We start from the raw sequence: 58,037 nt of genomic DNA, 5'->3' as shown, positions 1-58,037 counted from the left end.
TAGGGTTGGGAAGGGGATACCAGGTAGGGTTGGTGGGGGTAAGGTGGTGATAGCAGGTAGGGTTGGTGGGGGTAATGTGGTGATAGCAGGTAGGGTTGGTGGGGGTAAGGTGGTGATAGCAGGTAGGGTTGGGAAGGGGGTAGCAGGTAGGGTTGGTGGGGGTAAGGTGGTGATAGCAGGTAGGGTTGGGAAGGGGGTAGCAGGTAGGGTTGGTGGGGGTAATGTGGTGATAGCAGGTAGGGTTGGGAAGGGTAAGGAAGTGATAGCAGGTAGGGTTGGCGGGGGTAAGGTGGTGATAGCAGGTAGGGTTGGTGGGGGTAATGTGGTGATAGCAGGTAGGGTTGGTGGGGGGGTAAGGAGGTGATAGCAGGTAGGGTTGATGGGGGGTAAGGAGGTGATAGCAGGTAGGGTTGATGGGGGTAATGTGGTGATGGCAGGTAGGGTTGGCGGGGGTAATGTGGAAATAGCAGGTAGGGTTGGTGGGGGTAATGTGGTGATAGCAGGTAGGGTTGGGAAGGGTAAGGAAGTGATAGCAGGTAGGGTTGGCGGGGGTAATGTGGTGATAGCAGGTAGGGTTGGTGGGGGTAATGTGGTGATAGCAGGTAGGGTTGGTGGGGGTAATGTGGTGATAGCAGGTAGGGTTGGTGGGGGTAATGTTGTGATAGCAGGTAGGGTTGGGAAGGGTAAGGAAGTGATAGCAGGTAGGGTTGGCGGGGGTAATGTGGTGATAGCAGGTAGGGTTGGTGGGGGTAATGTGGTGATAGCAGGTAGGGTTGGTGGGGGTAATGTGGTGATACCAGGTAGGGTTGGTGGGGGTAATGTGGTGATAGCAGGTAGGGTTGGGAAGGGTAAGGAAGTGATAGCAGGTAGGGTTGGTGGGGGTAAGGTGGTGATAGCAGGTAGGGTTGGGGAGGGTGTTGAGGCAGGTTGCTTTGCTTTGCAGTGTGAAGGTCCTTGCAGACACTGAAGAAATCACAGAGCCAATACTGTGAACCATTGCACGATGCCACTAGGACAGCTATGCCCAATCCCAAATTGACCTCTAACCTCTTAGGTAGACCTGAGAGAATTGAATAGGTGTGAGCATTATGGGGATCGCTCCAACTTGCCCTCTGATAGGCTAGGTGGAATGTTCACCTGATTGTTTAGACCTGAAATCCTCTCAGACCTACACGAAGTACCTAAGGGGTTAGGGTTTGATTTGGGGCTGAGCATTAGAAGCAGGCAAGGCCCTGGGTTGGGACAAAGAGAGAGAGAAGGGAGAAACTCTATACTAGCGCTACTAAAGGTTTAGTGGGCAAAGCATATGAATACGTTACTCAAGAGACAGATTGAGGATAGACATAGAACAGAGAGAAACTAGAAGGAACCCAAGACCACTGCTAAACAGTCTTTTCTTTAGACTTTAGAATTAGCCCTCGCAAACCTTTGGAGCCTCTCTCCCTCTCAAATATATATTTTTTGTGCCACTGAATAAAGTTAACACAGATTTTTTTTTTCATCATCAAGTTAGGCCTTGTAGTGATACATGCATCCATAATTCCCACTATAAAAAACTAAACAAAACAAAAAAACAAACAGAAAGGACAGAGATTGTGTTAGAAAGACAGAGCGATAGTCTGTAGCTATCCCAGGAGATGAGACCACCATCAGAGTTGCCCCACCCCTTAGTCCTGCTGCTTGCCAATAGTCAGGAAGAATGAGGTAGGGAAGGCGGGCACTAATTTCAGAAAAGAAGGAGGAAGGTGGGAGGTGTCTCAATTAGTAACAGCAGAACCAGTAGGGGAGAGGGAGAGGCGGGGCGTCGTTGAGAGAACTATAGATGAGGGCGTTGCTTTGCATTAGTTACTGCAGAGAGGAGGAGAAGGGTAGGATGGGAAGGGGGTTCAAAGGGCATCTTTTTTCATTGCTGCAGATCAGAGAGTTTTGGGCGGGCGGGCAGGGTCATCACATTAGTTACTGCAGTGTGGGGGGGAACGGATTTCACTTTAAGTACTGCAGCAGGGGGCCTTAGTTGGCTGGGCGGCTTCCGTTAGGTCGACGCCCCTGTTCCGCCCGCTGTTAGCTCCAGTGGCCGCAGGCTCGCTCTTGGGCAATCTTTTTGCTAGAGGATGGAAGAAAAACAAACAAAAAAACTTCAAACACCAGCTACTGATGAGGATCGCTTGATCAAAACATCCTGCTAGTTCACATTTCCTTGATACTTGTCTAAGTATGTATTTAGTGAGTATTTGAGTGTGCAGGGCCCTATTCAATTACACATCAGTAAGTGATGTCTGTCACGGGGTGAGAGGAACCTACCAATAGCCATGAATATCTCGTTCACATTCATAGACGTCTTGGCCGACGTCTCCATGAAGAGCAAGCTGTTGTCGTCTGCATATGACTGGGCATCCTGGGAAAACAACCATGTCAGAGACAGTCACTGCCTGTCAAACGCAGACACACACTGGTGTGTTCTCGTGACACCAGACAGGCACAGGTGTTTGGAGGACTCACCTGGAAGTCCACGGCTCTCTTGCTGGCGAGGTCAGCCTTGTTGCCAGACAGGGCAATGACAATGTTGGGGCTGGCTTGTCTCTGCAGCTCTTTCACCCAGTTCCTGGCCCGTGCAAATGACTCCTGAGACGAGAGACATGGTACCAGGGAAATGGTGATGTTAAAAACACTTCACTTTCAATTTGGAATCCCTTTTCTTCAATGGAGCAGAGCCCTAGGCCAACTTCCAATATATGTGAATAATCCCACGTGAAGGGATCACCAGTGTGACCACATATCCAAACACGTGAGGTCACTTATCATTTTTACAAAGGAAGGTTGTTTGCACTGTTATATAATCTATCAAGATGATGCTACTTGCCTCATTTGTGATGTCGTAGACCACGATGGCGGCCTGCGCCCCTCTGTAATACATGGGCGCCAGGCTGTGGTAGCGCTCCTGTCCTGCCGTGTCCCAGATCTCAAACTTCACCGTCGTGTCGTCTAGACACACTGTCTGGGTCAGGAAGGCCGCTGGGGAGGAGAGAAGAGAGTTGTCAAATACATAATTGACGTGAACTTTAAAAAGCATTAGAGCAGGACACCTCACTAAACACATTTAACAATATGAATGAAGGGATAAATAACTACAGCCCAGACCCAACAACAACCCATAGTCCCTATTGCTCCATTGTCTGCAAGTCTGAGGTTCCTTCCGTAACCGGTTCCTTCAGATCTTATAACACCGAAGGGATAGAGACTTGCAGAAGAGGCTATAGATACTTTTCTGTTCCTGGCCTAAGTGCATAAATGAGTGATGGTCACCTCCAATGGTGCTCTCCTGGAACTCGTGGAACTGTCCCTTGACGAAGCGAAGCACCAGGCTGGACTTGCCCACCGCCGACTCCCCCAGAAGTACCAGCTTGAACTGGCAGATCTTGTTCCCAGCGTTAGACCCGTTGGGTCTCGTAGCTCCTCCCCTGTTGGCCATGGCCTAGTCAGTTCCCCCGGTCAGTGTTTGTCCCGCACGTCTGACTATGCTGTCAGGGCTTCAGCTGGAGGCGGCGGTAGAGAGAAGGAAAAAAGGAACAATTATTCACAACCCTGATGATGTTTTTCACTAGGGTTATGTCAGGTGTGGTAAAGATAAAGAGGATTTTGAAGTAGAGATATGGATGTTTTCGTAAAGTTGTTTTGACATGTAGTTTAACCCTGGCCTATATCCTCCGTAAGTGAGTCAAGGTGACAGTATGGAAGTGGACATGCTTCTCGAAAGAGAAAAAACCTTGATATTCGTGTCCAGACTCTCCTGATAAAGAGATCAACTTAGCCCTTAAAAATATGGTGAAATCTTGGGATGGAATGAATGAGCTACACAATGAACTGGACATTTTATGTCCCCCCCTTCCTCAGGGAGGTAGAAACTGAATAGATGATCCTGTCTACTGAAGACAATTGAGAGTGGCAGGCTGCCCTGAAAACAAGTTGTCAAAATAAACATGGCTTGTGCCAGTCAAACCTTGCTGTAGAGCTGGGGCATATTAATAAGGCCACACCATAGCAAAACACTGTGCAACAGAAAACAAATACAAGCTTTTCTTACTGGACAAGCAGATAGTATATCCCTGTTTTAAACTATTTTCTCCCATTTTGTGTATTGAATATGACCCAGCCCAGTCTCTGAGTGCATGGTATCACAGAGATGGCTGGATATGTGAGCTCACTAAAATATATTTCCCCTCATCAAATACACCATACATTGCTACTGACAGAGTTGTGTGTGCCTAATCTTTAGACTATGGAAATATTTTAAAAAGACAGAATAATTTGGCTCTGATCTGGACTTCCCATATGCATTTACAGTCAAAACCATGCAAACTCTTTCGGTACACACAGTAACATCCCCACTCGGAGCTGAATTTGTACCCATCAAACTTTCCAAAACACACACACAATTTGTCATAGAGGAAAACACTACTCAGCAAGGACGTTGCAGTGTTGCCTTCCAATGTAAATATGTTCGCCTACATATAGCTAATATAAGAGCGAAGTTAGTTAGAAGGTAAACATGCGCAATAGGCTGACAGCAATGCCAACGGCCTGTACTTGTACTGGCTGTTGCCTTCGAGGTGGGAAGTGACTCAACCAGCACTGTTATGAATCTCTGCAGTGCTAGCATGGACTGTTCAAACTTCTAACAATGTACTAAATTAGCATAGCTAACGTGGCCTACTCTTCGATTTATTTTCGAAGCCACAGTATCTAGCTAGAAAATTGAGAGTACGCCATTTTCCAAATAGAAGAAAATGCTAACCCAATTAACGTTAGCTTGTTAGCTAGATTATTAGCAAGCCAGGTAACTAGCCAGCTAACTAGCTACATCAAAATCTGAATTGCTAACGTGTGCTACCTACCTACTCCCTGATTACTGACTGCCTTGCTAAGCAGCTACTGTTAGCTAGTTAGGTGACTGGGTGGCAAGCTAACGTTAGCAAAACAAGTCCGATTGCGAATGTGTTGATGGAGCTGGCTGGCTTACTACATTTTCAATAAGCTAACTAGCGAGCAGAAGCGTATGACGAACCCATATCCACACATGATCAACATAACTAGGATAAACAACCAATAAATAGCATCACGAACACGGTTTTGGCCGGAACGATTAAATGACAAACCGTTGTTAGGTCTCTTCCCGACCCAAATCCGGGCCACGGCCTATTTTCTGCATTTCTCATCAGACGCCAATGTTAGCATATCAAGCTAGCTAAGCTAGCCTGTTGACAACTAATGAGCTGAAATCTACAACTTGTCACACCATTTTGCTTACTATACCTGAGTGCCAGGCGGTTGACGAACACAGAATACCACACACGTGTCTATACACAAAATAAAGGTTGCAGTGCGGACAGATACGTATTGTTGAACATACAAATAATTTCAACAACCCCGATCACGTCTCCTCCTTTTTCTTTCTTCTTGCAACTTCCCCTTTTACTAGAACCAAAACACAAACAACCCCTTCCGCCCATTCTGCCACGTCACACAGCACGTCTGCTCTGCAGAGGTAACGCCGGTTTCACGAATTTGATTGTTTTTCTTCTAGGATGAAATCAACAGCAACGTGGGATTTCAAGTGATTTGGTTCAATGTAGTAAAACTAGTTAGAAGCAGACGTTAGATTACCCAATTACTTTGTTATTGGATCTGCCATTTAAAATTGAAGTAAATACAGGGCTCAAGTAAACGCTTTTGGATAATTAAGATGAAGATGACGTAATATGCATATAGATGTATTACTCATAAAGTGAAGGGGGGACAATGTGCACAAAAAAACAATAGCTGAGGGTAAGGTGTAGGTTAGGCTGTATCATAGCCTATCTATTGCCGGATTTAAAAGAACTGGGAACTCTGAAAACATAATGACGTCAGGGATCTTCAGGTCGGGAAGTCGGAGCTCTAGATAGCGGCCCGAGGTCCTGAGTTGGAATTGCGAGTTGGGTGACCATTCAGATCGATTTTTCATAGAACAACCGAGCTCCCAGTTGTTATGAATGAACTGATGTCGGAAGTCGGAGATTTCCAAGCTCCCAGTTGTTATGAACGCGTCATTTGTATCTGACTCAGAGGATATAACCTGCCATTTTGTTTGTTGAATGGATGGTGGCAATATTTTATTGTATTGCCTTTTGTTTCAACTATCATCATCTAGAACAGTATGTGTTTCTCAACCTTGTTCGTTCCAGGAACTGGCCATGCTGTCCCTTGTGTGTCTGGGACCGGCAAGATATGGCTTTTCCTCCTATATTAAACCTAGCTTTGAATAACTGACGCAATTAGGGAGTAAACGTTATTTATAATAAGTGTTAGAAAATCGGACCTCTGAAATATTTTACATAAACCCTCCCATGAACACTTGAAAAAGAAAAAGTGACTCCCCTATACCCAAAATAATACACTACATGGCCAAAGGTATGTGGACACCCCTTCAAATTAGTGGATTTGGCTACTTCAGCCTCACCCGTTGCTGACAGGTGTATAAAATCGAGCACACAGCCATGCAATCTTCATAGACAAACATTGGCAGTAGAATGGTCTTACTGGAGAGCTCAGTGACTTTCAACGTGGCACAAGTCAGTTTGTCAAATTTCTACCCTGGTCAACTGTAAGTGCTGTTATTGTGAAGTGGAAACATCTAGCAGAAAGTGGTAGGCCACTCAAGCTCACAGAACGGGACCACCGAGTGCTGAAGCACATAGCGTGTAAAAACCATCTGTCCTCAGTTGCAACATTCACTACTGAGTTCCAAACTGCCTCTGGAAGCAACGTCAGCACAATAACTGTTCGTCGGGAGCTTCATGAAATGGGTTTCCATGGCTGAGCAGCCGCACACAAGCCTAAGATCATCATGCGCAATGCCAAGCGTCGGCTGGACGGTGTAAAGCTCGCCGCCATTGGACTCTGGAGCAGTGGAAACGCGTTCTCAGGAGTGATGAATCACGGTTCACCATCTGGCAGTCCAAGGGATGAATCTGAGTTTGGTGGATGCCAGGAGAATGGTACCTTCCCCATTGCATAGTGGCAACTGTAAAGTTTGGTGGCTGTTTTTCATGGTTCGGGCTAGCCCTCTTAGTTCCAGTGAAGGGAAATCTTAATGCTAGAGCATACAATGACATTCTAGACGATTCTGTGCTTCCAACTTTGTGGCAACAGTTTGGGGAAGACCATTTCCTGTTTCAGCATGACAATGTGCCCGTGCACAAAGCGAGGTCCATACAGAAATAGTTTGTCAAGATCAGTGTGGAAGAACTTGACTGGCCTGCACAGAGCTCTGACCCCATCGAACACCTTTGGGTGGATATGGAACGCCGACTGCGAGCCAAGCCTAATCGCCCAACATCAGTGCCCGACCTCACTAATGCTCTTGTGGGTGAATGGAAGCAAGTCCCAGCAGCAATGTTCCAACATCTAGTGGAAAGCCTTCCCAGAAGACTCAAGGCTATTATAGCAGCAAAGGGGGGACCAACTCCTTATTAATGGCCATGATTTTTGGAATCAGATGTTCGACCAGCAGGTGTCCACATACTTTTGGTCATGTGGTGAAATGAAACAATAAGGTGGAACATGCTTACCGTTTATCCTCACTTCTTGGGCAGACCAGAGGATAGATATGCAGTTGTAGAAACTGTTATTCGCCTTGTAAGCATTGGATGGCAACGCATAGTTTTTATAGAGCACAGGGCTGCGGGCCAGAAGGTTTTGGATTTGCAGATCACTGTGGTCAGAGAAGGTTTTTTAAAATTAACATTTCATACAATTCTACGTAATTGTACGTATTAGCAGAATCTTTTTTAATACCACACAAATTACAGAAATTGCAGGCTAATAATAATAATAATGTACCAAGGCCTGTGTTCATCTTATCATATTTCTCTAATGCCAAATCAGTGTGTCTTGTTTGCAATGAAACTGTCCCTGTTTGCAAATCATTACATCTGAGACAGGCTGTACTAGGAATCTGAGCATGGTACTTAAAATTAGGCCTACCTTTTCACCCCAGACAGAGTAGACCTACCGTTCCACCCCAGACAGAACAAGCCTATCTTTCCACCCCACACAGAGTAGGCCTACCAACACTGAAAAATGTAAGCTTTAACTAACTGCTGGCTACTCTTCTTCCGTGTCTTAATGCAACGAGAGAAGGTCACAAGGGTTTCCCCAAAAGCTGTCTGGGTTTAAACATCTTCGATTGTACAGAAAGTGAATAGCTTAATCAATTTATAATGGCAGAATTGATTACTTCCCAAGCAAAGACAATGTTTTGTCTCCTTGGCTATAGAAGGTTGTAGCTCAGACTCTGAATGTCAAAGAAACAAAATTATATCCCCAAATGCATCAGAGTCGCGTTTTTCCCAGGTACTGTATAGCTTGTTTCTAGCATAAAGCATCGCGGACCACAGTGCTGTTAAATATCACTTTATATAATAGGTTCCATTTTATTTTGTTAAAAATCTTAAGGTAACAAAGCATAGGCCTGTGCTTTTTTCTTTAATAAAGGGTAGGCCTATGGCATACCCTCTTATACCCCCTAAACTCGAGTCTTGATTTTAACTTAACAGCCCTTCACTGTCAAAGAGGTATACTTTTTAAAGAGTGCATGATGGGTGGATGAATTGACCTCCAAATATATGGATATAGCAGCCTGTAGCCTAATTTTGTAGACCTCCCTCTTATTTCATAAATAGGAAGACCTAGGCTCCAACACAAATCCCTCGTTGTTAGTAAAGTCTAATTAAAATTAAGAAGTTGAAATGAATTATGCCTACTCGAATTTGCTTTCTTTTCCCGCACCATGAGCTGTCCATTTGATTGATTTTGAAGCAGCTGCTGCTTCAAGTTTCAGCACAACAAAGTTACTCAAATTTGGCTTATTGTGAGGTCAATGACTCTGATGAATACATAAGAAACATTGTTACTATAATTGATGTTATTAAAAACAAAGGCTATAGGCTAGTCCGCACACAAGTCTAGGCCTAACCAAAAGTTAGTCAAAGAGCCTTTGACTCTCTTCCTGAACTGCTACCGTTGGGTTCGTTCAGTTGGCAACACACAAAAACAGTTTATCAGCAAGAGCAGAGCAGGCCGGGGCTCAGGGTTGGAATATCCATTGCAGTGTGTAATGCAGCCTAGTTTAATTCACACCATCCCAGCAGCTATCTTAGAAATATTACTTTGCTCTGTGCTTCTCTGAGCATGCACTTCGTAGCCTATAGGTTTGTAACGATCGTCTGACAGAGGGGACCAAGATGCAGCGTGGTAAGTGCTCATATTAACTTTAATGACACTTTAAATAAAACAAGAAAATGAAAGCCAACAGTTCTGCCAGGTGAACACACAAGACAGAAAACAACTACCCACAAAACCCCAAAGGAAAACAGGCTGCCTAAGTATGGCTTCCAATCAGCGACAACGATAGACAGCTGTCCCTGATTGAGAACCACACCCTGCCAAAACAAAGAAATGCAAACAAGTAGAAAAAGGGACATAAAATGCCCACCCAAATCACACCCTGACCAAACCTAAATAGAGACATAAAAAGTCTCTCTCAGTTCAGGGCGTGACAAGGTTATGGAGAATTTGATAGAGACCACACTAAATAGCCTATAGGCACACATGATATTGAGTGCCCAGCGGAGTATCAGAAATGAGGGGCGGCATCGGGCACACATCGATATATAGCCTAATAAGCAACTAATTCCAAAACATTTAAAATTATAAAACAAAAATTTCTCAATTTCATCAATAACAAATTACATGACCCTCCATTGGACTAGATTTAAAAAATATGAAACCCTCCACTTGACTGAAATTGAAAAAGCATTTTCCTCCAGGTAACCATTCTGTAAATTTCGATCCGTCCCTTAGTATCATTAAAACATTTCACAAACTGGCACGGGTCCATAGACTGGAGGATGAGAAACATGTCTTGGAGCAAGATGCTGCTGCTATTTGAACCAGAAGAGGGAGCTCAAGGCTTTAAAATGATACCACACATACAGTCCATTGGTGGAGGTCGAGATGCCTGTTACCTTTACGTGTCTCATAGCTGGAAATTCTGTCTGGACATCCTGCCTCACGTGAGTCCTATAAATGAAGGCTGACATACACACTAAAGACAAATAAACTATCAACAGCATTGTGAACCGTATATAAATTATATTCTATAAGGTTACCTTTCCATTTCCACATTGTGTTATTCATCCAAAGAAAGACAATTTATTATTTTTTTATCGCAAGAGTGATTCTGTCAAAATCCTCTGGTTTTCTCAACCTTCCATTGATCAATCTGCAAACCAACGTGTTGACAAAGTAATCAATCAACCAAAACCAAATAGATATTCAGTCTTGGTTGTTCTGCCTTTATGAAGATGTAAACAAGTCACAGCCAAAGTCAAGCCTTTTACAACCTGAGGTTGGAGTAGCAGCAGTGAGTTGGCCTACAGACTCTCTTTTAGGAAACCTCTCCTTGACCCTGGCATGGTATAATAACCTCCACTATTGTACTTTGACAGTGGGGCTATTCTTAGTACAGTACACTTAGCCCAGTGCAGTATGGCACTGTTAAGGGTCATAATCACTATTCAGTGAAACCCATAGACAGTATGTCTGCCTGGTCCCTCAGGGCCCAAGTCAAGGAGGTTGCATTAGATCCCCGGACAAACAACAAAATGATGATTAATTTGGCCATAAAGTACTCACACCCCTTGATTTTTTTCTAAATTCTGTTGTGTTACAGCCTGAAATAAGAAATAAAAAATTCACTGGCCTACACAATACCCCATAATGTCAAAGTGGAATTATGATTTTTGCAAGTTAATTAAACATTTAAAGCTGTATTCAACCCCTTTGTTATGGCAAGTCTAAATAAGTTCAAGAGTACACATTTGCTTAACAAGTCACATAATAAGTTGCATGGACTAATAATAACAGTATTTAACATGACTTTTGAATGACTACCTCATCTCTGCATCCTGCGCATACAATTATTTGTAAGGTCCCTCAGTCGAGCAGTGAATGTCAGACACAGATTCAACCCAAAGACCAGGGAGGTTTTCCAATTTCCTAACTCCATTGCCGGAGAGGAAGGGAACTGCTCAGGGATTTCACCATGAGGCCAATGGTGACTAAAACAGTTACAGAGTTTAATGGCTGTGATTGGAGAAAACTGAAGATAGATCAACAAAATTGCAGTTACTCCACAACACTAACCTAATTCACAGAGTGAAAAGAAGGAAGCCTGTACAGAACATATTCCAAAACATGCATCCTGTTTGCAACAAGGAAAAAAAATTGGCCAAAAAATTGGCAAAGCAATTCACTTTTTGTCCTTAATCTACACTGGAGTTGCTTACCAAGAAGACAGTGAATGTTCCTGTGTCCGAGTTACAGTTTTCACTTAAATCTACTTGAAAATCTATGGCAAGACCTGAAAATGGTGTCTAGCAATCATCAACAAATAGTTTGACAGAGCTTAAAGAATTTTGAAAAGAATAATGGGCAAATGTTGCACAGTCCAGGTGTGGAAAGCTCTTAGAGACTTACCCAGAAAGACTCACAGCTGTAATCACTGTCAAATGTACTTCTACAAAGTATTGACTCAGGGGTGTGAATACTTACTGTACCAGTCAAAAGTTTGGACACACCTACTAATTCAAAGGTTTTTCTTTATTTTTACTATTTTCTACATTGTAGAATAATAGTGAAGACATCAAAAATATGAAGTAACACATATGGAATTATATAGTAACCAAAAAAGTGTTAAACAAAACAAAATATAGGTTATATTTGAGATTCTTCAAAGTAGCCACTCTGCGGTCCAATCATCCCAAACCATCTCAATTGGGTTGAGGTCAGGTAAATGTGGAGGCTAGGTCATCTGATGCAGCACTCCATCACTCTCCTTCTTGGTCAAATAGCCCTTACACAGCCTGGAGGTGTGTTTTGGTCATTGTCCAGTTGAAAACAAATGATAGTCCCACCAATGATAGTCCCACAAACCAGATGTGATGGCATATTGATGCAGAATGCTGTGGTAGCAATGCTGGTTAAGTTTGCCTTGGATTCTAAATAAATCACTGACAGTGTCACAAGCAAAGCACCCCGACACCATCGCACCTCCTCCTCCATACTTCACGGTGAGAACCACACATGCAGAGATTATCTGTTCGCCTACTCTGTGTCTCACAAAGACACGACGGTTGGAACCAAAAAATCTAAACTTTGGACTCATCAGACCAAAGGACAGATTTCCACCGGTCTAATGTCCATTGCTTGTGTTTCTTGGCCCAAGCAAGTCTCTTCTTATTGGTGTCCTTTAGTAGTGGTTTCTTTGCAGCAATTCGACCATGAAGGCCTGATTAACGCAGTCTCCTCTGAACAGTTGATGTTGAGATGTGTTTGTTACTTGAACTCTGTGAAGCATTTATTTGGGCTGCAATTTCTGAGTCTGGTAACTCTAATGAACTTATCCTCTGCAGCAGAGGTAACTCTGGGTCTTCCTTTCCTGTGGTGGTCCTCATGAGAGCCAGTTTCATCATAGCGCTTGATGCTTTTTGTGACTGCACTTTCAGAAACTTCTAAGTTCTTGACATTTTCCGGATTGACTGACCTTCATGTCTTAAAGTAATGATGGACTGTCATTCTCTTTGCTTATTTGAGCTGTTATTGCTATAATATGGACTTGGTCTTTTACCAAATAGGGCTATCTTCTGTATACCACCCCTCCCTTGTCACAACACAGCACAACACAATAACACAATAATTTGTTCTTAACTGACTTGCCTAGTTAAATAAAGGTAAAAGACAAGGCACACCTGTTAATTGAAATGCATTCCAGGTGACTACCCCATGAAGCTGGTTGAGCGAATGCCAAGAGTGTGCAAAGCTGTCATCAAGGCAAAGGGTGGCTACTTTGAAGAATCTGAAATATATTTAGATTTCTTTAACACTTTTTTGGTTCCTACATGATTCCATATGTGTTATTTCATAGTTTTGATGTCTTCACTTTTATTCTGCTGTCACAACTTCTGCCGAAGTCATTGCCCCTCCTTGTTTGGGTGGTGCTCGGCGGTCGACGTCACCGATCTTCTAGCCATCATTGATCCATTTTTCATTTTTCATTGGTTTTGTCTTGTCTTCCTACACACCTGGTTCCAATCCCATTCATTACATGTTGTGTATTTAACCCTTTGGGTCCCCTCATGTCCTTGTCAGTGATTGTTTGTTGTTTTGCGTGTGTTGTCATTTTTGGTGCTTAACAGGTTGGGGATAGGGGGCAGAATTTGCACGGCCGGATAAAAAACATACCCGATTTAAATATGCATATAATTGTTTGATTTGGATAGAAAACACCCTAAAGTTTCTAAAACTGTTTGAATGGTGTCTGTGAGTATAACAGAACTCATTTGGCAGGCCAAAACCTGAGAAGATTCCAAACAGGAAGCGCTCTCTCTAACCATTTCATGGCCTTCTTGATCATCTCTAACCAAAACAGGGGATCTCTGGCATAACGTGACATTTTCTAACGCTCCCATAGGCTCTCAGAAGGCGCCAGAACGATGAATGGTGGCTTTGCAGGCCATGGCTGAAAAACATTAGCGCATTTGGATAATGGTCGATCAGAGGACAATGAGACTGGAGGCGCGTGCACGAGCCGACACCATGTTTACTTTCTCTCTCTTTGAACGAAAACAACGACTCCCGGTCAGAATATTATCGCTTTTTTACGAGAAAAATAGCATAAAAATTGATTTTAAACAGCGGTTGACATGCTTCGAAGTACGGTAATGGAATATTTTGACATTTTTTGTCACGAAACGCGTCGGGCGCGTTACCCTTCTTTACCCTTCAGATAGTGTCTTGAACGCACGAACAAAACGCCGCTATTTGGATATAACTATGGATTATTTGGAACCAAACCAACATTTGTTATTGAAGTAGAAGTCCTGGGAGTGCATTCTGACGAAGAACAGCAAAGGTAATCAAACTTTTCTAATAGTAAATTGGAGTTTGGTGAGTACCACACTTGGTGGGTGTCAAAATAGCTAGCCTGTGATGGCCGGGCTATCTACTCAGAATATTGCAAAATGTGCTTTCACCGAAAAGCTATTTTAAAATCGGACATAGCGAGTGCATAAAGGAGTTCTGTATCTATAATTCTTAAAATAATTGTTATGTTTTTTGTGAACGTTTATCCTGAGTAATTTAGTAAATTCACCGGAAGTGTTCGGTGGGAATGCTAGTCACATGCTAGTCACATGCTAATGTAAAAAGCTGGTTTTTGATATAAATATGAACTTGATTGAACAAAACATGCATGTATTGTATAACATAATGTCCTAGGATTGTCATCTGATGAAGATCATCAAAGGTTAGTGCTGCATTTAGCTGTGGTTTGGGTTTATGTGACATTATATGCTAGCTTGAAAAATGGGTGTCTGACTATTTCTGGCAGGGTACTCTGCTGACATAATCTAATGTTTTGCTTTCGTTGTAAAGCCTTTTTGAAATCGGACAGTGTGGTTAGATTAACGAGAGTCTTGTCTTTAAAATAGTGTAAAATAGTAATATGTTTGAGAAATTGAAGTAATAGCATTTCTAAGGTATTTGAATATCGCGCCACGGGATTACACTGGCTGTTGAGTAGGCGAGCGTCCCACTGGCCCAGAGAGGTTAACAGGGTTTTGCACCCATGTTTCTTTTTTTATTGTACTTTGGTTTTGTAGTTTGTTTTACTATATTAAACTACTCCAGTTCCACCAAGCTTGTTTCTCCTGCGCTTGACCTCTCTGCCACCTACACACACGCCGTGACAGAATCACTGACCCAAATATGAATATGAATATGCCATACGGGTTGATGAATGCTCCATCAGTCTTCCAATCCTTTGTAGACAAGATTTTCAGGGACCTGCACGGGCAGGGTGTAGTGGTGTATATTGATGACATTCTGATATACTTCGCTACATGCGCCGAGCATGTGTCCCTGGTGCGAAGAGTGCTTGGTCGCTTGTTGGAGCATGACCTGTATGTCAAGGCTGAGAAATGCCTGTTCTTTCAACAGTCCGTCTACTTCTTAGGGTATCGCCTTTCCAAGTCAGGAGTGGAGATGGAAAGTGACCGCATTGCAGCCGTGCATAATTGGCTGACTCCCACCACAGTGAAGGAGGTGCAGCAATTTTTAGGGTTTGCCAACTACTACCGGAGGTTTATTCCGGGGTTTTGGTCAGGTAGCTGCTCCCATTACCTCACTGCTGAAGGGGGGCCCGGTGCGCTTGCAGTGGTCGGCTGGGGCGGACAGGGCTTTTAGGCACCTGAAGGCTCTGTTTACCTCGGTTCCTGTGTTGGCTCATCCGGATCCGTCTTTGCAATTCATAGTGGAGGTGGACTTGTCTGAGGCTGGGATAGGAGCTGTGCTCTCTCAGCGCTCGGGTACGCCACCTAAGCTCCGCCCCTGTGCCTTCTTCTCTAAGAGGCTCAGCCCGGCGGAGCGAAACTATGATGTGGGGGACCGGGAGCTGTTGGCTGTCGTCAAGGCTTTGAAGGCGTGGAGACATTGGCTTGAGGGGGTAAACACCCCTTTCTCATCTGGACTGACCACCGCAATCTGGAGTACATTCGAGAGGCGAGTAGACTGAATCCTTGCCAGGCAAGGTGGGCCACGTTTTTCACCTGTTTTGTGTTTACCCTCTCTTACAGACCATGCTCTCAGAACTTTAAGGCAGATGCACTGTCCCGGCTATATGACACAGAGGAGCGGTCCATGGATCCCACTCCCATACTCCCAGCCTCTTGTTTGGTGGCACCGGTAGTGTGGGAGCTGGACACGGACATTGAGCGGGCATCACGTGCAGAGCCCGTTCCCCCCCAGTGTCCAGCTGGGCATCTGTACGTTCCGTCTGCTGTCCGCGACCGATTGATCTACTGGGCCCACACAACCCCCTCCTCTGGTCATCCTGGGATCGGTCAGACGATGCGCTGTCTTAGTGGGAGGTACTGGTGGCCCACTTTAGCTAAGGACGTGAGGGTTTGTTTCCTCCTGCTCAGTGTGCACCCAGTGCAAGGCTCCTAGACACCTGCCCAGAGGTAAGTTACAACCCTTACCTGTTCCACAACGGCCGTGGTCGCACTTGTCGGTGGATTTCGTAACCGATCTTCCACCTTCACAAGGTAACACCACGATCCTGGTCGTTGTGGATCATTTTTCTAAGTCCTGTCGTCTCCTCCCTTTGCCCGGTCTCCCTACGGCCCTACAAACTGCGGAGGCTCTGTTTACACACGTCTTCCAGCACTACGGGGGTGCCTGAGGATATAGTGCCTGATCGGGGTCCCCAGTTCACGTCAAGGGTTTGGAAGGCGTTCATGGAACGTCTGGGGGTCTCGGTCAGCCTTACCTCAGGTTTTCACCCTGAGAGTAACGGGCAGGTGGAGAGTTAACCAGGATGTGGGTAGGTTTCTGAGGTCTTATTGCCAGGACCGGCCGGGGGAGTGGGCGGCGTTCGTGGCCTGGGCAGAGATGGCCCAGAACTCGCTCCGCCACTCCTCCACTAACCTCTCTCCCTCTCCCTCTCTCCCAGTCTGTGTTGGGTTATCAGCCGGTTCTGGCCCCTTGGCATCAGAGTCAGACCGAGGCTCCTGCAGTGGACGACTGGTTCCGGCGCACGGAGGAAACCTGGGACGCCGCACACGTCCACCTTCAGAGCGCCGTACGACGCCAGAAAGTTGGCGCAGACCGTCACCGCAGTAAGGCTAGGGTCTGGCTCTCGACCCGAATCCTGCCCCTCCGCCTGCCCTGCCGGAAGCTGGGTCCGCGGTTTGTGGGGCCATTTAAAGTCCTGAGGAGAGTGAACGAGGTATGTTATAGGTTAAAGCTTCCCCCGATTACCGCATTAACCCCTCGTTCCATGTGTCTCTCCTCAGGCTGGTGGTGGCTGGTCCGCTCCAGGAGGCTGAGGTGCAAGAGGTTCCTCCGCCCCCTCTGGACATTGAGGGGGCCCCGGCGTACTCCGTTCGATCCATCCTGGATTCGAGACGTCGGGCGAGGGGCCTTCAGTATCTCGTGGACTGGGAGGGGTACGGTCCGGAGGAGAGATACTGGGTTCCGGTGGAGGATGTGTTAGATCCTTCCCTGCTGCGAGAGTTCCATCGTCTCCATCCGGATCGCCCTGCACCTCGTCCTCCGAAGTCGAAGTCGATGCCCCTCCTTGTTCGGGTAGTGCTCGGCGGTCGATGTCACCGGTCTCCTAGCCATCATTGATCTATTTTTCATTTTCCATTGGTTTTGTCTTCTCTTCCTACACACCTGGTTCCAATCCCATTCATTACATGTTGTGTATTTAACCCTTTGGTTCCCCTCATGTCCTTTTCACTGATTGTTTTGTTGTTTTGCGCGTGTTGTCATTTCTGGTGCGTAACAGGGTTTTGTACCCATGTTTCTTTTTTTTATTGTACTTTGGTTTTGGAGTTTGTTTTACTATATTAAACTACTCCAGTTCCACCAAACTTGACTTCTCTGCCACCTACACACACGCCGTGACATCTGCAATTTAGAAAATAGTAAAAATAAAGAAAAACCCTCCAATGAGTAGGTGTGTCCAAACTTTTGACTGGTATTGTAGGTGCACACAGGTGACAGACAGTGACACAAGGACAGACACATTCATTACCGTCTTGTAATCATTAGTACAACAGTTGCAAACTAGAGTTTCTTTTGAATAAATGCAGGTATGTTTATTCTCATTTCGTTCTGTTTGCTTCCTTTAAGAAACGTTTTTCAAAAGAATGGGCAAAATGAATACACCACCTCACTTTCATAGCAGCCACGTTGTATTCCTTCTCGCATCTATGCGCTCTTCTCCGCTCACCTTTTTACTTTGTGGACTTCAATACATATCACATCAGCTGTATGTGACCAGGCAAAAAAACATTTACTAAGCCAAACCATATCATAACCGCTACATTGTTGTTTCCATATTAGCTAAAGTAGCATCATAGTCAACATAGCTAATAGAACTAACATGTTAATAAACCCGCTACAGTCAATCAGAAACGTTAGTGTACAGTCAGTAAGCAGTTTAGCACTTACACCGGCAGGCCCCGGTGGAAATTAATTAGTAAAACAAAAAGCTTACCTTGACTTAAGAGTTCCATTGTTGTGTTGGATAGTCATAGCCAGCTAGCTAACATAGCATCCCTCTGTTTGAACAGGGTGTTTGAGTAGGCTAAACTAGCTAGCTGCATTTGCTAGCTAAGTAAGTGAAACTGAAAGTTAAAAAAATACTAAATCTCTCTCTATCTCTTGGTTGTCTTTCATTTTGAAATAAATTAATTTGTTGACTGTTCAATTATTGTCTTTCTCTTTGAGTCAACAACTCACTACATTTTATGCACTGCAGTGCTAGCTAGCTGTAGCTAATGCATTCAGTACTAGATTCATTCTTTGATTGGGTGGACAACATGTCAGTTCATGCTGCAAGAGCTCTGATAGGTTGGAGGACGTCCTCAGGAAGTTGTCATAATTACTGTGTTAGTCTATGGAAGGGGGTGAGAACCATGAGCCTCCTAGGTTTTGTATTGACGTCAATGTACTCATAGGAGGACAGAAACTAGCTGTCCTCCGGCTACATCATGGTGCTACCCTACAGAGTGCTGCTGAGGCTACAGTAGACCTTCATTGCAGTGTGTTTTAATCAATTATTTGTAGACATCTGAATATATTTAGTATAGTTTTATCTAAATAGGATAACATTTAAACGTTTAAATGTTTTATTTTTATGTAATTCCCTGAGGAGGATGGTCCTCCCCTTCCTGGCAATATGAATGCACAGAGATGCTATAACGAGATCCTGGGGCTCATTGTTGTGCCATTCGTCCGCCGCTATCACCTCATGTTTCTGTATGATAATGCACGGCCCCATGTCGATTTGGCATGTGTTCCCAGATCCTCAAAAACTTCTACAGCTACACCATCGAGAGCATCCTGACCGGTTGCATCACTGCTTGGTTTGGCAACTGCTCGGCATCTGACCGTAAAAGAGTAGTGCGTACAGCCCAGTACATCACTGGGGCCAAGCTTCCTTCCATCCAGGACCTATATACTAGGCAGTGTCAGAGGAAAGCCCCAAAAATATTCAAAGACTCCAGTCACAAAGGACTGTTCTCTCTGCTACCGGAGCGCCAAGTCTAGGACCAAAAGGCTCCTTAACAGCTTGTACCTAGCCATATGACTGTTGAACAATTAATCAAAGGACTCCCCCCCTCCCTCCATTTGTTTTTTACACTGCTGCTATTCACTGTTTATTACCAATGTGTAATCACTTCACCCCTACCGACATGTACAAATTACCTCGACTAACCTGTACCACCACACATTGACTCGGTACCGGTACACCATGTATATAGCCTCGTTATTGTTATTTTATTGTGTTACTTTTTTATAATTTTTTACTTTAGTTTATTTGGTAAATATGTTCTTAACTCTGTCTTGAACTGCACTGTTGGTTAAGGGCTTGTAAGTAAGCATTTCATGGTGAGGTCTACACCTGTTGTATTCGGGGCATGTGACAAATAAAGTTTGATTTGATGTCGCAAGGATCTGTACACAATTCCTGGAAGCTGAAAATGTCCCAGTTCCTCCATGGCCTGCATCCTCACCTGGCATGTCACCCAGTGAGCTTGTTTGGGATGCTCTGGATTGATGTGTACGACAGCGTGTTCCAGTTCCCGTCAACACCCAGCAACATCGCACAGCCATTGAAGAGGAGTGGGACAACATTCCACAGGCCACAATCAACAGCCTGATCAACTTTATACAAAGGAGATGTGTCGCGCTGCATGAGGCAAATGGTGGTCACACCAGATACTGACTGGTTTTATGATCCACACCCCTACTTTTTTTTTAAGGTATCTGTGACTAACAGATGCATATCTGTATTCCCAGTCATGTGAAATCCATAGATTACGGCATAATTTATTTATTTAAATTGACTGATTTCCTTATATGAATGGTAACTCAGTAAAATCTTTGAAATTGTTGCATGTTGCGTTTACATTTTTGTTCAGTATTTGTATTTTATTTGTATTTATTATGTATCCCGAGGCAGCAGCTACTCTTCCTGTGTTCCGTCAAAATTAAGGCAGTTATAATTTAAAAAAAACATTTCAATACAATCATTACAGAATTCACAACACACTAAGTGTATACATCACAACACACAGTATACTTGAGGCGATATGGAAATAATGGCTATATGGTTTCACAGACCCCAACCTTCCCATATCTCCAGTGACGAAAAAAAGGATAAAGGAGTGAGACCTATTAAAGACACACTTACTGTATGAATTCTAACAAGCCACACAGCGCAGCATCTTTATTCTATGGAATGAGAATGTCAATGTACTTCAACAGCTGGAGATTAATTCAGGATGAATACGGTTCTGAGAGACCTTTACTGCTGGCTGATCCTGATTATTATGTAGCTGTGTGTTTGTGTGAGTGTGCAGGTGTGTGTGTATTAGAGAGACAGAGAGAGTGAGAGTGTGTCTGTATGTGTGTGCATTTTGTGTGTGTTTGTGTCACGGCTATCGTAGGAAGGAGCGGACCAAAGTGCAGCGTGTGTGTCGTTCCACATTTTTATTGAACTGTGAAACTATGCAATACATATAAATAAACTGAATAACAAAACAACAAACCGTGACGCAGAGTTGAAACATACAGTAACTCAAAAACAATCTCCCACAAACCCAGGTAGGAAAAAACCCTACTTAAGTATGATCTCCAATTAGAGACAACGAGGATCAGCTGCCTCAATTTGGAGATCATCCCAAACAAAACCCAACATAGAAATACAAAACTAGAACATAACATAGAAAAACTAAACTAGAAAACCCCCCTGTCACGCCCTGACCTACTCTACCATAGAAAATAACAGCTTTCTATGGGCAGGACGTGACAGTTTGTGTGTTTTTTGGTTTGATTATTAAAGAGAATTGGCCTAAGAGGCATGCTAGACCTGGAGGGCACTGAGGACACTGACATCCATAAACCAGATAATTTGATCTGTGAGTCAGTGGAACAGACATTAAATCACATTACATCTTTCGGTGATCCATGAGTGGACATGATACCGTGAAATTCAGCATCGCTCTCACATGTTCAAATTATTAAACCAGGACACGAGGTCAGTTGGCCTCACACACACACATACACACACACACACACACACTCTCACCTGATAATCTCTCCAGTTATTTGACTGCTAGAGAGTGCATCCAAAGATGATTCTCGGAATAAGTATTGAGAGCTATCATTTACTCTCTATCCCAGATTCATGTATCCAAATTCAGCGTAAAGTACAATCTTCACCAGTAACCACCCAGCACGAGGTGGTTGCCCTTGAAAGTTGACACAAGTCCTGTTTATAGCTGGTTCTAACATACGTCCTTTTTCCTGATATTTTCCTAATCTTGTCTGTTTACACTTATAATTTCTGATCACAATCAAATCACAATGCGTATTTTATTAGTCTACATCTGCCTAAAAATGTGGGCACAATCAGAATGTGGACAAAACCAGGACAAACGACACGTTAGCACCAGGTATAAACGGAGTTTCTGTGACACTTTTCAATACCAATTTCTCCAGTAGCAACCCAGCACGAGGAGGTTGCCCTTGAATGTTGACATGATGACATTTCTCAATTGAATAACTTTCCCCTTATACAATATTCATATGATGACTGACAAGGTACTGCATTTACTTGATGAACGCAACAGAAGTGATGGTAAGGCACAAAATAGTATATTCTCTCTGCCCTGGACTGCACAGATAATGAGTCTGTGACAGACTGTCAGGAGGGCTGGAGCTGAGGACATATAGGATACAGGTAAGTAACAATATAGTGGCTTATGGTGACTGACTCCATGGTGGAATTATTACTGAATGTGTTACCTTGTGGGACTGTTGGAAAACCCAGTGGTGGTTTATTCAGAAGAAACCTCTCATGAATCCTAAATCAATCCCTCGCCCCTACATACACCTTATGCACTTAGGGTGATCTGAGAGGATTGGATAGGTGTTAGCAATATGTCAACAAGGGTAAGTGCCTAGGGGTAGATGTTGATATGGGATTCAGGGTATATTTCTCCCCATTCCCTCCATTGTATTACTTGCTAATTTACATCCCCTTTGGGACATAAGGGACAATGAGCAACTTATTCTTGTGAAAACATTTAGCACCCTGTTGACTTATGCCCTGTGTTGTATGGAATGACCTGTGTTTGTTTAATGCTGTGCTTGTTTGGTAAGCTCATAGACAAGTCTTCCCAATGGGGATACAATGCAATACACTAATCATACAAGTATCTCATTGCTTGTTTGTGCAGACAGCTTCCCACCTAGTGCCTTAAATCATTTTTTGCAGTTTACTGTGAGCGATAATCTCTCCACACTACCAAAGTAGGCTAGGCACCAGCATGGCTGTATAATCCACAGGAGACCTGTGTGTTTACACTGTAATGCAGGATATGTCATCCTGAGAACATTCACTGAAACCCTGTAACTAGAACGGAGAAAATACTGTTTCAATAAAATTGAAATGATACCAGGCAGACAGGGGTCCTACCTACTGTGAAAGCTACTCTATATGACCTTCTGTGTCTGCCTGCCATCAGTTTCTTGAAACAGTTTTTTTTTCATCCTTTAAAAAAATATATATTTAAAGGATTTGTATTATTTTTGACAATGTAGAGAGACAGATAGTAGGGGCATAGACTGAGGGTCACCAGGTCGCCTCGAACCCCCGTTGCCAGGGGGCATATGCGCAACACCAGACTCCGGCACAAAATAGTATATTCTCTCTTTTTAGTTACATGGTTTCCTGTGAAGGCTTTCATATAAGTCACATAATATTACTGCTGTGTCGTTTATACTATTATATATACTGGGTGGCTCTAACCCTGAATGCTGATAGACTGAAAGCCGTTGTATACCACGGGTATGACAAAACATTTATTTTTACTGGTCTAATTACATTGGTAACCAGTTTATAATAGCAATAAGGCACCTTGGGGGTTTGTGTAAAATGGCCAATATGCCACGGCTGAGGGCTATATCCAGGCACTCCGCGTTGTGCCGCGCTGAAGAACAGCCCTTAGCCGTGGTATACTGGCCATATACCACACCTCCTCGTGCATTTTTGTCCACCCCAGTTTTATCATTGGAATGTGATACAAAATGAGAGGTTGGGTAGGCTGTTTGGAGTGTTTCTCCGACTGGATAAAAAAACGAAGAAAAAACCCCACTTCCAAAATCAAAGTTGCACCCCTGAAATGATTCCATATTGAGGTTTTAATCTCTTTTGAGTTTTATTATCTGAGCCTGCAGACTGTTGATCAGACCACTGTTGGCAGACATCATATGGGTGTCTTTGGCATTGCTCAAGTTCAATTCACATCAAGTGTACACTACCAGTCAAAAATTTTAGCCCACCTACTCATTCCAGGGTTTTTCTTATTTTTACTATTTTCTACATTGTGGAATAATAGTGAAGACATCAAAACTATGAAATAACACATATGGAATCATGTAGTAACCAAAAAAGTGTTAAACAAAATATATTTTATATTTGAGATTCTTCAAAGCAGCCACCCTTTGCCTTGATGACAGCTTTGCGCACTCTTGGCATTCTCTCAACCAGTTTCATGAGGTTGTCACCTGGAATGCATTTCAATGAACAGCTGTGCTTTGTTAAAAGTTAATTTGTGGAATTTCTTTCCTTCTTCATGCATAGCTTAAATAAGCAAAAAGAATGACAGTCCATCATTACTTTAAGACATTAAGGTCAGTCAATACGGAACATTTCAAGACCTTTTAAAGTTTCTTCAAGTGCAGTCACAAAAACCATCAAGTGCTATGATGAAACTGGCTCTCATGAGCACCGCCATAGGATTGGAAGACCCAGAGTTACCTCTGCTGCAGAGGATAAGTTCATTAGAGTTACCTAATTGCAGCCCAAATAAATACTTCACAGAATTCAAGTAACAGAACACATCTCAACATCAACTGTTCAGAGGATACTGTGTGAATCAGGCCTGTATGGTTGAATTGCTGCAAAGAAACCACTACTTAATTAATGACACAAATAAGAAGAGACTTGCTTGTCCAAGAAACACAAGCAATGGACATTAGACCGGTGGAAATCTGTCCTTTGGTCTGATAAGTCCAAATTTGAGATTTTTGGTTCCAACCGCCATGTCTTTGTCCGAGGCTGAGTACAATAGGTGAAGGGATGATCTCCGCATGTGTGATTCCCACTGTGAGGCATGGAGGAGGAGGTGTGATTGTGTGGGGGTGCTTTGCTGGTGACACTTAGTGATTTATTTATCAAGGAATTACAATGGTGTTTTTTGTTCACTGGTTGCTCTTTTCTTGTGGCAAAAGGTCACACATTTTGTTGCTATGATTGCACACTGTGGTATTTCACCCAATAGATATGGGAGTTGATCAAAATTGGATTTGTTTTCAAATTCCGTGTGGGTCTGTGTAATCTTAGGGAAATATGTGTTTCTAATATGGTCATACATTTGGCAGGAGGTTAGGAAGTACAGCTCAGTTTCCACCTAATTTTGAGGGCATAGCCAGTCTTCTCTTGAGAGTCAGGCCTGCCTTCGGTTGCCACTCTCAATAGCAAGGCTACGCTCACTGTACATAGTCAAAGATTTCCTTAATTTAGGGTCAGTCACAGTGGTCAGGTATTCTGCCACTGTGCACTCTCTGTTTGGGGCCAAATAGCATTCTAGTTTGCTCTGTTTTTTTGTAAATTCTTTCCAGTGTTTCAAGTAATAATTATTTTGTTTTCTCATGATTTGGTTAGATCTAATTGTGTTGCTGTCCTGGGGCTCTGTGGGGTCTGTTTGTGTTTGTGAACAGAGCCCCAGGACCAGCTTGCTTAGGGGACTCTTCTCCAGGTTCATTTCTATGGAAGTTAAGGCTTTGTTATGGAAGATTTGGGAATTGCTTTGTTTTAGATGGTTGTAGAATTTAACGCCTCTTTTCTGGATTTTTATAATTAGCGGGTATCGGCCCCATTCTGCTCTGCATGCATTATTTGGTGCTTTACGTTGTACACGGAGGATATTTTTTCAGAATATTGCATGCAGTCTCAATTTGGTGTTTGTCCCATTTGATGAATTATTGGTTGGTGAGCGGACCCCAGACCTCACAACCATTAAGGGCAATGGGTTCTATAATTGATTCAAGTATTTTTAGTCAGATCCTAATTGGTATGTCGAATTTTATGTTCCTTTTGATGGCATAGAAGGCCATTCATGCCTTGTCTCTCAGATCGTTCACAGCTATGTGGAAGTTACCTGTGGCGCTGATATTTAGGCCGAGCTATGTAAAGTTTGTGATCTAGGGTAACGGTGTCTAAATGGAATTTGTATTCGTGATCCTGGCAACTGGACCTTTTTTGGAACACCACTATTTTTGTCTTACTGAGATTTACTGTCAGGGTCCAGGTCTGACAGAATCTGTGCAGAAGATCTAGATGCTGCTGTAGGCCCTCCTTCGTTGGGGACAGAAGCACGAGATCACCAGCAAACAGTAGACATTGAACTTCAGATCCTAGCAGGGTGAGGCTGGGTGCTGCAGACTGCTCTAGTGCCCTCGCCAATTCGTTGATCTGTTGAAGAGGGTGGGGCTTAAGCTGCTTCCCTGTCTCACTTCCCTGGCCCTATGGAAAGAGATGTGTGTATTTTTTGCCAATTGTAACAGCACACTTGTTGTTTCTAAACATGGATTTTGTAATGTCATATGTTTTTCCCCTAACACCACTTCCCATCCATTTCTATAGCAGGCCCACATTATAAATTGAGTTGAAAGATTTTTTTAAATTAACAAAGCATGCGAAGACTTTGCCTTTGTTTTGATTTGTTTGTCAATTATGGTGTGCAGGGTGAATATGTGGCCTGTCATTCGGTAATTTGGTAAAAAGCCAATTTGACATTTGCTCAGTATATTGTTTCACTGAGGAAATGTACGAGTCTGCTGTTAATGATAATGCCGAGGATTTTCCCGAGGTTGCTCTTGACGCATATCCCACGGTAGTTATTGGGGTCAAATTTGTCTCCATTTTTGTGGATTGCGGTGGTCAGTCCTTGGTTATAAATATTGGGGAAGATGCCGGAGCTGAGGATGATGTTTAAGAGTTTAAGTATAGCCAATTGGAATTTGTGGTCTGTATATTTGATCATTTAATTTAGGATACCATCAACCCCACAGGCCCTTTTGGGTTGGAGGGTTTTATTTTGTCCTGTATTCATTCAATGTAATTGGAGAATCCAGTGGATTCTGGTAGTCTTTAATATTTTGATTCTAAGATCTGTATTTGATCATGTATATGCTTTTGCTGTTTGTTCTTTGTTATAGAGACAAAAAGATTGGAGAAGTGGTTTATCTATACATCTCCATTTTGGATAGATAATTCTTTGTGTTGTTGTTTGTTTAGAGTTTTCCAATTTTCCCAGAAGTTGTTAGATTCTATGGATTCTTCATTTACATTGAGGTGATTTCTGAAGTGCTGTTCCTTCCTTTTCCGTAGTGTATTTCTGTATTGTTTTAGTGATTAACCATTGTGAAGGCTCAGGTTTTCTGGTTCTCTATGTTTTTGGTTGAATAGGTTTATCAATGACTTTCTTAGATTTTTTGTATTCTTCATCACACCATTTTTCATTGTTGTTCATTTTCTTAGGTTGTCTGCTTGACATTTTTAGATTTGATAGGGAAGCTGAGAGGTCAAATATACTGTTTAGGTTTTCTCCTGCCAAGTTTACACCTTCACTATTACAGTGAAATATTTTGTCCAGGAAATTGTCTTTAAGGGATTGAATTTGTTGTTGCCTAATTGTTTTGTGGTAGACTTCCACATCGCTTTCCTTCCATATATAGCATTTCTTAATATTATTCAGTTCCTTTGGCTTTCATGCTTCATGATAGAGCAAAGCTCTGTTCAAGTAGTGTGATTTTGCTGTGATCTGATAGGGGTGTCAGTGGACTGACTGTGAACACTAAGAGACTCTGGGTTGAGGTCAGTTATAAAGTAGTCTACAGTACTACTGCCAAGAGATGAGCTATAGGTGTACCTACCATAGGAGTCCCCTCGAAGCCTACCCAGCGTCCAACAGAGCTGCAGGAGTTGTGACCCGTTGGTTATGTTGTCTTCCCTGTTTCACACCTGGTAGTTTGGTAGTTTGGTGGATGGGACTACCAGCTCTCTAGAGGTTAACCAGTGGGTCCGTCTCCTTTATACCATGTTTCTTGTAGGATGACAATGTCTGTATTGCCAATTTCTTTGATGAAGTCTGGGTTCCTGTTCTTTAAGCAAAGGCAGATGACCTCAGACCTTGTATATTCCAGGATGAGATAGTAAAAGCTTTGTGTTCTATAGTGTCTAGTGTTGTTTTTGTGTGGTTTAGGCCCAGACCATTACAGTAGGTGTGAGCAGAGCATGTTGAGCATCTGATACATACTTCTCTCTCTCTCCTCCAACATACACAATTTTCTGTATAGCTTTCTATGAACTTTCCAGGAGGTCTTTGCCCTTTTTATGAAGATGCATAGGTCTATTTTAGCCAATCAGGACTGGAATTGATTGTTGGGCACCGTAGAGTATTTCGTGACTCTTGTATCTTCACAATGCCTAATGTAGTTGTGTTGCAATTAGGCTACACTGGGCCTCAGGAGTTGGTTCTGACATTTAGTGGAGGATAACCTGCATTAAAATGGGAGACAAACTTTTCGCTTGGAGCTGCAATTCCGACCAAAAACCAAAAGCTCTCTAAATGTCTCATTTAAAATGTTTCAGTTGAAAGAAAATAGGCCTGAACAGTTAAACACTTAACCAGAGACGCACTTACTTCTTAATTCCTCAAGCATAGTCCCCACCCTTCCCTTCTCATTATTTTAGGTATTTGACACACGCCTATGGTAAACCTTTGAGATAGCGTTGAGGTAAGGTTCTTCCCCTGCTTTGCTGACTGTGGTTGGGTCCAGTTTCCTCTGATCTCTGTATCCCTCAGGTGCTGCTGTTATCGTGTCAGAACTTGTTAATGAGTTTTGTTTACACAACTTCGAAGCCTGTCTTCCTTTCTCTTTCTCTCTTCATTTCATCTAGCCCGGCAACAGAATCTGAAAGCTTCTGAGCCCATCCAGTAAATCTCAGCTGAACAGCATAAACACTTTTGATTGCAGAATTTTACATTTGAATATACTTAAAAAAAAGGCCATTCTGTCATTATTGTACAGTGGACTTTTTGTTTGTCTGCAGCACATGAAATGAATAGAGAGCAGAGAGAGGTAGGCTATGACAGAATACGCCCCATGTTGCGTTCTGCACCACGGGCAGATTTTCCCCCCGCGTGGTGCAAGAGCCAATTTAGCTCACCCGCTGCCGCCGCCTTCAGGGTGATTGACGATCCAAGCCCTGGCTGCGGAGTGTTTTAACAAGCGGGCGAGACGCGCACAAAGCCATTTCAGCATTGGGAGATTTGACTTATCTGCGCCTCACAGTGTGTTGTTATATAATGCAGGAGACTGGCGAAGGACAGGGGGGTGAAGGCTCTCACTTTATTATACAACCAATGGCCAACCTGTTTCTAAGACGTTTGTTATGACATATGCCTAAAAAGTACTGCCATGTGGCACAGACTGCAGACGGTGTTTGGAGGAAATTAGGAGTTTTGAATGATAAGAGAGAACATTAGGCATGTTGTTTTTTTCTCAAACTTTTTTGAAAGGGTAGGAATTGTTGATTGAATTTCAACACTCTAGCTTGTCTCTGATTGGGGGAATTAAAGGTGTTACAACTGACCCCTGTTACATTTGACCCTGGTCTCCCCTATCATTAAATAGCTACATTCAGCTCCTCTATCGATCGCTACATACATTTAGACTGAATCTGCCATCCTAGAAGTCGTTTGTGTGACGTCAAAATGAGGGGCATTGTACAAAATAAATTAATCAGGGATTAGATTGTCTCTAACAACTCTAGCCAATCAGAGTATCAACGTTGATAATGTTATCACATCGGCCAGCTCTGGCCCAACCCATCAGTTTCCGGGACCAATCAGGACAGTCAGAATGTGTTTGCATTCCAGAAGTTGTCGAGGATGAAACAAATCAAGACTCATGGTGCAGAAGAAACATTAGTGGGCGTGGGGTTTGGCCGGAGTGATGTGGATGGGTAGCCAGGCTAGTTACATTTGCCCCTGGTCTTGACCTATCATTCTGCTGTTACATTTGCCCCTGGTCTCTCCTATCCTCCTACTGCCATCACTGTAGCGAGAGGCAGGGAACAGCTGGAGTGGGGTTTGAACCAGCAACCCTGTAGTTACAGCCGAGGCAGGCACATCATCATCTCCTGTGCCATAAAGGTCTGAACCTCTTGGCAGAGGGCATAGTTTCCTCACACTACAAGGAAAACCACAATAGTTCTATCTAGAGGCTACATGGTCACAACATCATGCTATCTGTTAGACTCTGACAGATGAGCATCAATAGAAGCAATTTAGAAGGCGCCATGTTGGTCGGTCGGGGAGTATAGCTGAGTCTACATCATCTACAGTGGAGCACAACATTAATCTTCTGCTCTGACATGCACATTGTTCTCCTCTCTCCTGCTGCGTGTAGCACTCTACCCAAGGGAGCTGCGCTCACAGACTCATTTATCAAACACCTAGTTGTCCCTCAAGCGAAGGATAAAGCACTGGACCTCGACAGGATCATGCAAATAGGACGGTCTGGCTGGAGAGATGGGGCAGAATGGCTATTTTGTGTGTGTTTTTTTTGCGATGATCTTAACTTATTTTGTATATAATGTTTCTGGCATTGTTTCCTATCACCAAAAATATCTTCTGGACATCAGAACAGCGATCACTAACCTCGATTTGGATGAAGACGTCTACTTCAACGAGTCAGAGGCACAGGACATACTGCCCACCCTGGACCAGGTCCGAGACTCTAAAAAGAAAAGGCTACGTAAGAGAGGCGTAATCCGCCTCCACCCTCCATTCTATTGGCGAAAGTAGTCACTAGAAAACAACTGAATGAGCTCCGTTCGAGACTATCCTATCAACGGGACCTGAAGAACTGTAATATTCTATGTTCCTTGGAGTCGTGGCTGAAAAAGGACATTGATAATATAACATTATGAACGCCTGCTCTTTCCATGACATAGACTGACCAGGTGAATGGATTGGGTATGTGTGCCATTCAGAGGGTGAATGGGCAAGACAAAAGATTTAAGTGGCTTTGTACTGTATCGTAGTAAGTGCCAGGTGTACCGGTTTGTGTCAAGAATTGCAACACTGCTGGGTTTTTCACCCTCAACAGTTTCCTGTGTGTATCAAGAATGGTCCACCACCCAAACGACATCCAGCTAATTTGACACAACTGTGGAATGCGTTCGAAACCTTGTAGGGCACATGCCCAGACAAAAAAGTATGCACTCACTATTGTAAGTCGCTCTGGATAAGAGTGTCTCCTCAATGACTCAAATATGAATGTAGACTTTTATAGGTGTAAACATTCACAAGGCTGCAGGGCCAGATGGATTACCAGTATGCTCACACAGTGCATGTGCTGACCAGCTGGCAGGTGTCTTAATTGACATTTTCAACCTCTCCCTGACCCAGTCTTTAATACCTACATGTTTCAAGCAGACCACCATAGTCTCTTTGCCAAAGAACAAGGTAACCTGTCTAAATGACTATCGCCCGTAGCACTCACATCGGTAGCAATGAAATGCTTTGAAAGGCTGGTAATGGCTCACTATCATCCCAGACACCCTGGACCCACTCCAATTCGCATACCGCCCCAACCGATCCACAGATGACGCAATCTCTATTGCACTCCACACTGCCCTTTCCCACACCTATGTGAGAATGCTGTTTATTGACGATAGTTCAGCATTCAACACCGTAGTGCCCTCAAAGCTCATCACTAAGCTAAGGACCCTGGGACTTAACACCTCCCTCTGCAACTAGATCCTGGACTTCCTGACGGGCCACCCCCAGGTGGTAAGGGTAGGCAACAACGCATCCGCCACGCTGACCCTCAACACGTGCTCAGTGTCCACTAAGGATCTATCATGGTTCATACACACCAACACAGTCGTGAAGAGGGCATGGCAATGCCTCTTCCCCCTCAAAGATTTGGTATGGGCCCTCAGATCCTCAAAAAGTTATACAGCTGCACCATTGAGAGCATCTTGACTAGCTGCATCTCCGCTTGGTATGGTAACTGCTTGGCATCCAACCGCAAGGCGCTACAGAGAGTAGTGTGTATGACCCAGTACATCACTGGGGCCGAACTTCCTGCCACCCAGGACCTCTATACCAGGTAGTGTCAGAGGAAGGCCCTAAAATATGTCAAATACTCCAGCCACCCAAGTCATAGACTGTTCTCTCTGCTATTGCAGGGCAAGCGGAACCGATGCACCAAGTCGGGAACCAATAGGAGAGTCTCCCCTTTCCATAGAGTCATGATAGTTTGTAGTTTGTAGGTCAAACCGTTCGGACGCTACAGAAGTTTTGGTGAGGAGACCGATTTTCAGGATGTCTCATAGTCTAACAAACACCGCTCTAGCTCTTCCAACTTTCACTGCAGATCTGGAAGCACGACATCAGTGGATTGAGATGCATCCAATGCAAAAAAACAGATATCTGTAGTTTAAACTGACAGACTTTTTTATTATGTTACTTACATTGCACATATCTATCTCAGTAACTTCGTACCCCTGCACAACGACTCAATACAGGTACCTCGTGCATATAGCCAAGTTATTGTTACTCATTGTGTATTTATTTTTACTTTTATTATTACATGTTTTACTTTTCTATTATTTCTCTATTTTCTTTCTCTCTGCATTGTTGGGAAGGGCCAGTAAGTCAGCATTTCACTGTTAGTCTACACCTGTTGTTTACGATGCATGTGACAAATAACATTTGATTTGCTTTGGTTTGAGAGCTCTCGTGCAACAGCCATACCCGTTGTAGTGGAATAGATAGATATAAAGCTAATCTCTCTCTACCTCTCTCTCTCACGCACACACAAATGCACGCAAAACAACGTACACACACACACACACACACACACACACACACACACACTATAGAGACTGGCCATATGGTTCATCTTTAGAACGATCTGCTTCTCCATACTGTCCTGTCTGGGAGAGAATAATAGCCCAGATACAGGAGTCAGCAGTCACCAACCAGAACAAAAAGTGACATTTTCACTTTACTGTACACAACAACAACAAATTATACATCACAACTGCAGTATCTGTAGAGATGAAGGAATACTGAACAGAAATTAGTGATTTTCAGTCCATCTCCAGCATAGATTAAGATAGTGCTTTTGTGCTGAAAAATGGGGTGAGACTTCTTGTGGAGGAGAAACTATTTTCACTGGGACAAAGTGCTAATTTGAATGGAAGAATGAGTGTCTGTGTGTGTGTGTGTGTGTGTGTGTGTGTGTGTGTGTGTGTGTGTGTGTGTGTGTGTGTGTGTGTGTGTGTGTGTGTGTGTGTACAGTATTTGGCTGTGTGCACTGAGGACAAATGAATTGCTGCTTTATTTGGGCCAGGGCCTTTATTAAGAACTTTGGATTGAGAGGAAAGTGCTCTCTCTCTATCTCCCTCTCTCTCTCTCTCTCTCTCACACACACACACACACACACACACACACACACACACACACACACACACACACACAGGTAATACAGCAGTATAAAATATGTTATATGGTAAATAAAAGGAAACAGTTTTAGAAAGGATATTTATGTCCTCCTTACCTTGTCTCTTTCTGTCTTGCTTCCTCTGTCCCTCTCTCTCTTTCTCACTGACCCCCTCTTTTACTCTCTCATCCTATCATACATTTTTATAGATTATCATTTGTGGAAGGCCTCTATTTCCAAATGATAAATAAAAGGAGGTGGAAAGCAGTGAATAAAATATGAGGCAGATCGCAGGTGGACAAAATAGTGCATAAACAGACAGGATGGGATTGTCTGTTCACCATTAAATATGGATGGGCTTCAGCAAGCAAAGCCAAATAACAAGTTCCACAGAGAGCCATCCCTAAACACACAAATCATCATCAAAACACACCGGCCTCCGTCTACCTCCCCGTACCGGCAAAAAACACACAGCATGATCATACAGTGTTTTGCACAATTACACCCTCATATACCCCCACATACCCACACACACCCACTCATACCCACAATACAAATGCAAAACACGCACAGCATGATCAAACAGTGTTTTGCACAGTTACACTCCCATATACACTACCGGTCAAAAGTTTTAGAACACCTACTCATTCAAGGGCTTTTCTTTATTTTTATTATTTTCTACATTGTAGAATAATAGTGAAGACATCACAACTGTGAAATAACACATATGGAATCATGTAGTAACCAATAAAGTGTTAAACAAATATATTTTATATTTAAGATTTTTCAAATAGCCACACTTTGCCTTGATGACAGCTTTGCACACTCTTGGCATTCTCTCAACCAGCTTCATGAGGAATGCTTTTCCAACAGTCTTGAAGGAGTTCCCACATATGCTAAGCACTTGTTGGCTGCTTTTCCTTCACTCTGCGGTCCAACTCATCCCAAACCATCTCAATTGGGTTGAGGTCGGGTGAAGCTGTCATCAAGGCAAAGGGTGGCTACTTTGAAGAATCGAAAATATATTTTGATTTGTTTAACACTTTTTTGGTTACTACATGATTCCGTGTGTTATTTTATAGTTTTGATGTCTTTACCATTATTCTATAATGTAGAAAATAGTAAAAATAAAGAAAAACCCTGGAATGAGTAGGTGTGTCCAAACTTTTGACTGGTACTGTACACTCAATGACTCACTAACACACCCTATCTGCTCCTGTCTACACCTCCTTCAGTTCAACACACCTTCATTTCCACTGACTTTTATGTTTTCTAAACAAACTCAATCATTATCACATCGGATTTGTAACCCCCACACAGTCCCCCCTCACCCTCTCATCCTCCACCCGTATTAAATACACACATCCTAATTTCAGACCACTGAGTCATCCAAGCCCCCTAACTCCCACCCAAAAACCGGTAACAACAACAAATGTTCTCCCTCCCAGACACAAACACACACCTGCCCCATCCCGCTATTCTTCCTCTGTCTACGAGGACAACAGCCAGGCTGCTAAAAGCTGCTGAACCCACAACAGGTGTGTCAACAAAACTCAACCACAAAACATTCGCATGCACACACACCCACACACACACTCACCTCCGTCTTACCTCCATCTCGCATGATTTGGAAAGGCACACACCTGTCTATATAAGGTCCCACAGTTGGAAGGGCATGTCAGAGCAAAAACCAAGCCATGAGGTCAAAGGAATTGTCCGTAGAGCTCTGAGACAGGATTGTGTCGAGGCACAGATCTGGGGAAGGGTACCAAACATTTATGAAGCATTCAAGGTCCCTAAAAACACATCATCATTCTTAAATGGAAGAAGTTTAGAACCACCAAGACTCCTAGAGCTGGCTGCCTGGCCAAACTGAGCAATCGGGGGAGAAGGGCCTTGGTCAGGGAGATGACCAAAAACCTGATGGTCATCCTGACAGAGCTTTAGTTCCTCTGTGGAGATGGGAGAACCTTCCAGATGGACAACCATCTCTGCAACACTCCACCAATCAGGCCTTTATGGTAGAGTGGCCAGACGGAAGCCACTCCTCAGTAAAAGGCACATGACAGCCCACTTGGAGTTTGCCAAGAGGCACCTAAAGGAATCTCAGACCATGAGAAACAAGATTCTCTGGTCTGATGAAACCAAAGTACAGAGAGATCCTTGATGAAAACCTGCTCCAGAGTGCTCAGGACCTCAGACTGGGGCGAAGGTTTTACCTTCCAACAGGACAACGACCCTAAGCACACAGCCAGGACAACGACCCTAAGCACACAGCCAGGACAACGCAGGAGTGGCTTCGGGACGTCTCTGAATGTCCTTGAGCGGCCCAGCCAGAGCCCGCACTTGAAACCAATCGAACATCTCTGGAGAGACCTGAAAATAGCTGTGTAGCAACGCTCCCCATCCAACCTGACAGAGCTTGAGAAGATCTCCAGAGAAGAATGGGAGAAACTCCTCAAATACAGGTGTGCCAAGCTTGTAGCGTCATACCCCCATAAGACTCGTGGCTGTAATCACTGCCAAAAGATCTTCAGCAAAGTACTGAGTAAAAGGTCTGAATACTTATGTAAATGTGATAATTCCGTTTTTTTTAATATAAATTAGAAACATTTCTAAAAACCTGTTTTTGCTTTGTCATTATGGGGTATTGTGTGTGGATTGATGAGGGGAAAAAACTATTGAATACATTTTAAAATAAGGCTGTAATCTAAAAGAAATTGGAAAAAGTTAAGGGGTCTGAATACTTTCCGAAGGCACTGTATATATATACATCTATATATATATATTGACTTCAAAATTAACAAGATGCACGGACATAACAGTTGTATTTTTTATTTATTATCATAACAGGTTTTATCTAATAATAATAATAAATATCAAAAGAAAAAAGAAGTTCATTTGATTACAGTACATTCCATCTGCAGAGAATCAGAGAGGCAGGCAAACCTAGGAACAACGAGAGAATACAAGAGCCATTGGGACAGGAATGGCCTGGGCATCATTGCATTGTCTGGTACAGTATTTTGCTTACAGGAAAGTGTGATGCATCCCCCCACTACTTCTGGTTCCAGTCTGGTGTCAGAGGCCCATTCATTTCAATGGAAATTATGTTTTCACTATACATTTTACACAAAAACAATGAATAATTTCAAGGAGATATAAGGACATGGATCTGGTCTTCAAAGCTACACTGTGTTTATTTATCTCAAAATGCTTTAGAAACGTGTTCAACTGAAATGAATGGTTCTGGAACTGGATACCTACATAGAACTAGATGTGGCCAGATTCACTACTTCCTGTTTTCCCAGCCTACTCACCAACACACTACAACACTCCCCTCAAACGAAATGCACCCCTTACACCTGCAGTCCACGAGGTACAAAAATACATCTTTAGTATCGATACATTCATATAAATATACAATCAATTTTCTCTTGTGCTTTTAAATGTGGAAATATTGCCTTTTATTCTGATTGGTCTGGATATGGAACCAATGGGAGACGTATTGGGGAAGTCCTGCCAAATAGGCCTAATGATTCATAAACATTTAAGTCATTTAGCAGATGCTCTTATTCAGAACAATTTACAGGCGCAATTAGGATTAAGTGCCTTGCTCAAGGGCACATCAACACATTTTTCACCTTCTCAGCTCAGGGATTTGACCCAGTAACCTTTTGATTACTGGCCCAACGCTCTAAACGCTATGCTAGCTGGTTCTGACCTTTAACTACTCTCTTGGTACTTGCGTCTAAAAATTCCCCATTTGTTTTATATAAATAGACCCAGTACCTATAAATATGTGTTGATTATTCCCAAATTCACTAATTAAAGACTGAATCGTGTTTCATTTAAATAGATAAATAAAAAGCTGGAGTTCCATAGTGACATGCAGCATGTTAATGTGTGGGATTTATGTTGAAAAGAGAGAAAGAGTCATCTCGCTGTGCACAGTATGACAGACAACAGCAGGGGCTGTGTCACCCCAGGCGCAACATGCTCCCCTCGTCCCCTTCCTCCCTCATCTCCCTCTTCCTCCTTGCATCCATAGCCCCTACCAACCCACCAACCAGACCCTACCAACCCACCAACCAACCCCTACCAACCCACCAACCAGCCCCTTCCAACCCACCAACCAGCTCCTACCAACCCATCAACCAGCTCCTACCAACCCACCCCTACCAACCAACCAACCAGCCCCTACCAACCCACCAACCAGCCCCTTCCAACCCACCAACCAGCTCCTACTACCCCACCAACCAGCTCCTACCAACCCACCAACCAGCTCCTACCAACCCACCAACCAGCTCCTACCAACCAGCTCCCACCAACCAGCTCCCACCAACCAGCTCCTACCAACCCACCAACCAGCCCCTACCAACCCACCAACCAGCTCCTACCAACCCACCAACCAGCTCCTACCAACCCACCAACTAGCCCCTACCAACCCACCAACCAGCTCCTACCAACCCACCAACCAGCTCCTACCAACCCACCAACTAGCCCCTACCAACCCACCAACCAGCTCCTACCAAACCACCAACCAGCCCCTACCAACCCACCAACCAGCTCCTACCAACCCACCAACCAGCCCCTACCAACCCACCAACCAGCTCCTACCAACCCACCAACCAGCTCCTACCAACCCACCAACCAGCTCCTACCAACCCACCAACCAGCCCCTACCAACCCACCAACCAGCTCCTACCAACCCACCAACCAGCTCCTACCAACCCACCAACCAGCTCCTACCAACCCACCAACCAGCTCCTACCAACCAGCTCCTACCAACCCACCAACCAGCTCCTACCAACCCACCAACCAGCTCCCACCAACCCACCAACCAGCCCCAACCAACCCACCAACCAGCTCCTAGCAACCCACCAACCAGCTCCTACCAACCAGCTCCTAGCAACCCACCAACCAGCTCCTACCAACCAGCTCCTACCAACCCACCAACCAGCTCCTACCAACCAGCCCCTACCAACCCACCAACCAGCTCCCACCAACCCACCAACCAGCCCCTACCAACCCACCAACCAGCTCCTACCAACCCATCAACCAGCCCCTACCAACCCACCAACCAGCTCCTACCAACCCACCAACTAGCTCCTACCAACCCACCAACCAGCTCCTACCAACCCACCAACTAGCCCCTACCAACCCACCAACCAGCTCCTACCAACCCACCAACCAGCTCCTACCAACCCACCAACCAGCCCCAACCAACCAGCTCCTACCAACCCACCAACCAGCTCCTACCAACCCACCAACCAGCCCCAACCAACCAGCTCCTACCAACCCACCAACCAGCTCATACCAACCCACCAACCAGCTCACACCAACCCACCAACCATCTCCTACCAACCAGCTCCTACCAACCCACCAACCAGCCCATACCAACCCACCAACCAGCTCCTACCAACCCACCAACCAGCTCCTACCAACCCACCAACCAGCTCCTACCAACCCACCAACCAGCTCCTACCAACCCACCAACCAGACCCCATCAACCAGCTCCAACCAACCAGCCCCTACCAACCCACCAACCAGCTCCTACCAACCCACCAACCAGCTCCTACCAACCAGCTCCTACCAACCCACCAACCCACCAACCAGCTCCCACCAACCCACCAACCAGCCCCAACCAACCCACCAACCAGCTCCTAGCAACCCACCAACCAGCTCCTACCAACCAGCTCCTAGCAACCCACCAACCAGCTCCTACCAACCAGCTCCTACCAACCCACCAACCAGCTCCTACCAACCAGCCCCTACCAACCCACCAACCAGCTCCCACCAACCCACCAACCAGCCCCTACCAACCCACCAACCAGCTCCTACCAACCCATCAACCAGCCCCTACCAACCCACCAACCAGCTCCTAACAACCCACCAACCAGCTCCCACCAACCCACCAACCAGCCCCTACCAACCCACCAACCAGCTCCTACCAACCCACCAACCAGCTCCTACCAACCTACCAACCAGCTCCTACCAACCCACCAACCAGCTCCTACCAACCCGCCAACCAGCTCCTACCAACCCATCAACCAGCCCCTACCAACCCATCAACCAGCCCCTACCAACCCACCAACCAGCCCCTACCAACCCACCAACCAGCTCCTACCAACCCACCAACCAGCTCCCACCAACCCACCAACCAGCTCCCACCAACCCACCAACCATCTCCTACCAATCCACCAACCAGCTCCTACCAACCCACCAACCAGTTTCTACCAACCCACCAACCAGCTCCTACCAACCCACCAACCATCTCCTACCAACCCACCAACCAGCTCCTACCAACCCATCAACCAGCTCCTACCAACCCACTAACCAGCCCCTACCAACCCATCAACCAGCCCCTACCAACTCACTAACCAGCCCCTACCAACCAACCCCCAAACACCAGCCACTGGTCCCCAGCCGCAGGCCCAGACCTCGACGACAAGAACAGTGATGGGATGGGAGTGGATAGAAAACTGGAACTTAAAACCGGACATCATTCGACTCTCTCCATCCTCCCTCAACCTCAACTCCCTCCACTACTCACTCTCTCCTCCAGTCCATCCAACTTGAAACCCTGCCAGGAAAGAGAGAAAGAGCAAGAAATTCCCCCCTCCTCCTTCCCTCTCCCTCCCCCTTATACACTCAGGCATCTCTACTATTCCCTCCATCCCTGATGTGACCCAGTCCCCTCCTCCTCTGTCATTGTGCAGTACTGCTCTTCTCCTCTCCTTCAGACCCCCAGGGACTTCTCCAGAGAATAACACAAAGTCACAGCTACATTCTTGCTTCTATACCCCTCCAGAACACTACTGGAACATCTACAATGTAAATGTAAAGCTACCTATAGGCTACCTACTGCCCCTCTACTTTTGTCATGCAATTTGAAAATAAAACTGTGCCTTGGAAACAGAGATAGAAAATTAAATGTTATCAGTATCATCAGAGATCTGTGTGTCCCTGTAAGAGTATAGTCTGATGATATAGGGGCCTGGTTGTTAGTCCCATCCACTCTTTTAGTCCAGTATCTCTTTAGTCCAGTATCTAAGTGAGAGTCCACTTTAGTCCAGTTCAGTCCGCTACAAATCCATGTGCTGGTAGCTCCCTCCAGGGCGGGGCAGGCTCCCGGAGCTCTGAGGGGCAACCGCAATGCCCCCTCCCCCTCTTCTCCTATCACGCGGTGGCTGTGGGGTCTCCAGACTCCGTGCCCGCAACCTGAAGGACCCAGCGCCCTCTCCCCCTCCACAGTGGCGCGTCCTGGGAGAGGTGAGGGGCGAGGGGGGCAGTAGCTCTGTTGAGGCGTCCGTGAGGGAGAAGGAGGGGGGGGAGGGGCGTGAAAGGGGGGAGGGGGCCGGGCCAGGGCACAGAGAGTAGACCAGGTGGAGGTCCTGTGGTCTGTGTGGAAAGGTGGTGAGGGCGGGATCCACGTGGAATATCCCAGGATGCCGCTGGACATGGCCAACAAGTGGAGAGGTGCAAGGAGAGGGGGTGGTGAGGGGGGTGTCTTCCCAGAGAGGTCCAGTCTGAGAGGGGGAGGGATAGGACTGTGGGGGGGTGGCGTGGGATGGGGGCGCAGGGCGGGACAGGTACGTGGGGTGTCCAGGTACAAAGTGTGCAGGATAGAGGGGTTGGGGTCCGGAGATGAGGGACTCCATCAGGTGAGCCATACTCCTCATTACTTGGCCCAGCTCTGCCACCTCCTTCCCCAGAGAACTCACCTGGGAACAAACACAAAAACATATCTCAGTCAGCCATATTCATTTGGGCTCAGCAATATCAAATGATGCATTTTGGGAAAATTCCTCCAGCCAATCCTTAAACCAGACAAAATATGTTCTATTATTTTGACAAGATAGTCAAGTGACAGCTCTAACAATGGAAAACATGTCCTCAAAGACAGAAGGCAATATCAGGTGGGACAATTGTAGCCAATGAGAGGGCAGATACGCGTGTGAACAACAGGCCATAGAGATAGATAGAGAAATCATCTTTGTATCTCTGCCATTATGGTGTCTGTGACAGCATGAGCATTGCCATTGAGGCCATGTCCCATTTTAAAGTAGTCAATTTTCTTCTTCATTGGCTGATTGCTTCCAACTAATATGAATCACCACCCAGTTGACTACTTTAAAATGATGAAAGCACTCAATGTCAATGTCCATGCTAAAACGGATTGTATCCATGATGAGTCCTCTATCTCTATGAAAACTCAAATTTGCCAAAATGCCAAGTGCGTCCACTTATATCACTGCATTCGTAACAACCTAATCCTTACGAAACTTCTATTAGATCAAATAAGCTTCTTCTAGCAAATAAGCAATACATGTTTTTCTTGACCAAATTCGACACTCTCACATTGACCTCTGTACAAAAATTCTACGCTTCATGGGCTTATTTTTGTTGACATATTTTGGGTGGAGAAAAACCACTTCCTTTGCCTCTTCCTCTCTGAACCAGCCCAACACTTTGAAAGCCATGACAGGGAGTGTTAAAGTACACCAATCTGGATGTAGTCTTAATCTGCCAATTCCGAGGCAGCCATTACGGGTCTACCACCCTTAGTGAAACTGCCATTATTACATCAACCATTCCGGGTCATCAATATTAATTTGGTCATTTTCAGCCTGCCATTTTGGGTTGCTATTCTGGCCTAGCTTGATGATGCTGGTCTAATTGGTCATTAAAATGATGGCTTGGAGGTGATTAGTCCTTTTCAGCCAGTAGTAGTCCTACAGAGAGATAGCACAGCAAGGGCACCCTGCCAGCATGCCAGCTGGCTCTGTCACTCAAGGCATACATGGGTATTCATCATGCTAGGCCCCCCATTAACACAACCGGACACAGATCAACACGCATGCAGGGATCATGCTACGTAGAAATAAAACAAGAGACAAGTGAAAAACGTTTGGCACATACAATATGAAACTTGACACATCAGGACCAGATAGTGAAAGTAAACGCATCAACGCAGGTTCAGCCGATGCAAACATCAATAACTGACTGATGACCATGACATACTGGCGCCAGACGGCACAAACTAACTTAGCCATATGGTCTTTTCTGAGTGATTGATTAACTTTTTTATGGGTGGTATGTAGCCTAGTGGTAAGAGGGTTAGGCCCATAACTGAAAGCTTGAATCCCTGAGCTGGCAAGGTGCACAATCTGTAGACGTGCCCTTGAGCGAAGTACTGAACCAACATTTTTTCCAGCGTTGCCTTTCACAATGGCTGAATCTGGCTGTGACCCCACTCTCCGAGGGGAGAGTTAGGATATGCAAAAAACACATTTTCCAATTCACACGTGTATTAATACACGTGTGAAATAGGACAAATATAAGCACCCACCAAATTATCAGAACTCGATAAAATCTCATTCTCAGGTGTAATTTAAGAGACAAATCTAGTACTTTCTCCTCATTCTAGTTCTCTCTCTCTGTGATCAAATTCTTTGTGTAAACGATGGGGTTGATAAAAATAGAAGCGGGACAGTCCAATCCGCTACGCCATCAACACAATTTCAGCCCTGTCACCTCAGAGAGAGAGAGAAAGAGGGGAGAGAGAAAGAGGGGAGAAAAAGACAGAGACAGAGAGGTGAGGCAGAGTGGGGTCTTCATTAATCACTTAAATTCTGTTCAATATGGGGAAAATATTACATTCCCCAGAATGTATTAGTTGAACCCTCAAGCGGACACTGATGCCTTTAAAAAGAAGTCAAACATGAAATGGTTGGTGGAAATACTGTATAATAGGCTGTTCTAAGCAATACGATTAAAAGAGTATATGAACACTGTTTCCAGAGAAAAGTGATATATTATTTGGTGTCTGGAAGTGTGACCTGTCAGATTCAATGAAACTCTTGTGTTCTATGACTGAGTGGAATGTCTTTGAAATGCACTTAATTAAATTCTACTGGCTGTCACTCAAACTGTGGGGTGTGGCCAATTCAATTAGCATTTCAACTAGAGTTGAATGGGACTCAATTCCAAAATTCTGAATTGAGTCCATCCCTGATTCAAATTCAAGTTTTATTGTCACATGCACAAATACAGTGAAATGCTTAACTTGCAAGCTTTATCCAACAGTGCAGTAATCAATATCAAAATAGTATTACTAATAAAATGTAAATAAATATACAGTATAATAAGGAAAACATTATTTACAGGGCCAGTAATGTACAATGTGCAGGGATATTGCAGTAATTTGAGGTAGCTATGTACATGTAGGCGGGGGATTAGGAGAAAGTGACTAGTAGCAGAGTAAATAATATAATAATAGTAAACAGTTTGACAGCAGCATAAGTGGTGGGTGGGTATGTGTGTGTGTGTGAGGGTGGTAGTGGTAGCGTTCATCAGGCAATGTGTTTCCCATTGTTCTATGTGTCATTACGGGTTGTTCTGAAATTCCCAGGAGTCTGTCATTGTTCCAGATCTCCTGGGTAGGTGTTGATTATGGTCTCAGAAACCAGGGGTCACATTTTGGCCTCCGCTCTTCAAAACGAATGCGTCATCTACATCCCTCAGGAGCTCAAGTCTTTAGGGGTCGCTCGAAGGTCCGAGCTGAGAGTTCACAGGTCATCGGGCAAGTTTGTAATATTGCCACAGTCGGATTTGTAGACAGTTAAGGGCAATAACATGGCAGTAACACTGCAGATTCAGCAAGGAGCTTGTGAGGGTAGATTGAGGACCATTGCATCTGAATATTAGTTCATTATTCAACATTCATCAGATTGTTGACTCAATGTGACCAATTTATCTCCTCAGCTCTATCCTCATTAATGGTTTTCTGATGATTGTGATGGCCATCATTCTATATCATTGTATAATTTAGTATCACTGTTTATTCGCTGAATGTTTTATCGGGCTGCTCTTACAATTTAAGCCAGAGTATAGTACCAAGGGACAATTATGATTTAATGTAATGAAAATTGACAATAATACATATTTTTTTTTTCTTACGATTGTTTAGACATGAAAATAATGCTCTGTAACATTAACTCTCCATCTACAAAAATCAACATCTGCACAAAATGTATAATTATGGCCCAGTTCTCAAATATCCATACTGTTATATTGTAGTAAACATATTATCACCCAAATGTCCATACTAGAATGGTTTGACTTGATTCTTCCCTAGAATCAAGTTAATAGGCCAGAGAATCGATTCTTGAGGCACAGTTCAATCTAGCGAACGATAAAAAAATTGCATTTACACATATTTAATCGTGGCACAGAAGCTGGATGAAAAAACATTTACTAAATAAGGAATAAGGTAATTACTGGTAAAATCACTTTTGGCTGCTCTTAGGAAGTTTTAGTGTACCTCTATGTAATGTAACAAGTGATACAACATGTTTGGATCAACATGCATGGTATTAATTTAATGTGAGACGAGGGTTATGGGTTAATCCCCAGCCCCTCTTCCATGTCCCGTGGTGACCAGCGTGGACTGGCTCAAGTAAGGATTACAGTTACCACTGGGAACCACACTGAGAGACAACCTGTCAAACACTGTCCTCCCTGAGAGAGAGAGAGGGAGTGAGAGAAAGAGATATGGGGGGTGGTGAGACAGAGGGAGGGAGGGAGGGAGGGAAAGTGGCAAGGGGGGGTGAGACAGTGAAAGGGAGGGAGGGAAAGAGGTATGGGGGGTGGTGAGACAGAGAGATGGAGGGAGGGAAAGAGGTTCTGCCCACTCCTCATCCTCTTCGATCCTTCTCCCTTACCACTCTATAAATTCCTCATATCTTTCCTCCTTTTCTCTCTCCCTCCTTATGTCCCTCCTCTCCTCCCCCTATCAGCCAGGTGATGGAGCGAGGCACCACAGGGGGAGACCCCCACTCTGCCAAGAGCCTAATGTCAATTTAGCCACCTGCCAATCAAAACCATGGGATACGCTAACATAGAGACTCTGTGTGAATGGAGGAAAGCTGCTTTTCTTTATTCTAGTGTTCTATTTTGGAACATTACACAATTATGATACCATCAAAGCCCATTCTACAGCAGTATTTAAGTTCTACAGCCCGTGGAATAGCACATATCCCTTAGACGGTTAGTTGACTTCAGTCTTTCCTCAAATGTTACAATGTAAGCGGTCCTCCATAGAGGGGAAACCAGATTATGTCAGTTCCTGGTTCCACAAAAGGTTGAACACGTTCTAGAATGTTCCCAGTGACACCATTTGGCGAGTCCCAGTTCCGCTCCAATCTGTGTCCTCTGGAAGAGTTTGAAGAGATTCCTCTTCCTGTCTTTCTGTTCCTCGTTCTCTCGCTCCCTCATTCTCTCACTCCCTCCATCCATCTACCACCTGAGAAGGCCATATGCCTGTTGCTCACCTGACTAATGCTACCTCTTACACAAGCATGCACGCATACATGTACGCACACACAGCGTACTGTACCTCCTGGTCTAGGTGCCGTAGTTGTCCCCAGGTCTCCTCAGCTTTAGCTGCTGACTCTGCCGTGCTGATCTGGAGAATATCTGCAACACCATTTAGAAAGAGTCACAAAATATCCTAAACTGATGAAGCAGTTACTGTGTTACTTACAAGTCCCAATATCTTCATATAATGGTATATAGTAGGTAATAATAACAGGGTTATGTCATTTTAAAGTTTACATTCTAGGTAAGGACTATGTAGTTATGTAATCATCATATAATACAGTTTATGATAATCAGTTCAACGTAGCCTGATGACTTGACCACAACATGATCTGTAGTGGTTGCGGTGATGGTTGTGGTGGTGGTGATGGTTGTGGAGGTGGTGATGGTTGTGGTGGTGGTGATGGTTGTGGTGGTGGTGATGGTGATGGTTGTGGTGGCTATTGCTCTCTCATTTATTTGTGCCTTACGGATTGTGGTTGTTGAGGATGGCTGATCACAAATGTATATGCTGTGTATTTTAACCCATTAATGGTTGAATATAAGAAGTTTAAGCTGCCAGTCATTGTTTTTGCGACCAGGGATGGATTCATTACAGAAACCATTTACTGTTTAAGAACCCAAAAAAGCAAACAGAGCAAAACGAGAGTTTCTATTGGAAAAATTCAGGTAGGTCCCTCCCCATTACGTCCCGTTTGCTTACATTTAAGAAATGTTTTGCAACAGAATCGGAGTAATAAATTGTCTGTTGTCAGTTTGTCTTGTTATGTCCGGTCTTACCAGCGTTTTCCCCGTTTCTCCTATTCTCAAGTTTTGTTTTGTTTTCTAGTCTTCCCGGGTTTTGACCTTTCTGCCTATCCTGAACATGAGCCCGCCTGCCGCTCTGTCCCTGATTGACTCTGCTTTGGATTACGAACCTCTGCCTACCCTTGACCTGCCCTTTGCCTGCTATTTGTTATAATAAATATTCAGAGAATCGTACTATCTGCCTCCTGTGTCTGCATCTGTGTCATATCCTGAGTCCTGATAGTACAAACTGACCATGACTGACCCAGCAGACTCGGACCAGCTCTGCAACACTGTCTCCTCACAAGGAGCCACCATTGGAAGACATGAGGAGTTACTACATAACCTTATGGAAGGATTCCACACCTTGGCGGAACACCATGACCATGCCATCAGTGCATTGTTGGAACAATGCCGCGGACTATCTATTGGGCAGCAATCCACCAAGGAAACCTCCCAGACTTTCCCCATGCTACCCCGGCTTCCAGAGAACCCCGCTTACATCCTCCGGAGCGCCACGCTGGGGATCCCGGAACCTGCCAGGCATTTCTTTCCCAGTGCTCCCTCATTTTTGAGCTGCAGCCCTCTTCATTTCCATTGGACCGTTCAAAGATAGCTTATCTTATAACGCTGAAGTCGGGGAGGGCACTCGCCTGGGCTACGGCGGTGTGGGAGCAACAATTCACAGTTTGCCTTAGGTTGGAGGATTTCGCGGTGGAAGTAAGGAAGGTTTTTGACTCTCCATTGTCTAGAAAAGCGGCGGCTCGGAAGCTACTTCAACCGCGTCAAGACTCCTAGTGTGGCAGACTACACTGTAGACTTTTGCATTTTCGCCACCGAGAGTGCCTGGAACCCGGAATCCTTGTTCAACACGTTCCTTCATGGATTATCGGAGGGAATTAACTTCTATGGGCTACGTGGGACACAGCCAGTGAAATATCAGGGCGGCAAATTCAAAACAACAAAATGTCATAATTCAACTTTCTCAAACATAAAACTATTTTACACCATTTTAAAGATACACTTCTCCTTGATGTAACCATATTGTCCGATTTCAAAAAGGCTTTACAGCGAAAGCAAAACATTAGATTATGTTAGGAGAGTACATAAAAATAATCACACAGCCATTTTCTAAGCAAGGACACGTGTCAATAAAACCCAAAACACAGCTAAATGAAGCACTAACCTTTGACGATCTTCATCAGATGACACTCCTAGGACATTATGTTACACAATACATGTATGTTTTGTTCAATAAAGTTCATATTTATATCCAAAAACACCATTTTACATTGGCGCGTGATGTTCAGAAAAAGTATTCCCACCAAAACAACCGGTGAATGTGCACATCAATTTACAAAAATACTCATCATAAATGTTGACAAAATATATAACAATTATTTAAAGAATTATAGATAGACTACTCCTGAATGCAACCGCTGTGTCAAATTTTAAAATAGCTTTACGGCGAAAGCACATTTTTCAATATTCTGAGTACATAGCTCGCCATCACAGCAAGCTATACAGACACCCGCCAAGTTCGGGGTCACCTAAACTCAGAATTAGTATTATAAATATTCTCTTACCTTTGCTGATCTTCATCAGAATGCACTCCCAGGACTGCTACTTCCACAAGAAATGTTGTTTTTGTTCGAAATAATCCATACTTATGTCCAAATACCTCCGTTTTGTTCGTGCGTACAGATCACTTATCCAAAGGCATAACCCGCGAGCGCGGAACGAGAGGCGAAAAGTCAAAATGTTCCATTACCGTACTTAAAAGCATGTCAAACGCTGTTTAAAATCAATCTTTATGGTATTTTTTACGTAAAATTGCGATAATATTCCAACCGGACAATAGCATATTCATTCAAGAAGAAAAAGAAGGAACGGCGTGCTCACGGGATCGCGCATATCCAATCCCTTTGTCCACAGGCAGTCCACTGATTGACTGAGCTCCTATTATCTGCCCAGTGACAGGAGAATGCTGAAAGACCTTTCTGAAGGCTGTTGACAGCCAATGGAAGCCTTAGGAAGTGCAACGTGACCCCACAGAAACTGTAGTTTCGATAGAGAATCAAAAGAAGAACTACAATTCTCAGACTTTCCACTTCCTGGTTGGATTTTTCTCAGGTTTTTGCCTGCCATATGAGTTCTGTTATACTCACAGACACCATTCAAATAGTTTTAGAAACGAGTGTTTTCCATCCAAATCTACTAATAATATGCATATTCTAGTTTCTGGGCAAGAGTAGTAACCAGTTTAATTTGGGTACGTTTTTTCATCCGGCCGTGAAAATGCAGCCCCCTACACCCCAACAGGTTAAGGACGAGCTCGCAGCATGGGAGCTGCCCTTGGACCTTGACTCTCTCATAGCGTTGACCATAAGGATCGATGGGTGAGTACGGGAACACAGTAGGGAGAGGAGGTCTGACCCCGGGCACACGCCTCCGTCCACGGTTTTCCTCATCCTCCGAAGAACCCTGGAAATCCTGCATGCCCAAGAGAATCCAATGTCACCCGAGTTCCCTCACAAATCATTGAGGACTGTTGACTCGCCTCCTCCGGCGCCCATGCAACTGGGCAGGGCTAGATTGCCCCGAGGAACATTTACGCAGACTAAACTCTAAAAGCTGTCTGCATTGTGGAACTTCAGAACATTACATAGTCACCTGTCCAATAAACCCCCCCAGCTCATCTGTAGGTACGAGTACACTGGTGGGCCATAGAGGGAGTCTCCCAGCTCCCATTACTCATACTCCTCTCCATGCGATCCTGTTGTGGGGTGAACGGTCTAAATCTCTCCAGGTGCTCATGGACTCTGGGGCCGACGAGAGCTTTATGGACACTACCCTGGTGTCGGAGCTGGGTATCTCCACACAACTCCTCTCTGTTCCCATGGACGCCAGAGCATTGGATGGACGCTCTATTGGCAGGGTCACCCGTAATATGATTCCTATCAACCTGTGAGTGCCAGAGAATCACAGTGTGCATGCGGTTCCTGCTCATTGAATCTCCTCATGCACCCATGGTTTTGGGATTGTTGTGGCTCCAGAGGCACAAACCACTGATCGACTGGACTACGGCTTCTATCCTGGGTTGGAGCCCATTCTGCCATGTACATTGCCTCAAGGCGGAGCAGCCCATCTCCTAGACGTCCTCCTGTGGGCTTGGGTAAAGCCTCGGATCTCTCTCCGCAGAGCATCAGAACCTCCGGGAGGTTTTCAACAAGGCCGGCGCCACATCTCTTCCTCAGCATCGACCCTATGACTTCACCATTGACCTCCTCCCTAGCACTACATCGCCTCGGGGGAGGCTTTATACCATGTCTGGTCCCAAGACCAAAACCATGGAAAGTTCATTCGTCCTTCTTCCTCCCCTTGGGCGCAGGGTTCTTCTTTGTTCTTTCTTTCGAGCCTCTTTGGGGGTGACTCTATTCCTGAAGTTGGACCTTCGGAACACCTACCATCTGGTTCCAATACGGGAAGGAGACGAATGGAAGTCAGCCTTTAACACAGCTAGAGAGCACTTCGAGTATCTGGTTATGCCATTCGGACTAACCAACGCTCCCGCAGTGTTCCAGGCTCTGGTCAATGATGTGCTCCGTGACATGTTGAACCGGTTCATGTTTGTCTACCTTGACGACATCCTTGTCTTTTCCCGTTCAGTTCAGGAGCATGTTCTCCATGTCCAACAAGTCCTCCAGTGCCTCGTGGAGAACCAGTTGTTTGTCAAGGTGGAAAAGTGTGAATTTCGTCGCTCCACTATCTCCTTTCTGGGATCCATCCTCGCTGCCGAGAACATTCAGATGGATCCGAACAAGGTGAGAGTGGTGGTGGTGGCCCCAACCCACATCCAGTGCACCTGCAACGTTTCCTGAGTGCAGCTGCAACATTTCCTGAGATTTGCTAATTTCCACCGCCACTTAATCCGGGGCTACAGCACCCTGGCTTCCCCCATCTCTGCACTCACCTCACCCAAAGTTCCATTTACGTGGTCCCCAGCTGCTGACGGGGCGTTTTTGGATCTCAAGCATTGGTTCACTACAGCCTCCATCTTAATCCGGACCCATCCCATCAGTTCGTGGTGGAGGTCAACACCTCAGACATTGGAGTGGGGGCCGTCCCAGCGTTCTGCCCAGGACCAAAAGATATATCCCTGCACTTTCCTTTCCCATCGTCTTAATTAAATTTGTTGTTGCCTAATATTTTTTTGGTAGATTTCCACACTACTTTCCTTCCATCAATAGCATGTATTCAATTCCTTTGGCTTTGATGCCTCATGATTGAATATACCTCTGTTCAAGTAGAGTGTGATTTTGCTGTGATCTGATAGGGGTGTCAGTGGACTGACTGTGAACGCTCTAAGAGACTCTGGGTTTAGGTCAGTGATAAAGTAGTCTACAGTACTACTGCCAAGATATGAGCTATAGGTGTATCTTCCAGAGGAGTCCCCTCGAAGCCTACCATTGACTATGCACATACCCAGCGTCCGACAGAGCTGCAGGAGTTGTGAACCATTTTTTGTTGGTTATGTTGACGTAGTTGTGCCTAGGGGGGCATATGGGGGAGGGAATGCTGTCACCTCCAGGTAGGTGTTTGTCCCCCTGTGTGCTGAGGGTTTCAGGTTCTTGTCCAGTTCTGGCATTTAGGTCACCACAGACCAGTACATGTCCCTGAGCCTGGAAATTGTTGATATCCCCCTCTAGGATGGAGAAGCTGTAATTGTTAAAGTATGGGGATTCTATTGGGGGGATATAGGTAGCACACGAGGACATTTTTCTCTGTTGAGATAATTTCCTTATTTATTTCTAGTCAGATGTAAAATGTTCCTGTTTTGACTAATTTAAAAGAGTAGGTTAGGTCTGCTCTATTCCAAATTAGCAAACCCCCTGAGTCGTGTTTCACACCAGGTAGTTTGGTGGATGGGGGGGGGGGGGGTTGTGCTGTTTTGTGGGCTTGTTCTGTCTGGATTGTGTGGACTCGCTCTCTCAGCTTCACCATGTCTCTCTCCAGCTCTGTGAATTTATACCTCTCAATGATGGAGGAACAGTGCAGTTGTGGGACCCGGGTGTGTTCAGTGCTGGGGGGGTGACTATCCTCGTCTGCAGGACAGTTTGAAGAGGTGTGATCAGACTCACTAAGGATGGGGGAGTCATCAGAGAGAGAGAGCGAGAGAGAGAGAGAGAGAGAGAGCGTTATCTGCTGTGCTCTCTCTTTGATCCCGTAAAAGTCCTGCTGGAACTGCATGAGGATGCCCTGCACCATTACTGTCCCAGACTTGTAGACGTTGACAGAGGTTATTTCAATTTCCTCAATGTCTAGTATTCTGAGTTTCCACCCTGGGCCAATACCCTCTCTCTTGACATGGGGGTAGTGTGTTCTTATAGCACTGTGCCATGCCTGGGGATGGTCTGGTTAATATAACACTGTGCCATGCCAGGGGATGGTCTGGTTAATATAGCACTGTGCCATGCCAGGGGATGGTCTGGTTAATATAGCACTGTGTCATGCCAGGGGATGGTCTGGTTAATATAACACTGTGCCATGCCAGGGGATGATCTGTGTTAATATAGCACTGTGCCATGCCAGGGGATGGTCTGGTTAATATAGCACTGTGCCATGCCAGGGATGGTCTGGTTAATATAGCACTGTGCCATGCCAGGGGATGGTCTGGTTAATATAGCACTGTGCCATGCCAGGGGATGGTCTGGTTAATATAGCACTGTGCCATGCCAGGGGATGGTCTGGTTAATATAGCACTGTGTCATGCCAGGGGATGGTCTGGTTAATATAGCACTGTGTCATGCCAGTGGATGGTCTGTGTTAATATAGCACTGTGCCATGCCAAGGGATGGTCTGGTTAATATAACACTGTGCCATGCCAGGGGATGGTCTGGTTAATATAGCACTGTGCCATGCCAGGGGATGGTCTGGTTAATATAACACTGTGCCATGCCAGGGGATGGTCTGGTTAATATAGCACTGTGCCATGCCAGGGGATGGTCTGGTTAATATAGCACTGTACCATGCCAGGGGATGGTCTGTGTTAATATAGCACTGTGCCATGCCAGGGGATGGTCTGGTTAATATAGCACTGTGCCATGCCAGGGGATGGTCTGGTTAATATAGCACTGTGCCATGCCAGGGGATGGTCTGGTTAATATAGCACTGTGCCATGCCAGGGGATGGTCTGGTTAATATAGCACTGTGCCATGCCAGGGGATGGTCTGTGTTAATATAACACTGTGTCATGCCAGGGGATGGTCTGGTTAATATAACACTGTGCCATGCCAGGGAATGGTCTGGTTAATATAGCACTGTGCCATGCCAGGGGATGGTCTGGTTAATATAACACTGTGCCATGCCAGGGAATGGTCTGGTTAATATAGCACTGTGCCATGCCAGGGGATGGGCTGGTTAATATAGCACTGTACCATGCCAGGGGATGGTCTGTGTTAATATAGCACTGTGCCATGCCAGGGGATAGTCTGGTTAATATAGCACTGTGCCATGCCAGGGGATGGTCTGGTTAATATAGCACTGTGCCATGCCAGGGGATGGTCTGGTTAATATAGCACTGTGCCATGCCAGGGGATGGTCTGGTTAATATAGCACTGTGCCATGCCAGGGGATGGTCTGGTTAATATAGCACTGTGTCATGCCAGGGGATGGTCTGGTTAATATAGCACTGTGTCATGCCAGGGGATGGTCTGGTTAATATAGCACTGTGCCATGCCAGGGGATGGTCTGGTTAATATAGCACTGTGCCATGCCAGGGGATGGTCTGGTTAATATAGCACTGTGCCATGCCAGGGGATGGTCTGGTTAATATAGCACTGTGTCATGCCAGGGGATGGTCTGGTTAATATAGCACTGTGTCATGCCAGGGGATGGTCTGGTTAATATAACACTGTGTCATGCCAGGGGATGGTCTGGTTAATATAGCACTGTGCCATGCCAGGGGATGGTCTGGTTAATATAACACTGTGCCATGCCAGGGGATGGTCTGGTTAATATAGCACTGTGCCATGCCAGGGGATGGTCTGGTTAATATAACACTGTGCCATGCCAGGGGATGGTCTGGTTAATATAGCACTGTGCCATGCCAGGGGATGGTCTGGTTAATATAGCACTGTGTCATGCCAGGGGATGGTCTGGTTAATATAGCACTGTGCCATGCCAGGGGATGGTCTGGTTAATATAGCACTGTGTCATGCCAGGGGATGGTCTGGTTAATATAGCACTGTGCCATGCCAGGAGATGGTCTGGTTAATATAGCACTGTGCCATGCCAGGGGATGGTCTGGTTAATATAACACTGTGCCATGCCAGGGGATGGTCTGGTTAATATAGCACTGTGCCATGCCAGGGGATGGTCTGTGTTAATATAGCACTGTGCCATGCCAGGGGATGGTCTGTGTTAATATAACACTGTGCCATGCCAGGGGATGGTCTGTGTTAATATAGCACTGTGCCATGCCAGGGGATGGTCTGGTTAATATAACACTGTGCCATGCCAGGGGAGGGTCTGTGTAGAAAATGAAGTTGCTTACATTCCCCTCTTTGTAGCAGTCAGCAAATAGTGTCTCTGGGTTGTCATTGAGGAGCTTTTTTGTACTTATTCTGTGTAGTGTTATTTTGTATATCCATGGGGTACTGTATTGTAATAACCTCTGGACAGGGATAAGCCATGGGGGCTTCAAAAGGCCTCACTTCACACTTCAGTGTTAATTGAAGTTGCAGCCAGGTCAGTTTCTTTCCTAGCAGCTTGGTAGGTTAGTAGCCTTATTTATTAAGCTTTATATAACAAAATTACGTAGAGATTATTGTCTTTTACTTTTTGGCTTCAGAAGTAGGTTCATACTGAATATTACTCACTCAGTTTTGTGTTGGATGGTATTTCCAGGTTCCGCTGTGTTTCTGCAGGTTTTGGTTTGTTAAAAGTTTTTTTTCTTGGTAGTCCTTGGTAGTGATAATCCATTCAGGTAAGTAATGTTTTAGGTATAGAATTGTGTTTGAAGGTTTTGATGTTGAATCCTGTTGAATCCTGTATAAGTCCTTGCAAAAAAATTATTGTTTACATTTATCCAACTGTAAATTCTATCTTCTTGCAGAAGAACTCAGCATCTCTCTCTCTCGTTCTCTCTCTCTCTCAATTTGTTCAAAACGGTTAAACTATTGTCTTTCTCTCTCTTTGAGTCAACTACTCACCGCATTTTATGCACTGCAGTGCTAGCTAGCTGTACTGTAGCTTATGCTTTCAGTACTAGATTCATTGTCTGATCCTTTGATTGGGAGGACAACACAGCTGCAAAGTCAAAACTGGCTATATTGTAAAAATGTGCTTTTTGGTCTTAATTTTTTGTTTGGGCTAGGCATTAGGGTTAACAGTGTGGTTAAGGTTAGGGTTAAAATCTGATTTGATGACTTTGTGCCAGCTATTAACCTGTGCCTCTTAATGGAATTACTGAGTTTGGGTAATCCAAAAGTTATGTTACCGATTACAATGTTGGACAGGTAACTGTGGTTGTGGTGATGGTTGTGGTGCTGGTTGTGGTTGTGGTGCTGGTTGTGGTCATGGTGATGGTTGTGGTTGTGGTGGTGGTTGTTGTTGTGGTTTTGATTGTGGTGGTGGGGGTTGTGGTTGGCATTGTGGTTATGGTTGTGAGGACCTGTAAATGTGGCAGGTGCATTCCCTGGACCGCTGACTGGACAGGCTCGACTGGGAGAGAAGGAGAACAGTGGAGACGTCTCTGTACCTTCAGTATCCTCTGTACCGTCCACAACCCTGGAGAATAAGAGAGAGAGGGAGACAGAGAGAGAGGGAGAGGTAGAGCAGAGTGAAAGAGAGAGAGGTAGAGAAGAGAGAAAAAGAGAGGTGGAGAAGAGAGAAGAGAGAGAGACAGTGAAATAGAAAGAGAGAGAAGCGGAGGGAGAGGGGGAGAGGAAAAGAGGGAGAGAGAGGGGGAAGGGAAGGGAGAGAGAGTGACAGATTAGACATGTGGACTGATAGACAACTGACAAAAATAATTGACGAGTCAGTAGATTGCGCGATAGTATTAGCTGTTACCTAGGGCTGAGGTTGGAGGGGTCTAGCGTGGTGAGAGCTGTCTGGTGGATCTGGATCTTCTTTCTCAGTTTCCTAGTGCTCTGGTGTGTTACTTCTCTGCCGCGGTGCAACTCTCTCTCCATCCCGGCTCTACCCGCTGGAGACTTCCCAGAAGACACCTCTCTGGTGTACAGGACGCTGTTCCGCACCAATTCCGGAGATACAGATGTCAACTCATCTTCCTCTTCCTCCTGGTTCTCAATGATGGATGGATAGCACTGGATCACTCGTCCGTTGCCTCTCCCCTCTGTCTGCAGAGAGCGAGGAGAGAAAGAAAGAGGATGTAGGACAGAGAGCATTTGTTGGACATTTAAACATCATTCCCTTAGTCTTCATTTAATTTCACAGACAGACAGGCAACATCACTTCTGTTTGCAGTCGCACAATAAACTCAAGTTTGGGGACACCTAGTTATACTGATGAATCTGGGTGCTACGGAATTGAGAGAGCAAAAGATTGCTGTAAATATTTATTTTATTTAACCTTTATTTAACTAGGCAAGTCAATTAAGAACAAATTGTTATTTACAATGAGGGCCTACACCGGCCAACCCACCCCTAACCCGGACGACGCTGGGCCAATTGTGCTATAACTAAACGACTGTCTGGAACAGACAACACCATTGAGACCAGTACAGGATTCCATTGTACTGTGTGTCAGCCAAAAGTCCACCTCAGAGTAGAATGTTCTATTTCCATAACAACTAAAGTTCTCTCAGGGTTCTGTGCTGCCAAGGCTGACTCAAGCACCTGCTCAGGTAACTAGTAGCTGTAACGGATTACATTTAGAAAGTCACCTACCCAACCCTAGCTGTAATGAACAGCGTGAACCTGACCTCAATGATTCTCATAACCTTTGAACACCTAATGAGTCAGATCTAGACTGCTAATCACATGCAATATGAGATGCTGATGGAGTAAATAAAATTGGAATTTATAAGCAGAAAATAGCATGAAATGTCTTTTGATTGATGACCTATGTTCTCATTCCTAGTCAAAAGAAAATCACAGTTGAGGTTATTGAATCCAACTACTGAATGAGATTCAAAACGCTCATTGAAACAGCTGATGTCTAAATTATTACTGGCTCTGTGTACGCATGTACACTCGTACACACACACTACCCCCCTACACCCTCCTTCACACACTGCAGCCCCCCTACACCTCTCTGTTTAATAACCTGATCTAATACTGTTCCCACATTTCTACTCCTAATTCCATCACTTCCTCTTGTGAATAATGAATGGTGCTCCACTCTGCTGTGTAATTGAACGAGTCGCCAAAGTTTCCCCGGCAGTCCGTCAATCAAATCAGCTCTTAAATTCAAACTTCCCCCACCAATTAATATCCCTCCATCACCTCATCCCTCATTCCCCTCCTTCTTCTGCCTCCGAACCCTTCCTCCCATCTCTCCATCACCATAAAAACTAATTCATTTTGGGGCAGTTTTTAAAGGGGCTCTGGGAGGCCATTCAAAACCCCCCAGGATAATTTCTAGAACCGCTGACTCTATAAAGTCTCAGTTCAATCCTATTTTCTTTGTTTTACATAAGAAAGACCCAACATTGTTAGAGGAATGTGAGAACTGTTATTGGATATATTGGACATTGTTTCAATATCATAGTTATAATTGTCACATACACTGGATAGGTACAGTGAAATGTGTTGTTTTACAGGGTCAGCCAAAGTAGCACAATAGGTACAGTGAAATGTGTTGTTTTACAGGGTCAGCCAAAGTAGCACAATAGGTACAGTGAAATGTGTTGTTTTACAGGGTCAGCCAAAGTAGCACAATTAGGTGCAGTGAAATGTGTTGTTTTACAGGGTCAGCCATGGTAGTAGGGCACCCCTGGAACAAGCTAGGGGTTTTGTGCTTTCTTCAAGGACACAGACGGGGTTTTCACCTTGTCAGCTCTAACCACTAGGCTACCTGCTGCCCCCAGTGTCTGCTGAGCCAGTACCTGTGTGTCCAATGGTTTGGTGGACAATCTGGATATGACCTGTAAAAAGATGGAAGAGAAAAGGGAGTGAATTCAACATGTCTATATTGTTAGCACAGCTCAACCCAGATGTTATCCTTCCTCTCAGAAACTGTCAGTGGTGGAAAAAGTAACCAATTGTTATGCTTGAGTAAAAGGAAAGGAAACGGAAAGAGGGATACCAGTTGTACAACTGAATGCATTCAACTGAAACCCAACCCCTCTGAATCAGAGAAGTGCGGGGGGCTGCCATAATTGAAATCCACGTCTTCGGCGCCCGGGGAACAGTTGCCCAGGGGCAGAACGACAGATTTTTATCTTGTCAGCTCGGGGATTCCATCCAGCAACCTTTCGGTTACTGGCCCAACACTCTAAGACACCTTAATAGAAGATTACTCAAGTAAAAGTGAAAGTCACCCAGTAAAATACTACTTGAGTAAAAGTCTAAAAGTATTTGGTTTTAAATATACTAGTATCAAAAGTACATGTAATTGCTCAAATACACTTTAAAATTCATAATATTAAACAAACCAGGCAGCGCAATTTTCTTGTTTTTTAAATGTATGGATAGCCAGGGGCACACTGCAACATTCAAACATAATGTGGGGCGGCAGGTAGCCTAGTAGTTAGAGCGTTGGACTAGTGGCCGGAAGGTTGCAAGATCGAATCCCTGAGCTGACAAGGTAAAAATTGGTCGTTCTGCCCCTGAACAAGGCAGTTAACTAACTGTTCCTAGGCTGTCATTGAAAATAAGAACTTGTTTTAACTGTCTTGCCTAGTTAAATAAAGGTAAGATAAAAAAATGTTTTACAAACAAAGCATTTGTATTTAGTGAGTCTGCCAGATCAGACGCATTAGGGATGACCAGGGATGTTCTTTTGATAAGTATGCGAATTTGACCATTTTCAGTCCTGCTATGCATTTAAAATGTAAGAAGTACTTTTGGGTGTCAGGGAAAATGTATGGAGTAAAATTATTATTTTCTTTAGGAATGTAGTGAAGTAAAAGTAAA

General features: G+C 44.6%; 2 protein-coding genes across 4 annotated transcripts in view; both read right to left on the bottom strand.

The window, feature by feature from the left end:
• Positions 1-1,489: 1,489 nt before the first annotated feature.
• LOC115175487 (ras-related protein Rab-5A-like) lies at positions 1,490-5,505 on the bottom strand. Of its 3 annotated transcripts, none has more exons than XM_029734740.1 (6): positions 5,408-5,505; positions 3,304-3,533; positions 2,861-3,012; positions 2,500-2,622; positions 2,302-2,395; positions 1,490-2,104 (listed from the first exon to the last, which is right to left on the bottom strand). In XM_029734740.1, the coding sequence occupies exons 2-6, from the start codon at positions 3,467-3,469 to the stop codon at positions 1,989-1,991; spliced, it is 651 nt and encodes a 216-aa protein (XP_029590600.1). In that variant the 5' UTR covers positions 3,470-3,533; positions 5,408-5,505; the 3' UTR covers positions 1,490-1,988. The 3 variants fall into 3 exon arrangements, with proteins under 3 accessions (XP_029590600.1, XP_029590599.1, XP_029590601.1); XM_029734739.1 differs by having other exon boundaries at positions 5,311-5,479; XM_029734741.1 differs by lacking the exon at positions 5,408-5,505 and adding an exon at positions 5,154-5,260.
• Positions 5,506-39,854: 34,349 nt separating this feature from the next.
• kcnh8 (potassium voltage-gated channel, subfamily H (eag-related), member 8) overlaps positions 39,855-58,037 on the bottom strand; it is a 136,695-nt gene continuing 118,512 nt past the window's right edge. Inside the window, exons 12-16 of the mRNA XM_029734646.1 lie at positions 57,008-57,046; positions 55,009-55,298; positions 54,611-54,726; positions 45,170-45,249; positions 39,855-40,493 (exon numbers count right to left, since the gene is read on the bottom strand). Of these exons, the coding sequence (XP_029590506.1) occupies positions 39,855-40,493; positions 45,170-45,249; positions 54,611-54,726; positions 55,009-55,298; positions 57,008-57,046 (1,164 nt within the window). The remainder of the gene's footprint in view (positions 40,494-45,169; positions 45,250-54,610; positions 54,727-55,008; positions 55,299-57,007; positions 57,047-58,037) is intronic.

The sequence above is a fragment of the Salmo trutta genome, chromosome 36 (genome assembly GCF_901001165.1).
Source record: "Salmo trutta chromosome 36, fSalTru1.1, whole genome shotgun sequence".
In the NCBI taxonomy this organism is placed as follows: domain Eukaryota; kingdom Metazoa; phylum Chordata; class Actinopteri; order Salmoniformes; family Salmonidae; genus Salmo; species Salmo trutta.
This window is presented reverse-complemented; position numbering and strand designations above follow the sequence as displayed.

What these genes read in the sequence shown, in the direction of transcription:
- LOC115175487 (XM_029734740.1), bottom strand. Translation starts at nt 3,469, where the DNA reads ATGGCCAACAGGGGAGGAGCTACGAGACCCAACGGGTCTAACGCTGGG. An exon ending in TCTACGACATCACAAATGAG is followed by an intron (nt 2,623 to 2,860) that starts GCAAGTAGCATC and finishes CTCTCGTCTCAG; the next exon opens with GAGTCATTTGCACGGGCCAG. An exon ending in CGAGATATTCATGGCTATTG is followed by an intron (nt 2,105 to 2,301) that starts GTAGGTTCCTCT and finishes TCCATCCTCTAG; the next exon opens with CAAAAAGATTGCCCAAGAGC.